Below are 72089 nucleotides of genomic sequence, written 5' to 3' on the forward strand. Positions count from 1 at the left end.
AACAATATTTTGTAAAATTATTTGTAACTCTGAGTGAACATTACAACATTGTCCAATCGCACAGCCTGGTAATCTAAATCAGAGAAAATGGTATGAAAAAAATATGCTGTGAAAAAAAATTGATCTTGTGGGGTGTGTTGTTGAATGGGGAGCAAAGAACCTCAGTTGGTCCTAACCTTACACTCTGCATCTGAACTGAGAGTCTCTGATGTTGACTGGTGAATCCAGTAAAGTATTTCAATCCCCAGCATGGGGTTTACCTCAGTAATTACATAAGATTCACAAAAAATGACATCTGTGCTAATCTCTAAATATCTTTGTTTATCACGTTTTGGCACCTTGCAGAAATGCTCTATACACTTGTGGTAATACTGCCAGCATTGGCTTGGAGAATACAAGCTCAGAATGGAACCAGCCCTGCAAATATTGATTCTGATATGACTTTTGCAACAATGGATCAGGGTGAATTTGGATCGAGTGAAAATGAGTCTGAATATCTAACAACAGCTTCCTCCTCAGAATTTGAGAGTACTTCATCTGATCAGTTTACAACCACTCATGGTGGATTTCAAGTGAATGAAGTGAGCGTCTCAATTACTGTGGCATCACCACAAGTTACCACCCTTCTAAATGATGGAAGCTCTGAAGCTGGACAAACTTCTTTTACAGAATTAGATGTTAATGGTAATGCTATTAATCGTCTTGAATCAACATTTTTTTATAAAGCCTACTTTAGGAAGCACATGCAAAGACTTTTTCCCATGATAAAGCTATATGGTTTCATGAGAATTCCAAAATGAGAAATTACTACATTGCGTTTTCTTAATTCTATTGTAATACATCTGAATGTCTGAATCAGTAAAATTACAGGACAGGCATTAATAATGTAAAACTGAATTATTACTTCTGCTAAACTTTAAGACCTAGTGAGCATAAGGGATGGAGGTAAATTACATGGAAGAAGGGAATAATTAGGTCTCATGATGTTGCAATTTCTCTGAACAAGTTCATTTTGAAGATGAAATCTGTTTTGCTATAACTTGCCAATCTCATGTGATGCTGTATACATCCAGTCATGACCAAGGGCAGTCTTCAAGTCAAGAATGGCTGGAATGATGCATTCACGAAGGAAGAAGGGAAGAGAGCGAGAACAGATAGAGAATGAAGAGTGAGATGATCATTGAGGACGGGAAAAGCAAGAGATAAAGGCAAAGGAGGGATTACAGGTGTGACAATGGGTGATAAGGAGAGGATAAACAATAGGTGGGCAGATTATTTCCTTCTCCATGGCAGATGATGCCATTTTTATCTGACTATATGAAGAGGAAGTGATGATGGGAGAAGGAGGGGAGTGGAGAGAGCTAAGAAGAAACTTAAGGGAGGAAATAGTGGAGAGAGCATGTGTCCGAACTGTGAGGCTCAAGGTTCACCCAAGATTGACCTTGGAAGCTCAGTTCAATAATTTGCTGCCTACCATGTTGCCCAAGGAAACGGATCTAATTGAAGTTAAGTTACCTGCCTTGCTGACAGGCCTTGGGAGTTGCTGGCCTGGATTGAGGAGGGGGTGGTGGAGGCAACAGAGAGAATATAATAGCTTTATTATTGTTTGTTGGATAACTATTATGCACCATGGCACAGCAAGTGGTGCTGCTGTTGCAAAGCCCCATCAATTGGGTTTGATCCTGACCTTGAGGACTGACTGTTCGTGGTCTGCAAATTCTTTCTGTGGGTTTCGCCTGGATGTTCCAATTTCCTTCCACAAGATGTGGTGGTAGGTTAACTGGCTATTTTAAATTGTCCCTATTGTAGATGGTAGCAGGAGAATCAAGGGGTAGTTGATGGGCATGGGAAAGATAATAGGTTACAGGGAACTAAGTAGAGGAATGGGACTTATAGGAGTGCCCTGAGAACTGGTATAGAGTTGATAGGCTGAATGGCCTCCTATATCATGTGAAAATATGAAATATTATAATCATACAAATATCACAAAGGCAGAATGAACCACATATTCATTCATAGATACACCTCATTCCTCACCGGAGAATGGAAACACTTGAGCCCAATTTCTATCCCTTTCAGTTTTATGTCATAAGTTGCAACCGTAATAACATTTACTCTTGTTTACTATTAGACTATAGAATGAGTTTTATAATTTATTCCAAAAATACCATTTGTGTCTGTTTTTCATTCTACTTGTTTTGCAGTGTGATAATAGGAACCATCCAATGACTGTAGGCTCTGTATAACATTTAGGTAGTCAGATACCTCAATGATTGATGAATAGCTCTATTTCAGTATGTCTACTTTCTACTGAAGGACTGAATTTTTAATAAGAACTTTGCTCTGTATATTGTTTTCAGGTTTGTCTGACGTTAGTAATGAAAACACTTTTACTGAAGTGCCAAATGGGAGTCCAGAATCAGAAACGGATAGTGAACAGGATGATTCTGATGAAATGGAGTCCCCAGGTCAAATGATCAATCCTTTTTTGGGCTCAACGAGTGAAAGGTCAGATGAAGGAAGCAGCAGGAATTCTGGCAAGAAAGACAATCCTTCTGGAGAGAGAATGGAGTTCCGTGGTAAACGTGAGACAGCAAGCAACATTGGACCCTCTGATTCTTTCAGAGAAACAAACTACCAAGAAGGAAAACAAGTTACTGGAATGATTAGTCAACCAGGAACAACTTGGCCCTCAGTTCCTGAAGGGGTAAATAATGAGACTGCAGTTGTGCAGGCATTTTCAGTTGGATTGTTCGGTCAATTCCAATTTCCATCAAATGGGACTCCAGTTCAGTTTCAAACAATTTTCTTTAATGAAGGGCAATTATATAATACAAGTTCAGGAAAATTTATTGCTGAAATTAGTGGCATTTACTCATTTACCTACAGTGCAATATTCTCAGTTAAGCCAATGAAAGTTGTTTTAATTGTTAATGGCAACCCTATTATTAATAATTTTGATGGCCAGTGGAAAGGAAACATTAATCAGGCTTCGGCATCTCTAATCTTGCGTCTCAGAAGTGGGGATGAAATCTGGTTTAAATTTGTCAATAATGACCAGAAGAAAAAATACAGCATAATGTTTACCTTTTCAGGATTTCTTTTGTCTCTCTGATTGGTTGCACACTTGTAGCTAATGTTACTTAAAATGTAGTTACCATAATGCAACTTTGTGATGTTCTACGTCATCCTTACTGTCTGTCACTAAATTGAACATTTGTTAAATGTCAAAAAGAAATCAATTATTTACTATCTGTTGTAATACATAATGCTTTTTCTTTCTGTTTGAATTGAGTATCATTGTAATAAAAATGTTTCATTAGCAATCCTTTTGTGATGAAGAAAGGTGCTTATTTGTCTTGAGATTTAAAGAAAACACTCACTTTATTGAATATGTCATACAATGTAAATCAATTATGACAAAGAATCTGCAGCTGGTATCTACCAAGTACTTAGTTTCCCAAGGGGAACATTGAATGAAGGCGGCTTCACCTCAGAACTACAATTTTCAACATATAAATCCTGCCTCATGGGGAGGTGGAAGAGACGGGATTGAGGTTGGGGTAAGGGACTCACCCATGACTTGCAGCTAAGCCATGTGCACAACTTAGCTGGCTGTTAACACTTTAAAATACAAAGCTTCTGACCAGCTATTAGTCAAGTATTAAAAGTAAAATTAAAATACTCAATGGAAAAATTGAAAACTTTGAAACAATTCAAAGATATAAATGGACTAAAACACACCCCTGTCACCCACAGTAATTCCTCTGCATTCCAATGCACACTGTTCAAATGGATTCTCCATAAGTGCTGGGGAACTGCTACAATTGCACACCCTATTGCTGGTGGCAGGACTTGCACTTTCACTGACCTATACATGGGCACTAAATGTGGTGAAATTCCATTACTTATGCATCAAATCGAGAGATTTTCCCACAAAAATTGGGGCAATAATTGAATCTTGGGAACAGACACTATAACAAAAAATACATTTTGCATCTGCAACACATCCTTGAAACTTAATTTTATGTTCTATTTTACTTAGGTTTATTATAGCTGTAAACGAGTAAAAATTTGTAGCCGTCCAAGCATTTTTTGTTGGCTTAATGGGGTGGCTGACTTACTCCAGTTAAAATTCCAAATGATTTCCTTCAAGTCCAAAGATCCCTGAAGATGGCAACATAGGTCGTAGGGCAGTAAAGAAGGCATACGGGAAGCTGGCCTTCATTAGCCAGGGTATAAAATATAAAGCATGGAAGTTAGGGTACAGCTTTAGAAAATATTAGCGAGCCCACACCTGTAATGGGTGCAGTTTTGGTCGCAGTATAGAAAGGACACGATTGCTCTGAAGAGGGTGCAGAGGAGATTCACTAGAATGTTGCCTGGGATAGAGTGCCTCATTTATGAGGAGAGGCTGGACAGGTTGTTCGTTTTCCTTGGAGCAGAGAAGGCTGAGTGGGGAATCTGACAGAGATGTACAACATTATTACGGGGCTTAGCAGAAATGCCTATAATCATGTTTAAGGTAAGGAGTAAGAGGTGTAGCAGGGATATAAGGAAGAATGTGGGAATACCTTAACAATTCAGATTGCCATGTTTCATGACGGCAGCTCTCCATCTCCTTCACGAGGGCCATAAGGGATTGACAATTACTTATGGACTTGCCATTAATGCCACAATGTGTAGGTGAATAAAAAAATAGATGGTAGGTCCATGCCCACTTGAGTAAATAAGCCAGCCTGATGTTTTAGTGTGGTGACAAACGAGTTCTGCACTTGAAGAGATACCCTTTTTAATGGGGTTAAACTAAGGTGATAATATTTTCTGATCAAAATCCAGGGACACATTAAAAAAAATGTACTCAACAGCAGAATTCCTGATGCTTGCATTCTATAAAGAGCTCTGATTACATTACATCGAAAAATGCCAGGAAAAAGAAGGCAAGGGTCAGGTACAGGCAGCTGGGATCAAGTGAATCCCTGGAGGAGTACAAGGAATGTAGAAATATAGTCAAGAAGGACATCAGGAGGGCAAAAAGGGGGCATGAGATATCTTTGGTAGAGAAGATTAAGTAAAATCCATAGAGAGAATTTATAAGTACATTACATTAAGGGAAAAAGAGTAACTAGAGAGAGAATAGGGGTCCTCAAAGATCAAAGGGGACACCTTTGTGTGGAGCTGCAGGAGATGGGCAAGGTCCTTAATGAATATTTCTCCTTTGTTTTGACTGTGGAGAAAGACATGAAGATTTTGGAACTAGGAAAAGTAAATGGGGAGGTCTTGAGGATAGTCTGTATTACAGTAGAGGAGGTACTGGATGTCTTAAAAGGTATGAAGGTAGACAAATCTCCAAGGCCTGACCAGGTATATCCAAGAATACTGTGGGAAGCTAGAGAAAAAATTGCGGGAATCCTGGTTGAGATATTTGCATCATCGGTAGCCACGGGTGAGGTGCCGGTAGACTGGAGGGTAGCGAACGTTGTGCCTTTATGTAAGAAGGGCGACAAAGAAAAACCTGGGAACTATAGGCCAATAAGTCTAACACCTGTGGTAGGTAAGTTACTGGAGAGATTTCTGAGGGATAAGATATATGTACATCTGGAAAGAGAGGGGTTGATTAGGGGTAATCAGCATGGCTTTGTGCATGGGAGATCATATCTTATGAACTTGAGTTTCTTGATGATGTGGCCAAGAAAGTTGATGAGGACAGGGTAGTAGACGTGGTTTATATGGACTTCAGTAAGGCTTTTGATAAGGTTCCACATGCTGGGCTGCTCTGGAAGGTTAGATTGCATGGACCCCAGGGGGAGCTGGCTTATTGGATACACAAAGCAGAAAGTGATGGTATAAGGTTGTCTCTCGGACTGGAGGTCTGTGACTAGTGGTGTGCCTCAGGGGTTGCTGCTGGGCCCATTATTGTTGTCATCCATATTAATGATTTGGATAAGAACGTACAAGGCATGGTTAGTAAGTTTGCAGATGACACTAAATAGGTGGTATAGTGGACAATGAAGAAGGTTATCAAAAATTACAGGGGGATCTTGATCAGCTGACTAAGTGGAAAATGGAGTTTAATTCAGATAAGTGTGAGGTGTTGTATTTTGGAAAGTCAAATCCAAGTAGGACTTTCACAGTGAACGGCAGGGCCCTGGAGAGTATTGTAGAACAGAGGGACCTTGGAGTACAAGTAAATGGTTCAGTGAAAGTGAAGTCACAGGTGGACAGGGTGGTGAAGAAGGCTTTTGGGATGCTGGCCTTCATATGTCAGGCATGGAGTATAAGAGTTGGGAGGTCGTGGTGCGGTTGTACAGAACATTGGTGAGGCCACGCTAGGCGTATTTTGTTCAGTTTTGGTCGGCCTGCTATAGGAAAGATGTTATTAAACTGGAAAAGGTGCAGAAAAAATTTACAAGAATGCTGCCAGGACTTGAGGGACTGAGTTATAGGGAGATGTTGGACAGGCTAGGACTTCATTCCTTAGAGTGCAAGAGACCGAGAAGTGATCTTATAGAGGTGTATAAAATCAAGAAGGGCATAGATAGGGTGAATGCACTCAATCTTTTTCCCAGAGTTGGGGTATCAAGAACTAGAGGGCATAGGTTTAAGGTGAAAGGTGAAAGATTTAAGAGTAACTTGAGGGGCAACTTTTTTACAAAAAGGTTGGCATCCATGTGGAATTAGCTGCCAGAGGAAGTGGTTGAGACAGGTACAATAACAACCTTTAAAAGACAATTGGACAGATACATGGTTTGGAAGGGTTTAGAAGGTTATGGGCCAAATGCTGGCAAATGAGACTAGCTTGGATGGGGCATCTTGTTCTGTATGGACCAGTTGGGTGGAAGAGCCTGTTTCCATGCTGTATGATTCTATGATTCTATAACATTAATATAACATTGTTAACATCTTTAACACTAAAACATAATCAATGCCATCTGGTGATGAAGCAATTATTAGTTGTGAAATTACGTACAAATCATGAGTTAATTGTGCTTATGATCATATGGTAAAACAATAATGGAACAATAATTCTATTAAATAGTGTAAAAAGAAAACACTTTGAGTGGGATGAGGATAAGGGGGAGAAAAAGAAATGGGAAGGTAGGGAGAAGAGCATTAGGTAGAAAGTGGGGAATGGGGAGTGTCAGGGTAGATAATGCTGATAGAGAGAGGGAGAAGGAACAAGAGAGGAAGAATGGGGTGGGAGTACTGCCCCAAATCGGTGACTGGATGATGTGCAGAGAATTCAACTAAGTTCCAGCTTTCAGCCCAAGGAACTGAATCCAGACTTCAGGTTGCTGTGTTTCCTCCTGCGTTGTATATCTCTGACTGTGCGCCCTTTCTCTCCTTCTCTTCCTCTCTCTCTCTCCTTCTTCTCCTCTTCCTTTTTCTTTCTTCCTCCCCCTTTCCGATCTCCCACCTACAAAGCAGTTAGAGGTGAGACTAGCAACCCTGAGTTATGAATGGCTCTGCTTTCTCTTCCACACCTCAGTTCAATGTTAGACGTTGAATCTGCAGGAGCTGGAGGTGGGGAGGACAACAGAGTGAATCTGCCCTCAGTGGCGGATGGGACAGGGCACTTCAGATTGTCTTGGCAGAATCTGTCTCTGAAGGTAGGCATGTGGGGTCCAGTGAGCATTAGGCCTTGGGATGAGGTTGATGATTGTGATGGTGGTGGTGGAAGTGGCTGCAAGTGTTGAGTGTTCTGGTATTGGTATTGGTTTATTATTGTCACTTGTACCGAGGTACAGTGAAAAACTTGCCTAGCATACTGATCATACAGGTCAATTCATTACACAGTGCAGTTACATTGAGTTAGTACAGAGTGCATTGAGGTAGTACAGGTAAAAACAATAATAGTACAGAATAAAGTGTCACAGCTACAAAGAAAGTGCAGTGCAATAAGTTGCGAGGTCACAACAAGGTAGCTTGTGAGGTCAGAGTCCGTCTCATCATATAAGGGAACCGTTCAATAGTCTTATCACAGTGGGATAGAAGCTGTCCTTAAGCCTGATGGTATGTGCCCTCAAGCTCCTGTATCTTTTTCCTGATGGGAGAGGAGAGAAGAGAGAATGACCCAGGTGGGTGGGGTCTTTGATTATAGAAACATAGAAAACCTACAGCACATACATGTCCTTCGGCCCACAAAGTTGTGCCAAACATGTCCCTACCTTAGAAATTACTAGGCTTACCCATAGCCCTCTATTTTTCTAAGCTCCATGTACCTATCCAAAAATCTCTTAACAGACCGTATCGTATCTGCTTCCACCACCGTTTCCAGCAGCCCATTCCATGCACTCACCACTCTCTGAGTAAAAAATTTACTCCTGACATTTCCTCTATACCTACTCCCCAGCACCTTAAACCTGTCTCCTCTTGTGGCAACCATTTCAGCCCTGGGAAAAAACCTCTGACTATCTACACGATCAATGCCTCTTATCATCTTATACACCTCTATCAGGTCACCTCTCATCCTCCGTCTCTCCAAGGAGAAAAGGTCGAGTTCACTCACCCTGTTTTCATATGCTGGCTGCTTCGCCAAGACAGCGAGAGGTAAAGACAGAGTTCAAGGATGGGAGGCTGGCTTCCATGATGCGCTCTGTCCACAACTCTCTGCAGTTTCTTGCGGTCCTGGGCAGAGCAGTTGCTGTACCAAGCCGTGATGCATCCAGATAGGATGCTTCTGGGAGGGAGGGAGTGGGAGTGGGGGGTGGGGGGGAGGTGACATTGCAGAACTAGCATCTAAAACAGATGCATTTATTTCATTGTTCTTTGTTGGATTGGGTACAAATCTCCTGCAGTCCTCTCTTATTATTTCTTGTCTTTCCTTTCTTATATAATCAATATTCAGATACTTATTAAGAAGCCTTTTTTTTAAAAAAAGTTTTGTAGTTCAGCACATTCACTATTACAATGACAATCTTGCAATTGTATGTATGACTTTGAAATTTGTGTTTCCATTTCTTATTTTAAACTATGAAATTAATAACTCAGGAAAAACTAAACAGTGTACAAAACATTACATTCACTGCTACTTGGCCTTTGGAAAACTGCCATGAGTTTAATTGGAATTTAAAGGCAAAATTTGTCATGAATCTCTAATATTTTTGGACAAACACACTGGTGCTGAGCATCTTGTGAACAGCAAGCTGAGTATGCTACTGTCCAGGCTAAATGCAATCCTTCAGCATCTATATACAAATGCTTTGAAAATACAATTACATTGAATATATCTTATTATACTTCCAGCAGAAGTTAAAACAACAATGGAGCATTTATATACATAAAGGTTCTGGAGGGCTCGTTATATTTCATTTGCTTACTAAGACTTCAAGTTTGACTTGATACTCCAGTGTTTCATTAGAACATAATTTCCAAACACCTGTTAATATCAAATCAGTCAATGCAGAAAAATTCAAACCGATCCATGTATTGGGACGTTCGAGTTTCCCTTGATGGTGCATTTTGCAGAAGAGCCTTTTGATATAACACATTACATTTAAGATGGATCGCTGAGATTCAGATTTCAAAGTCACCATTAACTCTCCACTAAATTCTTAAACATTGCAACCACAAAATAAAAGTTTGCGAATGTGTTTTAAAATCAACCAACCCACAACTTTCAGTAATATCCCAAATTAACCCATCTGCATCGACTTTCATGGTTGACTGCATTCCTTGCTTTATATTTGGCTTTGACCCACAAAATGTAAACTTTCCAAATTATTTTTTTCTTCAAAAACTTGCAGGATCTTACTCTAATGTCGTAATTAATACAAAAATATTCCTTTTGACACGGTAAGGTCTTAAATAAAAAGCAGACTTAATTCTTTTGGACATTAATCATCTAAGACTTGTGCACAATTAAATAACTGTGATGTAATCACAAAATATAATTCAAAATGAATAATGTATAGTAAAAGCTTCGGCTGATCCTTTTGTTAAGTTTTATCAGCTTACAAATATGCTATCTTAAATTGAAATGAGGCATCCTTTTGATATTTAGTTATATAACTAAATAGTTGAAGCACATTTGAAAGAAATAATAGGAACAACAAGAAGTTATTGAAATGCAAAGTATATCAGATAAAATAGTGGAGCTACTTTCTGCCTCATTGGAGTTTAGAAGAACATTCAAAAAATCAGCCAATCCCCTTTCTGGAAAAGAAACAACCTCTTACATTGTCATTGGACCTGGGTAAAGATAATTAGTAAATAAATCAGTGAATGTAAGTCATATACTGCATGTACTGAACTGGTGCTGGATGACTGGAATAAATGGTAAAGAAAGTGTCACAGCAGGTATGTCAGTATGTCTGTTGGTGCTAGCTTCACCATTTCGCTCAGGAATGGTAGAACAATTAACCTTGGTATATTCTTTGGTGTCGTAATACCCAAAGAAAATGTAGTTTTGAGACTCTAAGGATGGACAATAATCAACAACAGGTATTGAAATGATTTGTTGCAATGTTACCACTGGTAGAGGTTTATGATAAAAGTAATACTTTTTATGCAGATATGAAATGCTGAGGTGCAATATTTCTGGTGTTTTATTTAGGACTAACGAAAAAAAGAACCTAATAACTCTTAACTCTTCTCTTTGACTCCTTAACACAGTCAATGAGAAAACAGTGTCAATAGTTTTTATGTGCCCTATTTAGTATAACAATGGACAGTTAAAGAAAATCTAATGGTAATGGAAATTTATAAAGTATCAATACTATCACTTGTTATCTTATGAATACTGGTTGAGGATTACATTTAACACTGAATCTTAGGCTTTTAACAATTTTGAACTTTACTCAGGAGTGATAAGAACCTTTAAACTCTATTGCTACAAAAGTAGCAACAAATATTTGATTTCAGTGGTTTTAATGAATCAACAGAGGAAAGTTACAAAATACTTAAGTTACATTTTGTAACAAAGACTTGAGTTGTTATTGGGTAACTGTTGGTTTTTGGTTACCCTAATGAACAGAAAATAATCCTTTGTCATTAAAATATTGCACTAACATGGATATACAGTACCACTAAGTGTTTGGAACAATAGTGAGTCTGTTTATGTCTTTCTACTGCATTTTATACAGGTGGAACTGAGAACAGCTTGGTGATACCTGAGTTAAGCTATTGCTTTGCTTCACTAATAATATTGCTCCATTGGAAGACATATGACCAAAAATCAACAATCAAAGGCAAATGGCAAATATTTAGTTTCTCCCTTTTCACTTTTTCATTGGATGTTAATAGCCATTATGTGCTCTTTGAAATGGTGGATTACACTGTAACTTTGTGCCTTTTCTGAACTGTCCCCATGCAAAATTGATAGACCTATTAACCTATAATATGAATAATTCAATCATTAACAAATAATGGTGGTAATGTTTAAATTGATAAACACTCAACACATTACCATAAATTGTAATACTTATTTCCAAAGATATAAATGTAAGTTTTAGGAAATGGAACTGAACCAGAATTCTGTGAATGTGATTATATCACACATCATTTGGATCAGTTGGTCATTTAGTGTGTAGGATTTTCACAGAGTAGAACAGTGTTGCCATGTGGAACTTTTGAACTTTTAACCAATTTCAAAGTCTGTGCCAATGAAAATTAGTAATGTGATATACAAATGAATAAGACCATAATATTCATACATTATACCAAGAGCAATATTAAATGCAACACTTAAACATTTGGTGAAGAATAGTTCTGGATATTAAAAACAGTAGCAATACCAAACTGTGGTCATTTGCAGCACTACACCAAATACCATGGAATACCTGCAAATTGAAAGATTGTTTTAAGGTTTTTTGATTTCTGCTCTGGACATTATTTTTGCAGTAAGGCAGAATTATTAGGACAATTCCATCTTACCAATTACAGCAAAAAGGTATTCATTTCTTTGTTTTATTTTCATTAATAGTTCTATGTGAAAAATAATACCACTCCACGAATTCAAAACAATAACTTATGTTACAGATAAGAGTGAAGGAAATTTCTTGGTGCTCAGAAACGGTTTGGGTGATCTGACAAATATCTGATGTACAAGTGGTGCTGCAGTTGACAATACTACTGAAAACTGATAATTCATTCATCTGATCACTGGTTGCAAAAGCTCACTTTGTGGTTTGCTACTATTTGGTAAATACAAAATGTAATTAATTTTATGTGATGCACACAATTATTTTCTTACCTATTTGCTTTATTGTTCATTAGGAAGACATATTATTTTCAAGCTTATTTCTAATAATGGTTGTTATAAAGCTGTTTTATGATTGTTTTGTTTCCCGAAGGTTCAGCTGTTGTGTACATTTTGTGGCTTGGGATAAATGTCCTAATATGATTCTTGAAGCTATTAAGATTAAGATGTAGAAGAAATTTTCTATCAGAACAAGTGGTGTTGTTCCTTGAAAGTCAGTTGATATGGTATTTTGAATTATGCAAAAAAGCTATTTAAGACACAACTATGAATGCCTGGATTTTTCCTCAACAGGCAATACAGATGAATTACTCATCTTAAAGTCACTTAAATGTGATTACTGACACTTTTTTTTATTTCTGTGCTATTGATCAGAAGGGAGTTACAGCATCTCTTTTTTTAAATGTTTAGTTTGAAATCTGGAATGTGTTGTGCTTAAAATTTCATACTCAGATATATATTTTCCTGCACACAAGGCTAGCATTCAGCTAAAAACTGCAAATACATTCCCCCAAAGCACTCTCTTGGCATAGAACAATTTGAGATCCACAGTATAATTCTATAAAAAATTCTGATTTAGTCTGCTTTACATTAAAGTTTCAGACTGGTGGGGCAGCATATGTGAAACCCAAGTTTATTGTATCTTATAGAGATCTGAGGTAGCATGGGTGAAAAAATATATACATGCAAGTTTGTTGCATCAGGTTACTGCATGTAAAACCTGAAATTTGCAAATTGATAATGAGAAAAGAACATATTTAGAATGGTAAGATCACTGAGAATTTAAACAAAAATAGCAAGGCCCAGGACAATTCAAGTTGTTTTGTAAAGGACATTTCTTTTTGTTTTGTAAATTGATAAAGAAAAAAGGGTATAATGGTAAGACATTTTGAATGGTAAGCTCTTTTAGATTTATAATCAACTAGCAGAATCCAGGACAAATTGTCTTGTGAAGTGGAAAAATACAGCCATCTTTCTTTCACCATTTTTATGTTGGTTGCACATCTAAGGTTTTGGCTGTTGTTCAATTATCGTCACCATTGAATATGACTGTGTGTGAAGGCTTTATTTGTAAGTACTGATTATGAATAAACTCACATAGTTCTGGATAATTGTCTTGCATACCTGCTGAGTACTATTAAATTTGCATCATTAGTTACAGAAAAATGATGGATATGTTGCAAAACTTAGAATGTATCAGGATGGTGCAAAATTCTTGAACAAAACGATTTTGTGGTCTGTTCACATTTAAGCATTTTATGTTGAAAATTCTTTTAACAATGCAAACAAAATTATAATAGTTTCTGGAATGCAGTTTATTTTCCATTAGTCCTGCACTGTTAAAATACTTATTCATCTTTGTTTCCAGCTGGAAAAATGTTCAGTCCTTCATGTCATACAAAACTGCTGTTGTTCCTCTTCATAGCACAAATGGCAGCAAAAGATGAGTTCAAGAAAGATGAAGATTTTTCAAGAGCTCTATTTCCAACCTCAACAGTACCTGCAGAAGAACTTGGTACTGATAATTCAGATCTCTCATCTGAAAGTTCCACATTGAAATCAACGTCTCTACGTTTATTTGACACCTTCTCAACAGTGCCTCCATTTGAAGATAGTGGAAATTTTACTATTGATTCAGATGAGTTCCTTTTTAACTGCTGTGACTGCTGCCCCCCAGTACCAGGACAAAAGGGTGAACCAGGAGAGCCAGGCCAAGCAGGTAAACATAGCTGAAAATGTGGTTGAAACATCTAGTAAATGTTTTGCATCATCTTTAGAGCCAGTGTGCAATATCACAAGCATCTTGATCACTATCATTAACAGCTGTGAATTTGCTCCACTGCAAAGGAAAATCTGAAAACATACAAAAGGCAACAATCCAAACGTTGGTGGCAATTGTTCTGCATTACTTTGGTCACCAGTGCTCTTAAGTTCAGTGATACCAGAAATGGCATCCTCTTAATGTATGTAATGCAGGCAGAGCCTGCTTCAGTAATTTGGTACCATGGCTTTTTGATTGATTTGCTGCCACATACTGGATAGTTTATTTGAAGCTACTTTTATTGCTGTTCTTCTGTTGACATGTTAATACCTTTATGAAAGATTTGTAGTAAACAGCTCTGTCACAGCTTTTATGGTTGAACCCTAGTTGCCTCTGTGCCTTACTATATGTTTTTTTCTATTCTTAAACCATTCCTCTTTAAGGCTGGCCAGATGGACATTTCATGAATCAATAGCTTTGGATAAAAGACCATTTTCCCAAATGCCATGCCCAATGCTTCAAGCACTGAATCTCTGGACTGTTAAATAATGTGAGCTCAGCAGAAATTAAAGCTGGCAGTGGAGCAAGCCTATTGTACTTAGCTGTAATGTTGGCCCCATAAAGGTCTACTAAGTGCCAACTATTCCATTAGTGCTTATCGTTTGATTTTTTTTAAAATGAATCATCGTTCTACACCTGACCATATATAATTTTCTCAGTTTCTATCCATTATTTTGTTCAGCAATTATTTTTCTTTGCAAAATATAAGATGAGAATGTCCAATCAATCTTTTTGGGAGCTGAAGTGTACAAGTGGAAATACCAGTCCAAGTCCAAAGCTAATTGCATTTTGATGCTCGGGAAGCTGAAGTATACCTGTGAGGTTTTTTCATTTTTATCACTGGATGTCAAACTGGCTGAGATTGGTTACAAAATGAATCACATGAAGAATAAAACCTTTTTCCTCAATTGAAGAAGAGCATCATCTGAGAATTTTCTCTGCTTGATAACAGCTACCTTTGTCATCTCTTTATTGCACAGACTGACACTATTTAAAACAAATGCTGTCACTGGAAGTAACGGGCTGAAATAAATAGAGCAGCACAGTCCTTCAACTAATGTCAAATCAGAGAGAGCTCACCAAGGAATGTTAGACACAGAAGTTTATGACATCTTTTGGCCTCGTATGTGATATTATACTTAGACATCAATGTGAGAATGTCTTGTATCTATGAAAGTTAACACCTGCTCCTTCCCTTTGAAGAGTAGTGACCAGCAGCAACATTTCATGTTATCTGCACAACGCTGTAAATAATATTAGTATCATATTTGAACTGGCAGTATTAAAGATGCATGACTATCTTTACCTTGGTCTAAACTGGCTCAAAACTGTGGGAAGCTTTGTCCTATGCACTTTCATTTACCATAAACTAGGTTGGAAATGCTGATACTCCATTGATGTAAATTCCTAAAGTAGGTGGAGAACAAGTTCTTTTCACTTCATGAATCTTGGTTGGGGGAAAACAGGGATAAAAGTGAATGATCACAATGACCTAAGGCAGTCTGTACCTCAGAAATGCCACCTGCTGTTGCTTGCCTGTGACTAGAGATATACCACTTATTCTAAAGCTTGTTAAAGTGTAATATGAAAAGCAGCTGTATTAATGTGAAAGAAAATCAAAAAAACTGCAGATGTTGGAACTCTGACAATAAAACAGAAAATGATGGAAACACTCAACAGGTCAGGCAGCATCTGTGGAAAAAGGAACAGTTAACACTTCGGGTCCATGGCCCTATGTAGCACAGGGAAAGAGAATAAACAATAGCGGTTTTGAAAATCCCTTTGTGGGCTTGATTTGCTGAACATTTCCAGCATTTTCTATATAAATGTGACTTAAATTTAGCTAGTCTTATGTGTGAGCTACAGGTTAAATAACCTACGTTTAATATTGATATTTAAGTAAGAAAATAATATGTCACTGTGTCTTCAAGTTAAAATATTAAAAACTCAAGCTGAGATCTTAAAACAATGTTAGTGAAGGTTTAACTGAACATTGCTGGTAGCGGCAGCAAAAGAATTAATTTGCAACTAATCGGTTAAAAGTAGATTGATCTTCACATTTTATTACTGATCCTTTAGAAATTTATATTTACATTTTAAACACAATTGATATAACTAAAATTAAATATATATACAAAAACAGTAGAGATATGAAGCATGTAATATTTCTGAAATTGTAAATTTAATTTTTTTTTAACTTTAATAATAACCATTGTCAAAATTGTTTGTAATCTGCAGGATAAAGGTCTGATGTCATTAGAAGTTCCCATAGCTACTTATGAAATAGAAGTGTGTCCAATATGGTTTAGTTCGAGGATTTATACAATTTAGTTTGACACAAAAGTTATCTGTTACAGTAATGTTTTATTTTGTATTAAGGTGGCTAAATCTTAGCTAACTCATACATATCTTGACCACAATGATGGAATTAAATTATCACAGCAGTGGTTAGTTTGAGAGATTACGGTTTGGGTGAGGAGCTGAAGTACACTGGACCTGGTCTGGGACTTGTGTTTGCCTCTCATGTGATACTTGGTCTTCAGACGTTGCGTGGTTCCCAACATATTTCCTGGAGCCTATTCCACTGTTCCTAAATATCTCTGACATTTCACATCATTTAGATACAGTTGAAAATATTTAAAGAAGTTAAAATTATTATGTTAATAAAATTACAAACTAATAAGTTCATTTAAAACCACATTTGGCTTATGTAAATGAATGGAAATCATTAATACTACAGCGAAGTAAGAAAAAAACAAGCTACTTTCTTTCATTTATCTTCTTGGTGAAGGCCAGCAAACCTAAATGAATGAAACAGGCTGTGCTGAATGTTCCACTGAATGCAGGGTCCAGTGCTGAGTCCAGTGGTGGAGCAGGAGATCAGATACATCACCATCTGACCTCCAGCAAATTTCACTCTTCTGAGGTGAAGTGCACAGGAAATAATGTCTGGAACACGATGACATACACACACTAGCAACTTCGCCAGTCCTTATGGAGCCATCAGCAAACCATCAGCTAGATTCAGCCCATTAATTTCCTGATGTCTCGGGAGCAGTGGCCTGGGGATGGCATACCCTAAAGGTTTTGCAGTGTGTTTATTAAACTGCCTAAACACAGTCATTAGATTATTTCTGGATGGAGCAATCGGTCAGTTTGATACAGCATATTCACTGGGTCTAGAAGGCAAAAGTTCTTTTTCTAGGAGGCTGCAGAAATCTACCACCCACCTGCCCTATTACATCTCTCCTCCTCAGACAATGATGTTCAGTCTACAGCCTCCTGCAGAGTGAATCATTCTGATGATCCACCCTCCTCTGTGCAGCTGCAGCCTGTTGCAGTTCCTGAGACGTTTCTGGTTGTCCTCAAGTCATGCCCCTCTAGATCCTGCAGTACTGCTGCAGAAACAGCACTCATTCTAATGTGGCTGTGGAAAGCTGCCAAGTGCAATAACTGAGGGAATATGCCCAAAATTCATAAATGTAGCACATAATCAGCAACAATTTTCTCCAAATGCTCTCAAAGAACCAACAATTCTGCTAATAAAGCATTCCATAGACAATCAAAGCAACAAATATTGTATTAATGACCAAATGTCAGCTTAGCGCTCACCTAATGCTACTTTTGTTTCACTGGTGAGTTCCAGAAGCTTGAGATCCCCGTGCACCATTAACTCAACATAAAAGTTACGACTAACATTGTCTTTAATGATCACTTGATGTGTTTAAAATCTCCAATCTGCCTCTTCCAATAGTTTCTCTGAAGCTTTCTCTCTTGTGCGTCAGTGCATTGGCATTTGCCTCCTGAATCATTATTCTTTTTTGTGGATTACTCACGCTGGCAGCTCCCAAAACAACTGATCCCAACGATTAAATTCCACCCCTTCCATAACACTAAGGCAAAAATAAAATGCTGTTAAATTTAAAACATAGATGAATTTTCCCAAACTACGTCTTTTAGAATATTGTGTTTTTAGTTTTAGAGTATTGCAAATCATCAAGCACTATTCAATTTGTAAAGAGCAGGGCTCAAGAACTTGAGATTTTTTCATGTTTTCTTATAACATAGAAGGATGGCATTTGGCTCTTCTAGTCTATACCAGCTCTCAGAGCAATCCCATTCCTTCAGTTACTTCCCCGTAACCTATTCTCTCACACATGCCCATTAAGCACTCCTGATTTTTCCATCAGCTGCCTTCATCAGAGGTAACTTATGGTAACCAATTGACCTAACAATGTTGGGATGTGGGAGGAAATTAGAGCATATAGGGGAAATCCACACAGTCATAGGGAGAATGTGCAAACTCCACACTGAGAACATTGGAGGTTAGTACTGAATGCAGGATGTGGGATCTGTAGACCGCTGAACGACCTGCAGCAACACTGGACCACCCACACTTCGTTTCTGCATGTCCTTCCTTGAGCATTTTGAGACATGTAAGTAGTGAAAGGCATTATAAAACAGAGCAGGAATCAAGTCCCTTACAACATTGCAAACTGACACTCATATTTGTTACAGTGTGGTTTGATGAAATTCTCTGCTTGGTCTGGTAATGAGAGCACAAAAATATTTTGAAATTTTCAACACTACACATTATTTTTTCATTTTTTGCAGGGCCACCAGGTGAAAAAGGAGATCAGGGAATAACAGGTTTACCTGGATCCCCAGGGTTACCTGGCATAAAGGGTTCTGAGGGAGAAAGAGGTAAGCTCTTGAGTGTATTTCCTCAGTCCAAGAATTGGTCAATTGAACCACCCAGTTGTTCTTTTGGTGCCAAAGCGACCAATGTAATTAGAACTTTGCATGGACTCTCAAGCACAGATTTGTAGTTTACTTGAGCTACTCATCACATTGACTAGTGTGCTAATGCACACGTTGCATAAGCAGACTGGAAGTATCTGACATCAACCCTTGCATGTCACTGATTTGATACTTTCCCTGTCATATTGGGCCAAACCAATGTATCTAGCTGTGTAATCTATGCATAGGGAACCTGGCTTAACCAGTTGGAAGAAGTCCCAGCCACATTATTTAAAGAGATCCTCCGATGCAAATATTTTTGTGGGTTAAACTGGAGATTAAGCTATTTTTAGAACTGTGCTGGAGAGCAACTTCCAAGGAAGGAAAGGCAGCTGAGATGCAAGGAAGCTTTATCTGTGCAGAAAATTGGGACTGTGTTGGCAGTTCTCTGGCTCTCCAGCCAGCCCAGAAGGAGGAGGAGGGAGCACAAGGAAAGGCCAAGCTGGCAGAAAAGGAGAAGAAGGAAGAACAACAGGACTGTGTCCAGGAGAGTCCTGTTCTGCTAGAGTCTAAGCAGCTTCAAGGTTCACCCAACTGAGGACCAAAGTGTGTGAAGGATAAGGTTCACCAGAAGTTATTGCTGAGGCCTGTCAGGCAGAGTTTCATTCACAGAGCCATGCTGGACCACCCTACTATGAACTTCATTTTCTTGGCCTTCAAACCATTGCATGAATCTGCAGCTGACATGAGTCACAGCTCACAGCTTGTGGCACATGTCACACTTATGATGCGGTAGCTCTCTTCTCAAGGAAGAGGCAAGTCATTTGAGGTGCTGGCTGTGATCATCAGATTGGGTGACAATGTGCCTGCTTCTTAACTCAGTTGTGGTTCAGCAAACCAGGGCCTGTGGAGATGGAAATAGTTTACAATCTGAAAGAAGAAAGGCAGAAGGATGGCAGTGGATTTAGATGTGTGTTTACATCTTGCAAATCAGAAATAATTGTGGGATGAAGGCAAAATGGGATGTGAAAAGGCGGGTTAGATCTGAGTATATAATCATGTTCAATGAATGTTACGTCACTGTTTGCCACGGATTCTGTGTTGGCTGCTTTGATAAAGGGGCACATCCTATCTTCTGGTCAGCTCAATCAAAGGATATGATATTAACTTTGCCATTTTGGTGATTATGAGCCATCTTGTCCCAGAAAATGCATTTGTGATAGTATTGCAAAGTATCTGGGTGTTGTGCCTACATTGATTAAATAGCTGTGAATGGTTGTAAGTTATGAAGGTTGGGCGTGAGTGTATGAGTGGTGGTAAATGTTTGAGGGTGTGGTGGGGTTTATGCTTTTCGGATGGGAGTTGTAACTGACAGAGATTTTTATAAGGTGGGTGAAGCCAGGGGTGTAGTTGTTGTAGAATGGGATATGTGGATGAGTTCAGTGACCTAGAACAGATGTGTGGGTTTGTTAAACCTTGTCTGGCATGGCAGCCAGGTCCTGGGTGATCTTGGTGGCTACCTTAACCCAGTGGTGTTCATAATGGATCCCAATATCTTCTTGGGAACTCTGCACACAGAAAGACGTCTCTTTCCTTTTGGCCACCTCATCCATGAAGACACGTTGAAGAAAGGGGTGCCCGTACCCTTTTGCATTCTGCCATAGACTTTCCCAAATTTTTGAAATGACTTCCAAAGTGCCTGGAGCCAGTGAGCAAATAGGTCACTGTGATAAAAAGCATGGGGAACACAGGGTGGATGCTTTGGATGTAATAATAAGACATGTGGTTACACTTCAGGTACAATGTGCACTTGGACGAATTGGCCCAGATTGTTTGTATATATACAACTTCAGGCCACGTTTTCAATTTCTCCCTCAGTGTAGTTTCAGAACGAATTCTATATTAATCAATGTTTCCTATTGAGAACTTATCATTTTTGTTGGAATTACTTATTATTGAATTTTGATATATGATGCAATTTACAAAGACAAATTTTCTTTCCTAAAACTAAGTATTTAATGGACATGTTTTAAAACAAGACATTCTTGTGTTTAGGACCAAAAGGAGACCGTGGCCTGGATGGATTTGATGGTCTTCCAGGATTTATAGGAAAACCAGGGGAAAAAGGTATGGTAATGAAGATGCTATGTACACATACGAAGGTTTGTAATACATTCAATCACAAGATCATTGTACACGTATATCGTCCAAAACTCTGATGAAATGCCCCATTACGATGCTAAATTTCAAATAATATTAACTGATGTAAATTATTTTAATTAGAGGCAGTTTGATTGTAATAGATGGCAGTGTTATTTATTGTATTTGCTATGATTGGTATAAAACATTTCTAGGAATAATACATCTTCATGTGCTCCTATTCCCAAACAAAACACTTAATTCAAAACTAATAAGAAGAATTAAACAAAATGCTGAAGCAACACAAACATGAACATAAGAAAACAGAAGCAGGAATGGTCCACCCAGCCCATCAAGCCCCATTATGCATTGCTGATCATTGCTGATCTTCCCCAGGCCTCTTATGTGCCAATTCCATATAGTCTATAGATTAGAGGAACAGCACCTCATATTCTGGTTTAGTAGTCTCCAGCCTGATGGACTGAACATCAATTTCTCTAACTTCTGGTAACCATTCCCCTCTGCCCCCCTCCCTTTGTTTTCCCTCATCCCACTGGCCCCATCACCCCTCATCTTTCCCCTCTCCTGCCCTTTTGATCTGCCCATCACCCACACATTCCTTCCTCTGGTTCCCCTCCTCACCTCCTTCCCTTTACTCCATGGTCCACTGTCCTCTCCTATCATCTTCACTTCCACCTATCACCTCCCAGCTTCTTACATCATTCACACTCTCCCCCCACTCCCTAACATCCCTGTCTCACCTGGATTCACCTCTCTGTCACCCTTGCTCCATCCCCTCCCCCTACCCTTTTATACTGGCTTCCCACCTCTTTATTTCCAGTCCTCATGAAGGGTCTCAACCTGAAACGTCGACTATTTTCCTCCTAAAATGCTGCCTGACCTGCTGAGTTCCTCCAGCATGTTTGTGTGTTGCTCCAGGTTTCCAGAATCTGCAGTCTTTCTTGTGTTCTCACACAGTCTTCAATGCCCTGATTTTTCAAAATTGTATCTACTTCCTCTTTAAATACCTCTTGTGACCATTCAAGACTCTCTCACAAGAAGAAGCATCTCAACATCTATCCCATCATGCCCCCTTATGACCTTAAATGTCTCAATAAAATCACTCCTCATTCTTCTAAACCCCAAAGAACACAGAACCAACTTTTTGCCATTTGTGGTCGGATAACCCTCTCATCCCAGGAGTAGGCCGAGTGAATCTCTTCTGGACTGCTCCAAAGCTGGTATATCCTTTCTTAAATAAAGGGACCAAACCTGTACACAGTACACCAGGTGTGGCTTCTCTAAACACTGCACAATTGTAATAATACGTCTCTATCTTTAAAGTCCACTCTCCCAAGCAATAAAGACCAATATGCCATTTGCCTTCTTCATTACTTGCTTCACTTGTATACCAACTTGTTGTGCTTTATGCACAAGAAGACCTACAGCTCTCTGCCATTCATTTGCAGTCTCTCTCCACTTAGATAATAGTCTGCCTTTTGATTCCTCTCACAGAAATGAATGATTTCATACTTTTCAACATTGAGCTCCATTTGCCAAGATTTTGCCCACTTACTCAACCTACCTACAACATATTTCAGAACTCAAATATCCTTATTGCAGCGTACCCTACCACTCATTTTCATTCATCTGCAATCTTGGAGATCTTACACTCTGCCCCTCCAAGTCCTTAATATTAAAGAACTGAGTACCAGGGTCTGATTCTTGAGGCACTGTGCTAATAATGTCCTTCCAGTCCGAAAAAGACCCATTTATTCTGACTCTGTCTTCTATGCGATAACCAGTCTTCAATCCAGGAACAACCTTAGAAATTTAAATTTGTTCATTGGATGTCCATTTTTTTATTTATCCATGATTCCATATTCTGGTGTTTCTACCAAACTAACTTTTGCAATGAGGTTCATTATATATCTACCTGATTCAACAATTGTTGATATCCTTAATTGTCCACTGCCAAATAACATAGAGGTAGCAGTGAATCCTTTGTGTTGAAGATCTATTTTCAGGTTTAATTTTGTAGGCTCTAAGGTGACTGATGAGTCTGATTTTTTGAGCCGTAAATATACTGGAAGATATGACAGCTGGTATTAGATGATAGGGTTAATTCACCAATGGCCAGAGATTAGTACCTGTCTTTACTGTGTATGTCTGTAACCAGGGTGGGATGAGTTTCCTCAAAATTGATCACTCCTTCTCTGACAAGTCTTCATTAGAAGGTCTTATTGTGGGTCACTGTCTTCCAGTATGAGATCTTTGATGCCACATCTTTGATGTTTACCTTGAGGGTGCTTTCAAAGCTTTAATTTTGGCTGTGTTTTGTCTTGGTGAGTTGAGAAGTTCTTTCAGTGGACATGCACCAGTTCTGCTCCCCCTCAATTAATGCTGTATAGTCAGGGTCTCAACACTGGAGTTGCTGGCCATCACCAGGACATTGATATTAGTGTGGTGGTCTGCCCACCTTACGTTATGAATCTTCTGCAGAAAGTGGTGGTTTCATTTTAGGTTTCTAACATGATTTCTGGAAGTCAGTCATGTCTTGAAACCATTGATCAAAGTTGTATTTGCTACAGCTTTGTAAACTAAAAGTCTGATTTGTACTCTGGTGTTGTGGTCATTGAACATCCAGTGAAACAGTGTGTTGAAGGCAAGTTTGACACAGTGAAACCTGCACTGAGTTTTGACATCTATGTTTGGCTTCAGTTAGAGATGGCTGCCAACACTGAAAAAGCATTCTACATTTTTCAGTTCCTCATTGTTAATGTAGATCTTCCTTGCCGGATCTAAAGGTTGACCAAAAGCAGGCTGGTGGACAATTTTGGTTTTGCCACTTGTTAAGGGTTAGCTCCAGCCTGCTGTAAGATTCAGAGAAGTGGTTTAAAAAAGTGTTTATAGATCATCCTTTGAATTTGCAACAAAATCATAATCATAAGTGTACTGGAGTTTGATTATTGCTGTCTTGTTACCTTAGCTTTAGTGTGGAGTCGTTGACAAGTTGTTTTGTATTTACTCCAATGTTCAAAGATTGTATTTATGACTACAAGGCAACCTTTATGTACTTGCTCCCATCCTTGTCATATGATGGAAGCAAATTGCATTAACCAATTGGATCCAGATGGTCAAAAGACATTCAAAAGACTAAGGAGCTTGGTCAGGTGATTGAACAAAAAACATAAGAAATAAATTCCGGAGTAGGCCATACGGTCCTTCATATCCCTGCCACCATTTGTAACCTAATGGCTGATCATTTACCTCTGTACCACTTTCCCGCAGTACCGTTGTATCCCTTCATTCTCATAATATTCAAAAATCCACCAATCTTGCCTTGAATTATCTCAGCAACTAAGCCTTTGTAGACTTTTTGGATAGAGAATTCCAATGATTCACTACTCTCCGGGTGAAAAAGTTTCCAATATTGAATGCCTAACCCTTTACTTTGGGGTTATGAACACTATCTCAAGACACTCTAGCTCGGAGAAAGATCCTCCTTGCATCTAGTCTATTAAGCCTGTTGAGTATTTTGTGTGCTTCAATAAAATCACATCTCATTCTTTTAAAATCGAGTCCAGTCTGCTTAATTTCTCCTGTTAGAACAATTGCTCCATGCCAGGAATCAATCTGTTTAGCCCTTGTTCTACACCCTCAATTACAAGTATATCCTTCTTTAGTTAGGGAGGCTGGATGTATCCACAGTATTTCAGGTGTGGTCTTATCAGGGCTGCAGACAACTACAGTAAAATGTTTTAATTCTTGTACTCAAATCCCTTGAAATAAAGGCTAATGTATTATTTGACTTGTTAATTGCTTTCTTTACCTGCATGGTTACTTTCAATGATTCATAATCAAGAGCAGCCAGGTCACTTTGAACACCCAATGCTGTTCAGTCTTTCACCAATTAATAATTATTCCACTTTTCTATCTTTTCTACCAAAGAGACAACCTCATCTCTTTTTACATTATGTTCCATCTGCTGTGTTCATTTAACCTGTCTATATCCCTGAAGCCTCTCTGTATCTTCCTCACAACCCATGCCAGTTTTGTATCTCATCTAACTAGGTCTATAGTTTTAACCTGCATCCTCTACTACATATTGACATAGATTATTGACTGCACAAGTGGGAGTTTTGCTCATTAGGATCATGTCTTTTATTTTTGATTAACATTTTTCTGCAGCCGCTGGTGCTGGTACACTGTGTGCATGGTGGGTTTATCATTAAGATAATTGACCTTTAAGTCCATGGCCTGCACCACCAGCCCAGAGACTTGAGATCAGATCCCCACATGGTAGCTGTGAAATTTAAATTCAATTCATTAAATAAACTGGAATTGAAAAGTAGACTCATTAATGTAGACTGCCAAACCTTTGGATTACACCATTAACCCATCCAGTTCATCAATACCCTTCAGGGAAGGACAGTAACGGCCCTTACACAGCATGGTCTGTATGTGCGTGGTCTGTGCATGCCCAATGCATTGTGGTTGACTTGTAAGCAAGCCCCTCAGTTGTATCTAAACAGCTACTGTACGTTGAAACATGATAAAATTGAATTGATCACTTGGCGTGACCTGGTCATTGACTGCAAACACTAACTTGCGACTTGGAAGCAACGGCCAAGTTGCTTCCAGTTAACCTTACAAAATCTTCCTCTGGAGATGAATAAGCTGCCACACACACTAGTCAAGGAACACCCTGATGTATTCATACTTGCAGAATCATATGTGACAGTCAATATGCCAGCCCCTGCCATCACAAGGTATGTCCTGTCCCATTGGCCAGACAGACACATCAAGGTTCAAGTTCAAGTTCAAGTTCAAGTTACTTTATTGTCATTCATCCTTGCTATAAAAACACATGGCGGAACGAAATGTTGTTTCCCCCAGACTCACACAACAGAGGACGTACATAGAACAGAAGACATAGAATAAACACAAACAAAAAACAAAAAATCAAAAAAAATAGTGCAAGTACAAATAATGCAAAAAACTGGTATATACAAAATACAAATTTAGTGCAGAGTTAGTGCAAAACCAAGTTGGACAAGAGAAATACAAGCTCAGTGTGTTGTACTCATTGTATAAACATGTTCAACAGCAGCCAAAGTTCTTATACGCCATTGTGCAAACCAGAGCTTTTGACGCGGCATTTGTCTACCAGGGTATTCAGGAGCCTGACAGCCTGGGGGAAAGAACTGTTGTGCAATCTAGTAGTTCTGGCCCGGATGCTCCGGTACCACTTGCCAGACGGCAGTGGGACAAACAGGTCGTGGGAGGGATGAGAAGGGTCATCTATAATTCTATAAACCTTACGTGTGCATCGTGTATTGTAAGTATCCGAGATGGAGGGAAGAGGTACTCCAATGATCTTTCTCGCTGTACTCACAATTCTCTGCAAAGACTTACGGTCAGTGATGTTACAGTTACCATACCAGGCAGAGATGCAGCTAGTCAGGACACTCTCAGTGGTACCCCTGTAGAATGTGGTGAGGGTGGGGGAGGGCAGGTTTGCTCTTTTCAGCTGCTGTAAAAAGTGGAGACGCTGCTGTGCCTTCTTGGCGAGGGAAGAGATGTTAGTTGACCAGGACAGGTCGTCTGCTATATGTATTCCCAAGAATTTATAACAGCTGACTCTCTGTACAATGATGCCATTGATGCACAGGGGTAAGTGGTCAGCCTGAGCCTTTCTAAAATCCACAATCATCTCTCTTGTTTTGTCCACGTTCAAGCGTAGTCATATAGAGGGAGAAAGTGGCCTTGGAAATCCTCAGCATTGATTCCAGGCTTTGTGAAGCCTCAGGGCACCAGATCAAACATGGGCAAGGAAAACTCTTGCTGATTACCAACTCCATCCTCCCTTAGTTTACTGATCCATGTGGACAACAGATGGGAAGAACACTGATAATAGCATAGGTACCTGTTAGGCTTTAGTGCCCATCACCAGTGACCAAGCTGGTTGAGTCCTGAAGGACACAGCTGCCAGACTAGATGTGCATCTGGTGGTAAACATTGACTGGAAATTCTGCGGGAACAGCCACACAAATACCGTGGCAGTTCAAAAGTCAGGTATCCTATAGTGAGTGGCTCACCTTCTGGCTTCCCACCATCTACAACCAGTAAGTCTGCCTTTTAATATATGCAGGAAAACATGATTTAATGAGAAACTCAAATTGTACAGGAATCAATTCCTTTTCTAAGGAGTCGTTAAACCGTAAAACAAATTTTTAATCTCTTGAAAAAAGGTCTAAAAATAGAGGAATTCAAGTGAAAGTGAAGTACAATTCAGTTCACTACTTAATGAGAAAACTCTCCATTCACCAATTACACAGTTGCTGGTTAGAAGTATACTGAAAGCAAGCATACCTTGTAGGAGTGACAACCACCTCTTCTTTCTCCACTGCTCTTGGGCACACCATTCAACAACTTTGTTCTACTGTAATGATATCAAGAAGAGGGGAAGCAATTGGGTAGGGCTTCTAGATGAAGTTTTTGAAGAATAAGAGGAATAACCAAAGGGGTTTGAAAGATGCCAGATGAAAACGCAATTATCTTTAGAAAATTTTGGATTGCAGAGCAATTTAGCAGACTATACTCACCCTTTGAGATTGTATGAACATAGTTACTGATGATGGAGGCTGTTTCATTGATTAGTTCTCAGTAAGCTGTAAATAGCTTAGTATAATTAAACTACAGCAATTTTTAAGAATCAGTAAAAGTGATCTTGAAAGACTTAATGGTCTTTATTCAAAATTGAAGTATTAAACTGGAAGGGCTAAAATTATGCAATGCTGCTTTCCAAAGATGCTAGAAATACCTTTAGGAAAACTCAAATTTCAAGAAAATAGATATTAAACACTCACTCAAAAAGTCTCCTGAGTTTATTTGGCAAATTTCTGCATTAACAAAATAAAAGGGACTGTCTTGTTTAATAGTGGTCAATGACCATTGTAATAGAGAATATTTTAGCAATAGCACGTGGTTAAATGTTGTTTTATTTCTTTAATTTTAATTTAATTTGTCCTTCAGTGTTACCCCAAGATCCTGTTATAATTTGATTACTTCATCTTCTGTCTAAATCTTTTCATCAAGTACAATGCCACATACTTCTATTGCAAGTTGGTGCATATAAATAGATACACAGCTTGATCAAACCTTTTTTGTATTGTGAATATAAAGTATGTAATAAAAACAAGATTAATGTGACTAATTGTACCAGAAAGAAGTATGCAATTCAGCAATTTACCATTGTTCCTTTATCTCAATTTATGGATTTAGCATATCAGAAAATCCATTACGCATTTGTTTGTAATTCTTCTGCTTGAAGTGTGCTGATTATTATTATCATATCAAATGCTTGTAACTTCTGAATATTTAGAAGATTTTCCCAGCCACCTTTGTGTTTTTATTTCAGGTGAGCAAGGAGCAAAAGGTGATAAAGGGAACATTGGCTTCCCTGGATTTAAAGGAGATAAAGGTGACAAAGGAGGTCCCTGTGAAAATGGCACCAAAGGAGAAAAGGGAGAGCAGGGGGATGTGGGCAAAATGGGGTTAACTGGAGAAAAGGGTGAGAAAGGTGAGAGAGGAGACATAGGAGAGAAAGGAGAGTGTGGGGACATTGGTGAGAAGGGAAATCGTGGAGATCCTGGTATAGAAGGTGAAAAAGGTGACAAAGGTGAAAAAGGGGATCCGGGGATGGATGGTATCAAGGGAAATGATGGAATTATTGGAGAAAAGGGAAATCAGGGCGAAAAGGGAGACAAAGGGGACCGAGGATTACAGGGGCCAAAAGGATTGGTAGGACCAAAAGGAAGAGATGGTGGCAGAGGTCTGCGTGGGAGAAGAGGTAGTCGTGGACCAAGGGGTTTACCGGGGCAGAAAGGTGAGGACACAAAAATCACACCATCTGCATTTAGTGTTGGATTGTTGCCGAATAAGTCCTTCCCTCCTGTTGGCACTCCAATAAAATTTGAAAAAATTTTCTACAATGACCAGAATGCCTACAATCCAGTAACTGGAAAGTTCCGCTGCAGTATTGGGGGTACTTACTTGTTTTCATATCATTTGACAGTGAGAAGTAGACCTATAAGAATTAGTCTGGTAAAAAATGGGAATCGGACCCTGAAGAGCAGAGATGCAATTTTCGGTCAAGATATTGATCAGGCATCCGGCATGGTTATTCTTAAACTGAAACCCAATGATGAAATCTGGTTAATGATAACTCGAGAGTGGAATGGGGTTTTTGCCAGTAATGATGATGATAGTACATTTACAGGGTTTATTTTGTATCAAGACTAGACTTTTTATATATATATATATATATATATATATATATATTAATCCACATTTTGTAACCACTCTGGAACTTCATTGAATGTATTGCTGGTTTTAGATCTAGTTCTTGCTGGGTCAAAAAATTAAATAGTCAATATTTGAAATAATCATAAAAATGAAAATAATTTTGTTGATTGTTGTTTTGAATGTATTTGACACTGTACTGAGTACATGATATTAGTTTATTAAACCAATAAAGTCAGTGAAAATTTGGCATTTACTTGATTTTGTTTGTAGCAATTTTATATATATGTTTGTACTATGCACTAATTCTGCTCCTATATCTTATGGTCTTATGTTCTTATTAGTCTACCAGGACTCAGGAAGCTTTGTACTTTGGCACAAGAAGCACAAATTGTTCTGAAGGTCAGAGGGTGGCATACTTTACAGTCTGCTCCATAGCTTACTGTCTGCTCCATAGCTTACCGTCTGCTCCATAGCTGGACTTGCCAGTTGGCCCAGTGGTGAAGCAATAAGTGGGTGAGAAAAGGGTTCTGGTGTATTTTACACTGGCCTCAGCTTTATGGGAAGGAAAGCTGGCAAGTGTTTCTGTCCCTGTCAGTTCTAATTGTAAAGGATCACATGAGACACAGCATACAAGTAACTTTGCACAAAGACTACTGCACTTTTTCCTGAATTTATCTGATTTGGAGATGAAATAGAAAATGAACATTCAAATGAGACAGCAACACACGAATGATAGAGAAATGAGGGGCTACGTGGGAGGGAAAGGTTAGATAGATCTTAGAGAAGGATAAAATGTCAGCACAACATTGTGGGCCGAAGGGCCTGTACTGTGCTGTAATGTTCTATGCTCTGTGTTATCACATAGGAGGAACTCAGTGGGTCAGGCAGCATCTATGGAGGGAAATGGACAGTCATCACTTTGGCTCAGACCCTTCGCCTGGATTGAAAGATAGAGGGAAGATGGCCAGTGTAAAAAGGTGGGGGGACGTGGTGGAAGAAGAGATAGCAGGTGATAGGTGGATCCAGGTAATGATGGGTGATAGGCAGATGGAGAAGGAGAGAAGCGGGTCCCTTCAGCACCTTGTGTGTTGCTCCGGATTCCAGCATTTGAAGTCTCTTCATTCAAATGATATAGATCAAAGAAACATAGAAATAGCTGGGGACAGAAAATGTTTCAATTGCATTTGTGGAGAGGAGGAGGAGGGAATAGCTAAGAGAAAGCTCTTCATCAGGACATGCTTTGTTGTGGGATTGTACAGATGGCAGAAATGGGAGCATGTCACCTGGTCACATTGAGGTTGGTGAGGTGAACATGATGGCAAGTCCAACCCAGTCATTGTTGATGAGAGGGGAGGAATGGATAATAGCAGAAGCATGGGACATGGATTGACAAGAGACTGCAGATTCTGGAACCTGGGGCAAAAACCGAACTACTGGAGGAACTCAATGAGTCGAGCAGCATCTGTGGGGGGAAGGAATTGTTGATATTTTTGGGTCGATACCCTGCTTCAGGACCGATGCATGGGAAATGGAATAAACTGGGTTCAGAATCCCGCACAGGAAACAGAAGAGAAATTCTAAGTGAAGTCAAAGCAAGGGCTGTGATATAGCATTAGTTAAAAAATAGTTGGAGTTTTTATATAAAACCATAATAAAACACAATTAAGCTAATTCCTGGCAATATAATGGTATAAAGCAATTCTGTCATTTGTTATAATCAGTAATTCATGATGTTGATTCTCTGCTTTCCTGCTGTGAGCTTGAGAGTTTCATTAGTCATTTTTCCAATTTTAATCCTTGTCTTTAATTTTTCCATCCCTGGTTCTTTTTCTCCCATCGTGAATTTCTCTTTCTCTAACTGTTCTGTGGCTTTCCATGGACATCTATCACAGGTTTAACTGTTATGAAATTCATGCTTCCTCTCACCCTGTTTCTTGAAAGGCTTCTTTTCTTTTCAACACTTGGGATGTAATCGAGAACCTTGAGACCATGTGTCAGGAGCAGACAGAGGATCTGTGTAAGAACCACCACACAAAATAACTGGCTACCTGTGTCATCAACCACCTCCTGCCCCATCTGTGGAAGAGTCTGTAGTCCCCATAATGGCCATGTCAATCACCTCAGAACTCGCAAAATGGGAGTGAAAATAAGTCATCCTCAATCCCATGGGACCGTCTAAGCAGAAGAAGAGGAAATCGTCTAAGATTACATCTGAACTCAGTTCAACTTTAGTACACTGTATTTATTATGCTGTTATCACTTATCTTTTTTTTACACTGAAATGAAATCAGATCAACATTTTTATACTGGCTATTTTAACTGGTAGAAACACACTACACTAAAGTAATGTTAAAACTATAAATGTCTGACTGCAGGAAAAGGCCATTAAAGATGACAACCTGTGTGGTATTAGAGAGTCATGGAGTTGTACAGCACAGAAATGGGCTCTTTGGCCCATCACATCCAGGCTGATCTTTTTTCCCATCTACACCAATCCCATTTGCCCTCCTGCATTTTCTATCTCTATATATCAAAAGAATAGTATAACCACAGAGATTGTACGTTGTAAAATCAGTTTGATGCCTGGGATAGAAACATATTTTTTCCATTTATTCATATATTCATGATCTGGCAGGGCCAACATTTATTGCTCTTGAGAAAGTGGGTCATGGACGATTTTCTTGAAATATTGAACAAGTGGACCTACTCTTGCACAACAATTGGTTGGGGAGTTCCAGGATTTAGACACAGAAAGAATGAAGGAACCTTGATTTAATAAAGTTGTTCTTTAAAATCATTAATTGTTTTGATAGGCTGAGTAGGGAAAGATTAACTCCTCTGGGAGGATTGACAATCATTGACTGCAAGGAATTAAGAGAAAATCCTCTAGGAGGATCGTTGAAGTGTTCAGTTCATTGTTACAATGAATAATTGGGGTGGATACTATTGAACCTTTTGCAAGAAAAAAAAGCTAAAAATTGATGCATAAGAAGTCATCAGGCTATTGGTAAAGTATGGGGCATTGGATTTTTTTGATTGCTCCAGTGAAGTGTATGTATGTACCTAAAGGGCTGATTAGCCTTCGATCATATTCTAACTTTCTATAGCTTGAATCTAATCTTTAGATAATGATGCAAACCAAAAATAAAACTGAACACTTTAAGGCTGATTTAGGAAAGATGATCTTCCAAAGACAGTTCAAGTGCATCACAACTGGTTATATCATTTTTCTACAATGACAAGATAATGAATAATTTACAGCTTGTACCATTTTAAATGTGACACATTATGACTTTGAGGCAGGTTATTTGTTTAACCTAGTGTTGTCTCTAACAGTGAAATAAATTTACAATGTGCCATACATTTTATGTCTATTGGCATTACCTTGTTTTAATAGACAAGTTTCCAAACTACACATAACACATAAAAAGAGTGCCATACCAACTCATGGAGCAACTAAATTTAGTTCACGTAAGTGCATGAAATTGTCAAATATTATTCTAATCTTTATTTGAAAATGACCCACATACTATCAGGATATAAACAATACTTCTGTTGTTTCTGATGGAATATTTCACAGTGGTACAAAAATAAATTAGTTGTCAAGTTAATCCTTGAATTTTATTTTTCATTGTGAAATAACAACAGAAGTAGTTGCAGCTAGCTTATCTATTATATTCCTTGATCTTTGTCTAAAGATGGAGTAACTTGGCAAGTTACTCTTGTGAAGCTGACATCTTTTCACTAACCCTGCAGCATGATTATTGTTGGTCTCCTCTCTATGTCAAATGCCCGCTGAATCATTTTCTTCATTTAGCTGAAACTTTAAAATTCATTATATTTGGTGGCTATAGGCTTTGTTAACCTGTGTCCTGAAAATACTGGAAATATTGAAAATCCTGATAATGCTTTGGCGGTGTCAAATGTCATACAATCAATAAAGAACTCCATTTAGGGGGAGAACAAAATGCTGGGTGTCTGTGGTTAGTTTTGACTAAGGAAAATAGCAGGTAAGGTTAGGAAAGCCTTTCTGCTGAAGTTCTGTTGGAAAAATAGCCGCATAAAGTCCTGATGCAGGGTTTTGACCCGAAACATCGACAATTCCTTTCCTCCTACGGATGCTGCTTGACCTGCTGAGTTCTTCAAGCAGATTGTTTGTTGTTATAAAAGTGCAGCTCATTATGCAGTTTAAACAAGAGTCATGACTGCAAATCTCATTGGTTGTTTAAATCATTTCGCTTTGAAAGAAATAAGATAAATGCAAATAAAACTGCCATTATGTGATTTCGTACCGCATATTCCTGTAAATACTGCACTGCCTATGTGTGATTAGAAGCTAAGCCATGAGGACATCTAAAAAGATTCATAAAGCTCAATGAATACTGTATCTATATCTCTATGTTGCTAGTCAAATTCCTCAATATTATTATACAATTCATGCTTGTATACTCAGCACTATCAGTGGAAGAATGAATCACAATTTTTTAAAAAAGCTTAACGTGTATTTTTATAATTTGATGTAAGTAATTTTCTATGTGCAGTATTTCACTTTTGCTTCCATTCACTATTACTGTTGTGCCATCTTTTTCAGGTTTTTCTAATCAACATCAATCTCTTTAGTTTTTTATCTTTTTCTGTTAAACTGACAAAGCAATGAATAACCTTGACCTTGTGAATCTTTTGATTTTAACTTCAATTTGTATGTGTATCTCTGGATTTCTGTCGAAGGTCCAAGTGCAGTGGATAAATAGCATTTCTTAATTCAGTGAACATTTAATTTAGTATCCTCAGACATGTGATTTTCTTTCTAATGGTGATGAGATCTAATCATGGGAAATTATTTATATTATGCCTGGTGTGATTTTATCACCCTTAAATTTGATTTAGGAGAGTTACTTCATTGCCTAAGATGAAGCAAATAACATTTAATACTTCAACACAAGAAGGTCTTTTGGGATGATATTTATCATTCATACTCCAGGATAATATATGGGCCTTAATACTAACCAATTCTGTGACACTGACTATAATTAACTACATATTCCACAGCAATTTATACACTCCTATGTATGTAATATTGTTGCAATTTATTGTGCACACATAAAATTAGCTTCCTAAAGTAATGGTGCTTCATGAATAAGTTCTCACAGTTGACAATGGAAACTAAAGGAGTACAAGGAGCAAAACTGAAATAACATACATCCTAATCATGTATTTTTACTAGAAATATTAGTAATGATATTTAACAATGAAATAAGTTTGTAAGTTTTTAAGCACTTAGTTATTCGTAGAATAATATCTTGCTTTTTTTACACCTTGAGAATATAACTGGAATTAGGATTCTTTAACTTACACACTGATTTACTAAACATACTCCACTTAATTGCAGGAAATTTGATAATACTTTCCAGCTAATTAATATGCCTCACTCAGTAGGGGACCGGTGAGTAAATATGTTGACACATGAAGCTATATGGATGTGAAGTTGCAAACAGGTAAACCCAGAGAAGTCAATGCCTAAAGAGAACCCACCAATTACATAGACAAAGACCATGGGTACTATGGCAACAAAAAAGGCCAAGGAATTGAAATTTCTAATAGAAGAAGCCAGATGGAAAGCCAGTCAAGGGATTACTATTGAATGACTAGATTTGCAGGGGGAGGGGAACCAGAGTGTTAGAGTAGATAGTGGGGTGGAGGAGGAAAAAGGTCATGTGAGGACTGGAGGTATCGCCAGAAATCAAAGGTTTGTATGTGATAGAAATGTTCTCAGGTGCATCTATTTCAATGCAGGAAGTATTGTAGGTAAAGCAGATGAGTTTAGGGCGTGGATTGGCATGCGGGATTATGACATTATTGCTATTAGTGAGACTTGGATGCAGGAAGGGCAGGACTGGCAGCTTAATGTTCTGGGGTTCCGTTGTTTCAGACGTGATAGAGGGGGAGGGATGGAAGGGGGAGGAGTGGCATTACTAGTCAGGGAAAATATCTCAGCTGTGCGTAGACAGGACAGCCCAGCGGGCTCATCTACTGAGGCCATATTGGTGGAGCTGAGGAATAGGAAAGGTGTGACCACACTAATAGGGTTGTATTATAGACCGCTCAATAGTCAGAGGGAATTGGAGGAACAAATCTGTAGTGAGATAGCAGACCGATGTAAGAAACAGTAAGTCGTAATAGTAGGGGATTTTAACTTTCCACATACTGACTGGGACTCCCACACTGTAAAAGGGCTGGATGGCTTGGAATTTGACAACTGTGTTCAGGAAAGTTTTCTAAATCAATATATAGAGGTACCAACGAGAGAGAATGCAATACTTGATCTCCTATTAGGGAACCAGACAGGTCAGGTGACAGAAGTATGTATAGGTGAGCATTTTGGGTCCAGTGACCATAATGTCATTAGTTTCAAGTTAATTATGGATAAGGACAGGTCTGGTCCTCGGGTTGAGGTTCTAAATTGGAGAAAGGCCAATTTTGTGGAAATGAGAAAGGATCTAGGAAGAGTGGATTGGGATGAGTTGTTTTCTGGCAAGGATGTGCTCAGTAAGTGGAAGGCCTTCAAAGGTGAAATTTTGAGAGTGCAGAGTTTGCATGTTCCTTCCAGGATTAAAGGCAAAGTTAACAAGCATAGGGAACCTTGGTTTTCAAGGGATATTGGCGATCTGGTTAAGAAAAAGAGGGAGGTGTATAGCAGGTATAGGCAATTAGGAACAAATGAGGTACTTGAAGAGTATAGAAAAAGTAAGAAAATACTAAAAAAGGAAATCAGGAAGGCAAAAAAAAGACATGAGGTTGCTTTGGCAGATAATGTGAAGGTAAACCCAAAGAGTTTCTACAAGTATATGGAAAGTAAAAGGATAGTAAGGGACAAAATTGGTCCCCTAGAAGATCAGAGTGGTCGTCCATGTGTAGACCCTCAGGAGATGGGGGAGATCTTAAACAGTTTTTTTTTGCATCAGTATTTACTCAGGAAACTGCCATAGTGGATATGGAAGGAAGGGAAACAGGCAATAGTGTCATGGAACATATAGAGATTAAAGAGGAGGAGGTGCTTGCTGCTTTACAGCGAATAAAGGTAGATAAATCCCCAGGGCCTGATAAGATATTTCCTCGGACATTCAGAGAGACTAGTGTAGAAATTGCAGGGGCCCTGGCAGATATATTTAAAATGTCCTTAGCCACGGGTGTGGTGCCAGAGGACTGGAGGGTAGCTCATGTTGTTCCGTTGTTTCAAAAAGGATCTAAAAGTAAACCAGGTAATTACAGGCCAGTGAGCCTGACATCAATAGTGGGTAAATTATTGGAAGGTGTTCTGAGAGATCGGACATACAAGTATTTGGACAGCCAAGGGCTGATTAAGGATAGTCAGCATGGCTTTGTGCGTGGTAGATTGTGTTTAACGAATCTTGTAGAGTTTTTTGAGGAGGTTACCAAGAAAGTAGATGAAGGAAAGGCTGTGGATGTTGTCTACATGGACTTTAGTAAGGCCTTTGACAAGGTCTCACATGGGAGGTTGGTTCAGAAGGTTCAGACACTAGGTATCCATGGAAAGGTTGTAAACTGGATTCAAAATTGGCTGTGTGGGAGAAGACAGAAAGTGGTAGTGGATGATTGTTTCTCAGACTGGAGGCCTGTGACTAGTGGTGTGTCTCAGGGATCTGTGCTGGGGCCATTGTTGTTTGTTGTCTATGTCAATGATCTAGATGATAATGTGGTAAATTGGATCAGCAAGTTTGCTGATGATACTAAGATTGGAGGCGTAGTGGACAGCGAGGAAGGCTGTCAAAGCTTGCAGAGGGATCTGAACCAACTGGAAGAATGGGCCAGAAAATGGCAGATGGAATTTAATGCAGACAAGTGTGAGGTGTTGCATTTTGGAAGGACAAATCAAGGTAGGAGATACACAGTAAGTGGTGGAGCACTGAGGAGTGCAGAGGAACAAAGGGATCTGGGAGTTCAGATACATAATTCCCTGAAAGTGGCGTCACAGGTAGACAGGGTTGTAAAGAAGGCTTTTGGCATCCTGGCATTCATAAATCGAAGTACTGAGTACAGGAGTTGGGATGTTATGGTGAGGTTGTATAAGACATTGGTGAGGCCAAATTTGGAGTACTGTGTGCAGTTCTGGTCACCTAACTATAGGAAGGATATTTGTAAGATTGAAAGAGTGCAGAGGAGATTTACTAGAATGTTGCCGGGTCTTCATGAGTTGAGTTACAGGGAAAGACTGAACAGGTTAGGACTTTATTCCTTGGAGCGCAGAAGAATGAGGGGAGATTTGATAGAGGTTTACAAAATGATGAGGGGTATAGACAGAGTTAATGAGAGTAGGCTCTTTCCACCTAGATTAGGAGAGATAAGTACAAGAGGACATGGCTTTAGGGTGAAAGGGGAAAAGTTTAGGGGGAACATTAGGGGGAACTTCTTCACTCAAAGAATGGTGGGAGTGTGGAATGGGCTGCCATCTGATGTAGTGAATGCGGGCTCACTCTTGAGTTTTAAGAACAAATTGGATAGATACATGGACGGGAGTGGTCTGGAGGGTTATAGACTGGGTACAGGTAAATGGGACTAGCGGAATACCATTTCATCACAGACTAGAAGGGCCGAATGGCCTGTGTCCTGTGCTGTAGTGTTCTATGGTTCTATGGTACTCAGTGTGATGACAGTGTGTGCGTGTCCTCAGAAACAGCAGGAAAGATGTACCATGTGTAAACTGCCCTAAAAATGGCCAGCAGGAAGTAGAACAGCCTGGGCTGGACCTTGGCAGAGTGGTAACAAATTGCAGGTTCCACTAGAAGCAGTAGCTTTGGTATTTTGGTGCTACGTCTCTACTTGTGTGGTACAATGTGAAAAATGCATACAATTTTAATGTAGTCTTTCTGTACCAGAGTAATAGTGTGATTACCTGAACTAACTGACTTTGTGACTGCATGGGTGACAAACGGCAACATGTGAGATGGTGATTTTACCATATGGTGTTCTGCAAACAGGTTCAATATTCTTCTCTTACTTTATATTTTCCAATATGGAGTCTTTTGTATAAAACTTAGAACCTCGTTCTCTAGCTAACTTGTTCTGTTTGTAGTATTGGGATGCTGAACTACAAAATTTAGATCCTATCCCAACCAAAATAAATGAAGTTTTGTAATGAATTGGGGACTGTATCAATTATATGGTTCGGACATGAGGGGTTAAACATTTGTTGGGCAATTCTGCAAGAAACAGCTCTGTGTTATTGACAGTCAGCTTAATCCAGAGCAGAGCAATTATGCAAAGTTATGCAATTATGCTTCTGGAGGTCTCCTTATTTTTCAGCTGGGTTGTCATTTCCCTTGAACCCTTTTTCTGGTGTAAAACACTCCCAATTAATGTCAACACTAGTGTAACACATAAAATATGTCTAAAGTGAGATTTTTAACCTCATTGTTCTGAGAAGTGACACTGTTACTTCCACAGAGAATACCAATATTATAATAACTCCATTTCCTCAGAAACCATACTATTTAAAGGGCCAACACTAAATCTGCTAGATTTGACCAGCAATATGTGTGGTTTCCTCCCATTTCAAATACAGTTACACATGAGCGCCTTGATCGCTTGCCCATGGAGAGTATAGCCACAGAAACTCGGCTCCCTAGTTTCATGATCATATTAGTCTGCTTCTGTTGATCTCTGCTTACCTCACAGTTTGACGCTGTCTGCTGCATTAGGGAGGTCATCCAAACTCCATACTCAAAAAGAGTAGACATATCTACTTTTCCTTCAGCCCACAGGAGGAAGCAGGGTAGGATAACCATTTAGCTGCTTTGCAGTCTTCCCCAAAATATAGGCAAGTCTGCACTCATGTCCTGTCAGAGGCCTTACTGAAAAACCCCTACCAGAGGCCTGACAGTGCCCTGGAGGGTCTCTGTTGTTGCCATACACAAAGAATATGCTTCTTGTAGGCATTGATCTTCATCAGCTTATCCATGTCCTTTTGACTCTCCGAACACTCTTCCATCATTTCAGCATCTATTTATAAATTGCAATACTCTTCTGGAGATGGAAAGACATTTCTTAGAGCTGGCTGCAATGACTGCACTTGTTGGGCTATATGCTGATAATTGTGAGAACTTGTCGAAGTTCCAAGGCATTCTGCTGAATTGCCAGAATGTTCAGCAAAGAAAATAAAGGTGAACCTAATTGTGCTCAGGAGTATTTATGTACAAATGGTGCAATCTGAAGGCGTGCAGTTATTTGTAGTTGTCCAAAAATTGCCATCTAGGAAGTTGCTAGACGGAAATCAGCATTGTAAGGCCTGCCTCACCACTTATCTGAATGGCTGCATTGATGTATTTGCATGGTAGATACAAACTAGACATGTTAAAGAAAGTTATGTTCTTTCTGTTCCAGTTTGGATTTTTTTGGACAATTCCCCATTTTCAGCAACATAACACACAAAATGTTTAAAAAAGGGAAAGTTTTAATAATAATAGACAGCAATAGATGCCCTACTCTAGCAAATTATGGTTCAATGTGTAGCCATCCATAAGCATCTGGCCTCTAGCCAGAAACCCACTGTTATAGACCATCAGTTTGTCCATACTTCCAGTGGGAAGTTTACGTCAAAGATTTGATGGAGAATTGAAAACAAATCTTCCAATTACAAAGCCAATAGATGGTGTGGCACAGTGGTGTAGCGGTTAGTGTAACGCTATTACACCGCCAGTGGCCTGGGTTCAATTCCGCCACTGTCTGTAAGGAGTTTGTATGTTTTCCCCACGTCTATGTGGGTTTCCTTTGGGTGCTCCGGTTTTCTCCCACATTCCAAAGACGTACGGGTTAGGAAGTTGTGGGCATGCTATATTGGCAATGGAAGCGTGGCGACACTTGCGGGCTGCCCCCAGCACATTCTCAGACTGTGTTGGTTGTTAACGCAAAAGGATGCATTTCACTGTGTGTTTCGATGTATATGTGACTAATAAATAAATATTATTATTATTGTTAATAAATTACAGTCAAATCATTTAATGGCTTGGTCATTTGAGAACTTTCAATAAGATAAGAATAACCTGTTTTCACAAACAGAAAAAAATTAACAAAGCAAGCATAAAATTGAAGTAGAACTGAAAGCATTAATAGGTTTGGGATGACGGTCTGTTGGTATATTGCATCATTACTTTGCATCAATACCATCATACCTCCTACAGTGTCATTTTATTTTGTTCTTCTTAAGCTGAAATGAAAAGAAAATATATATTTTGGTTGAAGGGTTACTTTTTGAAACACAGTTGACTTTAAGGGGAGCAGAGCAATGACTAGGTTGCTTTTAAAATTAAACATTTTTGGCAGAGGAAGCAAAAAGGCCTTGGGCAGTTTTGGCATGGAATAATTACTGGTGCCAGGATTTCTGTCCCTTGGAACAGGTCCTAGGATTATGCCACTGCCATAGCAAAAATTTCCAGCAAATTCTGCTCCTAATTGTTTTTAGAAGAATTGAATTGTGTTACAAAAATGAAGGAAGTTTCTCATTGTCAGAAACAAGGTAAAAGGGAATAAAACATGGAAACAAATCTAATTTCCCAAAACATAATCTAAACAACAAATATTTAGTCAGAGTCAGCCAAAACAAAACAGAATATATTCACAGAAAATATTTTTCAAATGAGGTAATAATTAGCTTTCTACATGCCTCATAAGCAGAACAATCTCTTGTTGTTATGGTTGACTAACTTACCACATTTATTTGTTGCACTTTGTAATACTCAAAACTGATGGTCATAGTTCTATGAAAATGAGCATGAAAAATTGGTCTGAAAATAGAAGATCCAATGCAAGAAATGTTGCAAGTAGTCTGTAGATAGGGTGTAGAAGAACATGTAGATCTTTTAAATGATAGTGGCAGGGATGAAAGTGATAACTGCAAATCACTCACATTGTGCAATTTTGATTGCACCTCTGATTCTTGCTGCAAAATTCCAATGCTTTTATAATTCCATCAGAGAGCAACAAATCCTACACCTTGAATTCTATAAGTATAACAAATGGTATAACCGAAGACTTCTGAGTGTAATGCTCATGATCAAGCCTAAATCAGAATTATAGAAGAAATGAGAATATTGGAAATGGACCTAAAAAATTCTTTAAAATGGGAAAATAATAATTCAAACAGAATGAACCAAGAAATAATGCAGCAGAAAATAATATGCAATTAAGAACTCAGATGAAAGGTGAAATGTAATTTAAGGTGGCCATTGGCCTGTTTCTGAAATATTAATTAATTGCCTGGACTTCTTTGCTATTCAACTTTTTCATTCTTGCAACATCTGTAGGTTCCTCCCTTTATATTTTGGAAGGCAAGTGACCAGTCTGGAGCTTCTATCCAAACCCTTTATTGAAGGCTTCTTCCTCCTCTAAGACAGTCCTTGGGATTGACTCTGGTTAGGTAGACTGTTAGATGTCTAATGAGGCCAATGTGAGAACCACAGACTCTTCCACAGATGGGGCTGGTGGTGGCTGATGGGTCAGGTGGGTGTGTAGGTCTTCTTCTTTCTCTGCTTAGATAGGGTTTCTGTGTACCCCTAATGTATTGCCTGGAGGTTTTTACTACAAGTCTGAATGCTCCTTCTTCACTTTGAATGGTCATGGGCAAGAGATTCCCAGGAGTCAGAGGGTATGGCCACATGTACATCGAAACACACAGTGAAAAGCATCTTTGCACAGAGTGTTCTGGGGGCAGCTCGCAAATGTTGCCATGCTTCCGGTGCCAACATAGCATGCCCACAACTTCCTAACCCGTACGTCTTTGGAATATAGGAGGAAACTGGAGCACCTGGAGGAAACCCACGCAGTCACGGGGAGAACGTACAAACTTCTTACAGACAGTGGCTGGAATTGAACCCAGGTCGCTGGCGCTGTAATAGCGTTATGCTAATTGCTACAATATGGTACATTTCTTCAAGAAGATTATGAGCACATCCTTGAATCTTTTTTGCTGTCTGCCTGGTAATCTCTTCCTGTGACAGATCTAGAATAGAGTTTCTGTTTCAGGAGTCTGGGGTTGAGCATGTGAACTATATAGCCTAGCTAAAATAGTCAATTGGGTACAACTAGGACCTCAGTTCTGGGGATGTTGGCCTGACATTGCTTCAGTTGTTCTGCCAGTGAATATGGAAGAACATTGGTGGCATTTTTCCAGTACCTTGAGATGCCTGCTATAGGTAGCTCAGGTTTCAGAAGCATATTTGAGGGCAGGGATCACTGCTGCCCAGTAGACCATGAGTTTTGTGCTGGATCTGGTCTTGATCTTCAAATTCCTTTTCCTTGGTCAACCAAAGGCTGTAAAGGCACATTGAAGGCAGTGGCAGGTTTCGTTATCCATGTATGCCCTTGTCTAGAGGTGGCTTTTGAAATATGGGAACTGGTCCACATTCTCTAGGCAATCACACTCAATTATCTGCAGTGGTCAACACAATAATGTGTCAAAAGTCAAACCGTTTGGTATACATAATTCTTGAAGGTTTATACATAGTCTGTATATACTGAATGGGTGTTCCCCAAAACAGTCTAACAAATACATATTAACAATAATTACTGACATTATTACATCATATCATCAATTAACTCCACATATTTAATCCTATACCAGTTTTATATTTATAATATAAATATTCAGTAGATAGTAATAATTTGTAATCAGTCTCCAGTTTTTCTTAACCTGTGATATTCTCAACTGCAGAAGTATTTTTGTAACCTCCAAAGAGTCTACTTTAAATATTATTGATTCCACTGAATTATATCCTAATGTGGGCTGAATAATTGAATTGCATGTTACAAAAATGAAGGAAGTTTCTCATTGTGAAATTATAAGGTAAGGTTTCTCACTGTATAATTTATATGGATGCATAACATCTATCCATTTTCAGATCTCATCTGTCCATCAATGGCTGTACTTGAGAACCACTCCTGTAACTCAAACTCAGGCTCATCCTGTGCATCATATTCATGATCACTACCCTGCTGAGCATTATATCCATGCACCAACTGATCATTTGGCATCTGTCACCCATCTTCACCATACAGTTCCTGAATCCCAGTACCTGCACAATCTCCACTTGGCTCCATTTTCAGAATCCTCAAGTCTTTTTCAATTTCCGTACATTTTGTCAATAATCTGATGCACCCAATCAATATCTAATGACATCACACAACAGCCATAATAGTATTTACAAGTCATAGTGAACCAGGAAAGATTTGTTACCATTTTTTGCTCCGCAGAACTTACATGCACGTTATTACTTCTCACCCCAGAACCTGGTCTACCTTTTGTTAAACAGCTTGCGAAGAGGCCTCAATGTGTTGGCTAAATTTGGTAAACATTTCAAATAATATTGAAGCATCCCCAGAAACTTAACAATTTTTATTATTATCAGTTGGCTTTCTATCACCCAATACAGCAGACCCTTCTTTTGGACTGGTCTCTAATTATTTTGATCATTTTCAAAGCTCAAATAAACAACATCAGGCTGCATAAATCTACAATTATTCCACTTCAGATGTACTTTCTGTTGCTGCAATCTGCCAAACATCATCTATAGAACCTACAGATACTCCTGTGTAGTGTCAATCACAGTGAGGATGCTCGCTTGCACCGACATCTTGGGATCCTCTGCACATTTTGTCCAATACAGACTAAAAAGTGTTTGAGTAACTTTGTTTTCATATGCTGTCCCTCATGTGCACTGATAATCAGATAGCTTTGCCTGCTAGAATCCAAGTTTAGTTGTGTGTAGGCATGGGACAGGTTCAGCTTTCTGAACTATTGCAAACCCACCAGTCGAACAAACAATTCTTGTGAAATAGGCAGCAGATACAGTTCATCATCAACATCTCTCTTCAGAGTGACCTTGTGGTCTCAACATAATTCCACCATTTTGTCTGCTTTAGGGGCCATCAATAACAGAGATGGCCACACATTATATTAGACCCTTACCAACATCCACTTCATTACTAACTTGCACAGCTTCTCTTCCACTAGCAGCTTAAGAACATATGAATCTAATCCCAGCTAACAAATTGAACAAATGTGATGAGCGCCTTGTATTCACCAATGCTATAGTACTGTTCTGTGAAAAGTTGCTCTTAGTGCCAAAAGCATTTGTATATCCACTGATAACAAACCAATACAATGGATCGCCATCCAGCCAGTATGTAGTGTCTCCAGCCAGTCCTTCCCCATCAATATTGGTCATCTTGTGCAATTGTCATGATCATGGATTCCTTGCCATGTCCTTGTACCAGGTGTATAGATTCACCTAGAATCTGCAGGATTTAACTATAGTACACCCACAAATCACTGTTGCAACTGCTCCAAAGGAGTCACAATGAACAACCGCTCACATGTGTACTGACCCATCAACGAGTGATTTATTTTAATTGTGATCTCAAAATTGCTGTTTATTATCTGCCACTTCAAAGACACTGTTAATTTCTGAGGATGTGTGTGTGCCTGCAGTATCCCAATGTCTGGACTGCCCCTCCATCGACAATAGTTTTCTCACCTTTTGGGTCAATGTGGTGCAAGGAATTCTTACCGAAGCACTTTCTGTGATTAGCTGATAGGCCATTGTGGAGACAAAAGGAAATGGCACCACTAACTCTTCAATGTGGCTGACACAATTCAGAATTACGGCTTCCATGAAACTACCTCACATTTTGAATGTAATTTCCATGGCGAAAACCACCTCTAATCCTTCCTCAAATTTTAAGCCTTTGTGTGAAATAGCTCTGTCTGAATCTTCTCACTGATCAGTATCAAGGTCAACTGATCTTGCAGTGCTTGATCTCAAAATGTCTTGGAGCTGCACATCCTTCCCAGTGTTTTTTAGCCTGAATACATAGTCATCAATTGTTTCTTCTGGTCTAAAGTTAGTGGATTAAAATTTCCCTTCAAAATGATTACAATTTTCTTGTCAGAGGCAACAAGCATAGTTTGTGGGAATAATAGACTCACTAACATTTTGTCCTCAATAATAGCGTCACCCTCTTCTTTTCACATATGACTGCAGAAGTTTGCATATGATCTAAGATGTCAAGCCCTTTTGGAATCTCACGTGTTTCAATAAAATCACCTCTCATTTTTCTAAAATCTATTGAATATAGGGCCAGCATTCTCAAACTGTACTTGTAAGACAGCCCCTTCATTCAAGGAATTAACCTCATAAATCTCTGAACTATTTCTAATGCCAGTACATTCTGCCTTAAATAGGAAGACCAAAATGTATCAGTGCTCCAGGTGTGGTCTGAACAACACCCAGTGCAAGCTGTGGCAACACTTCTGTACTTTCACGTTTCATCTTCTCTGCATTAAATGCCAACATTCCATTTATATTCCTGCTTATTTGCCGTACCTGCATGCTAACTTTCTATGTTCTATGTACACGGATGCCCAGATGATTCTGTATATCAGCATTCTGTGTGCATCTCTCTCTCTTTTTAACCAGTATTCTGCTTTTCTGCGCTTCTTGCCAAATTGGATAATCCTACATTTCCCCACAAGCTGGAAAACTTGCTTAACCAATCCATATCCTTTGCAGATTCCATACAACCTGTATTTCCATCTTTGTGCCGTCAGCAAATTTGGCCACAGTACATGATCCCATCATCTAAGTCATTAATGGAGACTGTAAATAGTTAAGGCTCCAGCACTAATTCCATAGCAGACTACTGCTATGGAATTAGTGCTGGGCCTTAACTATTAACACTGGGTGTCGTTGAGATCTATATTCATTAGATTTTAGAAAAACGAGAGGTGATTTTATTGAAACATATGAGATTCCAAAAGGGCTTGACATCTTAGATCATAGGAGATTTGCAGTCATACGTGAAAAGGGGAGGGTGATGCTATTACTGAGAACAAAATGTTAGTGAGTCTATTACTGCCACAAATTATACTTGTGACCTCTGAGAAGGATACTGTAATCATTTTGAAGGGAATTTTTAATCCAGTGACTTTAGACCAGAAGAAACAATTGGTGACTATGTATTCAGGCTAAAAAACACTAGGAAAGATGTACTAGGAAAACACTAGGAAACACTAGGACATTTTGAGATCAAGCACTACAAGATCAGTTACAGCTTGTCATCCTTAAATGGTCCACTTATCCTGACTCTTCATTTCCTGTTCTCAATCCATGCTGATATATTAACCAAAATGCCATAAGTTCTAAGCATTGCAGCAACCTTTTAAGTATTATGTTACTAAATGCTTTCTGGAAATCAAGATACACTACTTCTGGTTCCCCTTTCTTTACTTTGTTCATTACTTCTTCAAAGAACTCCAGTGGTCAAACACTATTACCCTTCTATGAAACCATATTTAAATGTCCTGCTATTACTTATTTAATAATGAATGACAGATGTCAGGCTAATAGTCCATTAGTCTTCGACTCTCTGTGTCCTCCCTTTCTTTAAAATAAAGGGCTATGGTGTTCACTCCCTAACGTTAGTGGCACATCCTTTATTAGCTCAATTTTTTGCATCCATCAATCAACCCTCTTCAAAAGTTTACATAAAGTGCTGCATGTTCCTCCATTATGGGACACCCTCCCTGTTATGACCTTGTCAGATCTGGGGTGTACTGTATATTGAATCTCCATTGCTTTCTGACATATCTGGTATTGGTCTGATGTGGGCTTCTTTCTCACTGTCTCTTCAACTCTCTGTGGTGACATGTCTTTGGCAACGCTGTTGTCTTCTTTTGGTTACCTCCAATTGTCTTCCAACACTCTTTTGCTCTTCTGTTCCAAAATCTTTTCTGCTGTTGAGAGTCAAGTTCTATTAAGTCTGCTCACTGGTCTCTGCTCACAGGACTTGAGGAGGGTAAACATTTTATTTTTGAAAAACACTATGATGCTGGAGGAACTCAGCAGGCCAGGCAGCATCTGTGGAGAAAAGCAGGCAGTCAACGTTTCGGGTCAGGACCCTTCTTCAGGACTGAAGATAGGAAAAGGGGAAGCCCGATATATAGGAGGGAAAAGCAGAGCAGTGATAGATGGACAAAAGAGGGGAGGCGGGGTGGGCACAAGGTGGTGATAGAGAGCTGCAGGTAAGAGACAGTGATAGGCAGGTGCGGGGGAGGAGGTGAAAGCAGATCCACTGGGGGATGGGTCAAAGGTAAGGAGGAGAAAAGGGGGGTGGAAAAAAGAGAGATAGGCTAGGAAAGGGAAGAAAAGAAGAGGCACAGTTGGGGGGTTGGTGTGTGTGTGGGGATTACTTAAAGTGGGAGAATTCATGCTGTTAGGCTGCAAGGTTCCAAGATGGAATACGAGGTGCTGTTCCTCCAGTTTGTGCTTGGAATTCTCCTGGCAGTGGAGGAGGCCGAGGACTGACATATCTGTGATAGTGTGGGAGGGGGAGTTAAAGTGACTGGCAATGGGGAGATGCAAAATGTGGTCTGATAATTGGTTCAGCTAACAGTCTGCAGCCCTTTCCATCCTATCCAAATCAGCAGCTAATGTATCAACTCCTGTATAAATATCTGGGAGATTGGGCTATATCTCACTGCCTGGATTGTCTCAGGATCAGTATTTCTTGTGCCCTTGAGGTAGGTTCAGCTCGGTTTGTTGGTTACGTGCATGTCTTTGTTTGGACAATAACACATTTTTACTTTGCATGCTTGAATCCTCTGGAGTCTTCTCTGAAACTCTATGGTGTTATATGGAGGGGCTTATTCCCAGCAACCTCGAGTGGCATGTGGTCACTTTGTCCATACACATTTCTCCCATGTGTGTATGAGCGTTGGTTCTCCACTCCAAAGACCACAGTGAGTAGCTCCATTTGGATTAGTGTGTAATGTGTCACCGCATCTGTGAGGCTCTGCTTATCCATGTTATCAACTGGCCCTTCAGTGATTGTTGCACTAGGCACTTTTCTAAGGCATCGAACCATAGTGTGAGCACATCTGTTATCACACAAATGCCTCTAACCAACAACTTCTTTGGTCAGTTGACTAAGTGGCTCACAAATCTCACTCAGGCGTGGCAAGAACTTACTCAGTTAATTAATAACTCCCAGAAGGCACTGTATAACTAGTACATTTGTCAAGCTCAGCATCTCCTTTATTACCTTCTTTATAAGGGTCTTCCTTCAAGCCATCTATTGTGATCAAAGGATGATGAAAGAAGCTTCCTTCATTTAAAAATTTCAATTATTTGCTTATTTCAACTTTACTGCTTCTCGATCTCTGCTTATTAGTCTTTTCTTTCAGGGATCTGACTCTGCCTCTTGCACTATTCCTTCTAATCCAAAGATCAATAAGTTTTTATTCCAATGAGACCTTAAGTGCTCATCCAATCTTTGCTGAAAATCTTCTAATGCTGTGTTGATTCCAAATGGCATTCTTCTCCAATGGGGTGTACTAAATTAACTATTAGATTTCTTAATGCTGTGTTTTTTAAAATTATTTGCAGTGGAAAAGCAGGTAACCTTCTCGTCTTCCAGTTAATTCTCTTTATTCTTTGGGTTTGCCACATTCACGATGTGTCTCCCAGTTGGCTTCAGCGTTGTCTTGTTGTACATCCTCAGCACATGACTTGTTGGCTTCAACTGTGGTGCCTTGAGATTGATGGTTTGCTTCAGGAGAATATTACATAATGTTCTAGAGTCAAGCTGAAATGCCATTCATTGCCTTTGTATCCACATCTTGGCATTCAGTTCTTTCTACTGAATTGAATTTGTTTGGCACATTCAACCACTCCTTTTCAAAACCACTTCATGTGCACCGTTTTCCACATACAGGACACTTCTTTTACAGCCATGCTTATTATCTGCATTGCTTGCACCAGCTAAGCAACCTTGACTGGAGTTTCCCTGCCTTTTGTCCCACATTTCACTGCATGTACTTTCTGCTGTTGATCATCAAACATTTCTTGTCTGGCTTTGGATAGCTCTACAGTTTTGCAAGTAACTGTTCCCTCAGGCTGTCATCCTGGATTCTACGAATTTGATCCCTAATGAGCAAGTCCTTCAAATCTGTGAAACTGTAGGCACCTGCTAAGGAACTATCAAAGAATTCTCCCTACTCCTGATTGCATATAAAGAACCTGTCAATTGCTTCACTATAAGGTGGCTTGCAGTTTGCTTTTCTGTGCATCTAATCCACCCTCCAGAGCCTTATTTGAGGGCTTTATGCTATAGTTCTCTCACCTTGTGACTAGATACAGTAACATCTCAAATTTATTCTGCTCTGGTTTGTCAGCCAGAGGCAGCTCAACATGTACTGTAAACTTTTCTCTCCACTGTCTCTATGGTTTTGACAAATTATTCCCCAGCAAGTCCACTGTTTTGGGCATCTTTATTTGTTCTATTGCGTATTATCTCTATTGAATCACACAGCTTGCTGTCTCTTGGCAGATATCCATGTGTTATCACAAATGGGAAAGATCAGACTCTTATTTGGTATTCCAATTCAGGCAAGGCATAAAAATTTCATTGTTTTATAAACCAATACTTCTGAAATAATCTCTTTCTCTCATTTACTATCCAAAATACTGGAGGATAGTTAGTAAATTTTACACCCTTTCTGATTTTATTTTCCATTGAAACTATAATGCACTCTGGGAAATTAAATAGTTTGCCTAATGCTTTCATCACCACCTTCTGTGAGACAGCACAGCCTTTGGTCAAAAGAGAGAAAAAGGGTATTTGAAGATCAAGATCTCAGACCTGGCTCAAAGCCCATGGTCTACTGTGTAGTAGTAATTCCTCCCCTCCTATATACTTCTGAGATTGGACTACCTACAACAGGCTCCTCAAGGCACTGGAAAGATACCCACCAACACTGTCTGTACAAAATCCTCCAAATTCACGGAAGGATAAGGATAAGCAAATGTCAGTATTCTCTTCCAGCCAATGCCTTCAGCATTGAGACCCAAGTTACATTCAGTCAACTATGCTGGAGAGATTCAGAATAGCCTCTTCTACATTGGAGAAACCAAATGCAGATGTGTTGATCATTTTGCGAAGCACCTGCATCCAGTTTGTAGGAGTGATCCTGAGATTCCGGTTGCCTGTCACTTCAATTCAGCATCCCACTCTTATCTTTCCTCTGTAGCTTCCTGCACCGTTACAACAAAGCCCAATACAAGTTTGAGGAGCAACACCACAACTTCACTCTGGGCACTGTGCAGCTTTCAGGACTCACTATTGAATTCTGCAACTTAAGATACTCTCTCTTCCTCTCTCTGTATCAGAACAGGTCATTTCTGCCTGTCATCTAATTTGGCTCAGTTTTTCTACTTGTATAATCTGACCTGCTGGGCATATCCCACAGCCTTGCTACTTGCAACACATAACACAGACAAAGAAGCATAATCTGGTTCTAACGCTACTCCTTCCTCTACATTTAGTCTCACCCTGTCAGAGATATTTCCTTTGTTCTATCCATCCCTTCCCCACCTTCTCTGCTATTGAAAACTAACTTGTCTCCCTTTCTCACTTCTGATGAAGAGTCCCAGACCAGAAATGTTAACTGTTTCTCTTCCTACAATTGCTGTCTGACCTGCTGAGTGTTTCCAGCATTTTTTGTTTTTATTTCAGATTCCAGCATCTGCAACTTTTTGATTGTCACTTATGTTTCACGGGCCACATTTTTCACATGCCCAATATCAGACTCTTGAAACAGAGGGGAAAAAAATCAAGGATGTGCTCAAAGTCTCCTTCAAAAAAATGCAACAACCCATTCTCTGACCCATGACAACTCAAAGGAGAAGGTGTGTTGGGGATGGCATTGAGAACCTTGAGTCTTTGCAACAGCAGCTCACAGAGGCCCTGTGTAGGTGGCAGAAGGCGATCACCTCACAAGTCATCCTTGATCCCAAGAGGAAGGTAGAGCATATCATCCAAATTCAGTTTATTTTGCTACAGTTCTGGCATAGACACATTTTGGAGATGGTACAAAGCCATGATAAAGCAGCTGGATTGACAGAAAATCACATTGTTATGAAATATATATTTTGCTTTGTTGATGAACATGCAAATTACAGAGTGTGTGTTGAGGGAGGTGCTGGAGGGGTGCTGAACAGTGCATAAAATTCAGTAAAGCTCAATGTAAATTAGGACATGAATATTTAAAATAGGAAAAAGTTGAGAAACATCAGACGGTAAAGATCTGTCTGGATAATAAATAAACGAATCACCTGGTTTCTCCACTGGAGCTCTGCGTCATATCAGTTTACGTTGGATTACCAGTAATGGAATTGTTTTGCATTCAGAACACAGTTTTTACTCACGTTGTCCCCTCCCCACAAAATCACTCGTACTCAGTATTATTTTGTCCATGGAAGAAATAATTAAAATTTAATACAACGATCAGTAGATCCGTTAGCGAATATATGTCACCGTAGACACTAGTAGCTACAATCCTAGCAAACCGCAAGGCAGGAGAATTGCACTTGGCAGAGTTTGTGATTCCGGACAGGAGACGACGCTGTTGCTCTGTCTGGGAGCAAAGCAGTACTGTGGATAGAAAGGGGAGGGAATGAGCTGGAGCGCAGAGCTGGTGCACTGAAGCACTGAGCCGACACTGCAAGGAGCACGTTCCCTGCAATAAAACGGATCACAGCCTGGAAACAAACTCTCCATCCTGGTAATGCTAAAGCGGTTCACTCACACACACACACACACACACACACAAGCGCAGAACGTTGTTAAACGGTACAAACATGATCTTGTACAAAAAAAGTGCATTGTTATTGGAAGAAATTGTACCTCTGAAATTCCTCAGTGTTTTACCTGCCATTCAGATTTCCTGTCGCGCCGTATCTCTTTGCATTTCGTGTCTGGGTTGGATGATGCCGGCAAAGGGACAGCTTGCACGGTTAAACCTTGCACACATCCGACTCAATCCTGCCTGGGGTTATCGTGGTTATAGCGTCCCGCCAGTTCGATTAATTACCGTTATTGTATCGATTGGGGACCAATGTCATTCATATCAAACTCACACAAAACCAGAAAATGCCGGAAATTCTGCGCTCAGCAAGACGGCGACATCGGTGGAGAGAGAAACAGAGCGCAACGTTTCTGGTCGATGGCCCTTCATCAATTGCAGTTCAAGCTCACGGGCACTGCTGAAAGCTATCCTGTTTATCCCATGGTGGAGATGCATTGTGGCCGTAACAGTGCGGGGAGGCACTGGGAAGCTGATTGGAACTGCGGAGAAGATCTGCCACCAACCAGGGCAAGTGGGCTCCATGAAGTTTGGATGGTGTTCTGGGCTCCTGGGGAAAGAAGGTGGGGGGGAGATGAGAAAGAGCAGGGCCTCAATGGGGACTGATGTATGTGACGATCAATGGCAGGAGTCCTGTTGACTTGGATGCAGACTTGTAAATTCAATGACCTCACAGTGATTGGATCTTGAAATACTGTATCCCATCAACCGCATCAACAGCTTTATGGTCTGCTCAATGGACTACTCACCAAACAAGAATCTCTCAGAGATCAGGACTCATTCTTAACGTGCTTCACAATGGTGTAACACACTTGATGGTACCTCAGGCCTTGCCTTTCATGGTTTGCACACAATGATAGTTACTGAAGCTTGATGGGCATATTTCTAATACATTGCTGCTACATTGTTCACTGCTGCACTACCTCCTCCCAGGACAAAGTAGCACAGGGCTGACACCGTGGTTCAGCGGTTAAAATTGGCAGGCATGGTAGTGTAGTGGTTAACGTAATGCTATTACGGCACCAGGGACCCGGGTTGAATTCCGTCCGCTGTCTGTAAGGAGTTCGTACATTTTCCCTGTGTCTGCGTGGGTTTCCTCCCACATTCCAAAGACGTATGGGTTAGGAAGTTGTGGGCATGATTTGTTGGCGCCGGAAGCGTGGTGACACTTGCGGCTGCCCCCAGAACATTACGCAAAAGGTGCATTTCACTGTGTGTTTCAATGTACATATGACCAATAAAGATACCTTACCTTACACAGCTCCAGCAACTTTGGTTTGATCCTGACCTCACATATGTGGAGCTTACACATTCTCCCCATGACCATGTGTGTTTCCCCTGGGTGTTCTGCTTTCCTTTCATGTCCCAAAGTTTTGTTTGTAGATTAGATGTTCACTGTATATTATCTCTTGCTGTAGGTGGGTATTATGAGAAACAAGAGTTGATGGCATGTAGAGAGATTATGATGGGTGGCACAGTGGAACAACCAGTAGAGCTGCTGCCTCTCAGCTCGAGTGACCTGGTTCAATTCTGACCTCTGGTGTGATCAGTTGTGCTTGCTCATTCTCCCTGTGTCTGCATGAGTTTCCTCCGGGTGCTTCCACATCCCAAAGATAAACAGGTTTGTAGGTTAATTGGCCATGGTAAATTGCCCCTAGTGTGTAAGTGAGTGGTAGAATCTGAGGGAGTTGATGGGAATGTGGAGAATAAAATGGGTTCATGTAGGAGTACTGTAAATGAGTACTTGGTGGTTGGTGGTGACTCAGTGGGTCAAAGGGCCTGTTTCCATGCCGTATCTCTCTCTGACGCTATGGCTCTATGACTATAGGACTCTAGAATTGGTGACTGGGGAAGTAAGTGGGGAAGTTCTCCAGGTATTGCTGCAAAATGCTGAAGCCTGCTCAGTTATTGGCACTGCACCTGTGATCTCATTTGAGATTGCTCTTGCAAAATTTGACTTGATCTTGCAAAAGACACCACTGTATGCAGCATCCTTTGTCAACATGAGCCAGAGATCTGAGCCCATGGCTCCTCACCATATGATCCTGTTTTCACTTCCAGCATTACTCCAGGGGAATAATGATCGAAGGAGTGACTCTTAAATAAAGGGAGTATAGAATGGTCATGGGAACCATCCAGTTACTGCATTGTAAAAAAAGTCCTGGAAGTAAAAGGAGCTGGCAATTATTGGTACAGACATCCTGTCCCCAAAGTACCAGATTCCCATAAAGTCTTCCTGATCCTAAATTTGACCTCCTGCTCTGTATACTTGGGAGGAGTATATTGAGTGCTGGACCTATAATATTTGCTGCTTTTTGTGCCAATAATTAAAACTGAAAATTGCTGGGGGCACCCAGTAAGTTCAGGGTATTCATGGAAAAATCAGCAAACAACATTGAGGTGCTTGCCTTTTATGGAAACCTATTTCTTTGCTCAGGTTTCTGTTCATCATGATTTCTCCAATGCTCCCATTGCTCACATTTTATGTCCTCCAAGTATTCTAAGTTGCTGCATCTGCTGTACCAGCTACTCAACCTTGACTCCAAATATTTCACAGGCTGCAAATTACTCTTTGGTTAAATTAACAGATTTTGCAATTTACAACATTCAGCATAATGAGCCATAATGAGTTCAAGTGGGTGACATGCCAAGCTGAGTTCAAACGATAATCTTGGATTCGAAGTTGAGTGTGTTTTCCTGGAGGGAACATGCTTCAAAGCTGAGTCTGATTTTGTTTTATCTGGACTTCCACGACCATCCAGGATTATTTCATAATAGTTATATTTGGTACATGTTTGTCATGAGGTCTGGAGCCAAATAGTTTGGACGAAACCAAAACTGGGCATCAGTCAGCCGATTATTGTAGAGTAAGTGTAATAACGGAGAATGGAAGGGGAGAAGAGGTTTAGCTTGAAACTGATCAAAGGTCATCAACCAGGAATGTTACCTAGTTTCTCTCTCTCTCTGCAGCAGCTGGTAACCTGCTGAGTATTTTCAGCATTTTCTGTTTATATCATTGTTTTGAATATGGCTGGTTGATTTGAGTCTCTGGTCCACAGTGACCCTCAGAGGTTGATGGTGGGGACTCAGCAATGGTAATGTCATTGACTGTCAAGGGTAGATGGTTAGACTCTCTCTTGTTGGAGATGCTCTGTTGTCTGGCACTTTTCTAGTATGGCCACTTAATTAATCCATGCCTCAATATAGTCTGTAGTGCTACATGCGAGCTTCATTTGTTGAGGAGTTGAACTTTGTGCAACCATCAGCGAACACTCCCACATCTGACCTTATGATGGAAGGAAGGTCATTGATGAAGCATCAGAAAATGTTTGGGCCTAAGGCATTGTGCTGAGGAACTCCTGGAGTTACATCCAGCAACCATAACCAAGTTCCTTTGAATGAGGTATAATTCCAACCGTTGGAGTCTTTTCTCTTGATGATGACCATTACCTTCAGATTTACCAGCGCTTCTTGATGCCACACTCAGTCCTTGATGTCAAGCACAGGGATTGTCACCTCACCTCTGGAATTCAGCTTTTTGGTTCATGTTTGGGCAGGAGCTGGGATGCGATATGGAGCCAAATGTTCTTGGGAAGATCCAGACTGGTGGTTAGTGAGCATGTTATTGATGAATAACTACAATAAAGGACAATGACAAAGCAATAAAGGACATTTAGCTGAAAACTATTTGTATGAGGGAAAAGAATTTGCAAAATATAAGAGGTGTATTTACATTGCTCTATCACTGCACTAATAATTCAGAGACATGAGCTCAAATCGCACCATCACAGCTAAAGACTTTAAATCTAGTTGTTTAAATAAATCTGAAATAAAAGCTAGTACTAGTAATTCTCATCATGGAATGACCAAATTGTTATGAAAGCTTGTAATTGGTTACACTAGTGTCCTTCATGGAAGGAAGTTCATCCTGACTCAAATATCTAATACTGAACCCACAACAATATGATTGACTCTCGAATTCCTTTGAAATGTACTGCTTGCTATAAGAAAGTCTGAAAGGATTTACCCAAGTCAACCACCTAGGCACCTATTCAACCAAATAATATCCAGCCCAGTCGACCATGCAAAGACTTCTGCTCTAACACCAGGGAACATGCTATAACTCTGACTAGCAGGAGATTACTCTGACACAGGTATAGGCAACAAAATCATAATTTTCATTCCAAGTTTCTGACAACTCCATTGTTGTCCTTTGGTATGTACTGTTCTATTGGCTGGATAGACCCACCTGAATTGGCAGCAAAGCGATATACAGGTGGGGGGTAGTGCCGCTGGGAGTCCCCAACTATAATCTCAGTAGGCATGAAATCTCATGATACTATCTCAAAGACGGGAAAGAAACCTCCTTCTGATTGTCACTTACTGCCCTCTCTCAGTCGATGTCTGCATTGAACGACACTTGGAACAGGACATAAGAATGTGTTTCAGATGGGATGTCTATCATCAAGGGTAGCTGTCTGACATGGTGGTGAAGCTGGCTGAGTCTTGAAGGACATAACTCACAAATTGGGCCTGAGGTAGGTGATGATAGAACCAACATAAGGGAAAGTCTATTGACCATGTCCTTGCCAACTTACCTGCCTCAGATAAAGTTGTTCATGATCAAATTCAAGACAGGGTACCTATGAGGATGTGTAGGCTATCCGTCGAAGCCAAGTGCATTCCATTGCCCTCTGTAACGTCATGGCCTGGAAAATTTCTTGTTTTGTCATTACTGTCAGGCCAGGGACCAAACTGGTACAATAAGAAAGGTAAATCATGTCAGGAATAGCTTCAGATACACCTGAAGATGTGTTGACAACTGGGTGAAGCTGCATCACTGGACCAGATGCCCGCTAAACTGCAGTAGATAGAGAAAAGTGATTCTGTGACTCAAGGAAAGATTGAAGTTTTGCTGCTCTGGCACATCCAGTCATGAATGGTTGTGTACAGTTAAGTAACTAACAAGAGAAGGAAGTTCAGTACTTGAGTCCAATCCAAAGCTGAAAAATTTGTAGCCTTTTGTAGCCAGAAGTGTCAAGTCCATCTCGGTAACAAATGCACTAGTCTCGTGTATTGATTGAAAAACAAAGCAAAATCGCTCTGCTTGCTGAATCTTTTTCTTTGAACTAACACTGCCTGTTCCCATTCCCATTCTTCTCCTCGTCTGAACAAGCAGTGATTCAGCTCTCTTTTTCCCTTTCCTATCTTATACCTGTGTCAGGTGTTTGATAAATTGTTACTGTTACGAATTTATAATTTTGACTTATATTCCAGGCAAGTAAATACAATTTCAGTCACTACAATGGATTTCTTCACTTCAGTAATATTTCAGAAATGATCATAGATCAATAGGATTGTACATTCACAATGAAATGTACATTAGGTGGGGAAATAATAAACACCTTCTCAGCAACTGCTAACTCCATCCTATGTGCAATCAAGCAACTCCTGCATGGCAGTATTTCTAAAAGCTGCTCAGGAGCAAACTCAGACATAAGGAGCCTCTACTTCACAACAGCATTATGAATATTGTAGCTCCATGGCCAATCAAAATAACAGGAAGTCAAACCAATGTCTCTCCCTCAAACTCTCTCTGTTGTCACAGAGTTTTACAGTCTGTAGACGTCACAGACCTTGCTTCTCTCAAAGCACACCAGAATAGTATACTTCTGGTTAATTTCTGTGTTGTTTGCACAAACTCTCTTTTATTTCACAGTGCCAGTTGTTCAGCCCTGTTATTGTTGGTATAGCTAGGCACTGTTCCTGCAGAAATTGCTATATGACTGATCTGGGTAATTTGTGAAGGGCATGGTTGCCAAAGTGGGCTTGCAGCCAGTGGTGGGAGAAGCAACATGGAAAAGCTAATTGATTTTGTCCTCACCAATCTGGACACCACAGGTACACCATCGTGCTGTGTGGCATGACCACTGTGCTAAATGGTTTAGATTCAAAATAAAAGGTCTCAAAACTGGGCATCAATGATGCACTGTAGGAATTGTAATCCACCACAATTTATAACCTTATAGGGCGGCATAATCTCCCAATCAACAATTGTCATCAAGGCATGGGACCAATCCAGGTTCAATGGGTGGTGAAGTATATTCCAGGGGCAGCAACAAATGGAACTAATAGGAATTCCCAATCCCATGAAGCTGCAACATGGCATGACAAAGTGGAAGCTGTGTGCTACAGCAAAGCTAATGGATACCACAAGCAACAGGTCGGCTCAAAGTTCTGCATTCCTGCTTTATCGGTCAGGTTGGTGATGGAGAATTAAATAACTTAAGGGAGGAGGATCATCCACGATCATCCTCAGCCAGAAGGATGGCTGAGGCCAGAATGTGAGTGCACAGACAAGGCTAAGGTATGTGTAACACTCGGCCTCTTTCAGAGATTCCCAATGTTGTGGATGCCAGGCTTCAGTCAAATCAGTTCACTCCAGATGGTAACAATAAATAGCTGAGTTCACTGAATATAAAAAAGTCTATGGGCCCTGATACCATGCCAGTTTTAGTGCTGAAAATGTGTCTCCATCCATGCTTTCCAGCACAGGCAACTACTAAAAATGTGGAAGATTGCTCAGAGTTATCTATCCACGAAATACTATCCTGGCTTAGGTGTTTCTTCATAGGTCATTGTTTCTTCATATGTCAGAACACTGGATTATCCTTTTTGTCAGGACTGTGGAATCAATCCTATTGTACAAACTGGTGGAGGCTTCAAGATAGAGGTTCCAATCATCTACTCAAAGGTTATTGAGAATGGGCACAAAAATTGAACTTGGCCTGAATCCCACATTATATTACATTTCTCAGAGCTCAATGCACATGTACATAAGACTTCCAGCCTGCTTTAGCAAGACAAGCTCTAGTAATGGAGGCAGGAGCAACTGCCTTCAGCAACAATTGTTACATCAGTTCAGTGACCTCTTGTATCACAGAAACCACCGAAGCCTTCACTCACAGTAGTGGATCTCAGGTTGCACTGGGGAGACCATGATGTTAGAAGGTTGATAGTTGGGAGGTGGAGGATGATACCTAACAGGTGGTAGTTTTCTAATAGTTGTCATTGATAGTGCAAAGGAATTGTGTTGTAGGGAAGCATATCCGAAACTATATCCCTGAGGAATGCAGGGCTGAATATACAAGAATAAAATACAGTGGATATCGCCACGAGTTGTAGTTACAAGAGTTGCAGAAAAAAAAGATTAGCTTCTTTGAAGCAGTGGAAGAAATGCTTGAGTAAAACTGTCAATATGAGTGAACACACTCTCCCATTTATATTGTACATAATATCATTTGAGAAAAAAAATTAAGGCCTCAGGAAGACTGTTAAAGTAAGACTACCCAGAATTTGACTACTAGAAATATACGACCATGCCACAATAAATTTACGCTGTCTGGTCCAGCCTAACTGAAAAATCACTCAAATTACTCAGGCAGTCTTTCAGCTGGTTCACATATGCACATCTATGGTTATATTGCTACAGGGCAGATTTTATTGTTGGCACTGAAATATACTTTAATAGCATACATAAATCTTACAAGTTGTGCCCTCAAAGCATTTGGTCAAGACAAGCTAATTGCATGTTGCATTTTTATAGACTGCACAAGCTGGGAAGTGGACTGGCCCACTCTTGGTGGATTTGTTTGTTATTTCAAATGGAATTATGTCCAGAAGTGAAAAGCTAATGCATTCTACTGTCCTCCAGAAGGGATGCTTTCAATATCCAAGTTAATATTGAAATAGAGATTCTTTTGATCTGTCCCACAATATCTGTAAGTCATAAAGGGGATACCTATACCCATGTTTATGCCTCTCGTACGGTCTTGCCATTATGTGGAGCTTCTGGTTACTGGTGACCTGGGTACACATATTTTGTGGGCAATCTTCCTGACCTGACATATACAGTATACTGTATATATTGCCTAGAAATTGGATGATATCCAAACAGTGGAATTAACAGCTGTGCATGTATCTAGCACATGTCCAATGAAACTGCCTCTTCGAACATGGCAAATGTGTGTGCCTGTCTCATATTTTTTATTAGTACCAAGCTATGGGTTACACCTTCTGAGCTATGGCAGGAGAGACCTCATTGCATGTTGGCAGAGGTCGATTGAGTTTGAGGAAGAGGAAGTAATTGGAAGAGTATTGAGGTATGACTCCATAGACTCAATGTCGAGAAGAGCTGTGATCGACTTTAAAAATCAATAGCCTGGCTGTATAAAATGCCTGATTAGGATAATCATAGCAGGCATATCACATAGTTACAATCAAATAATGCAAGGATGGGCTTCAAATAGGCATTGGTGCTCCATTTCCATATTCAAGAGACTAACATGAAGAAGGAGATCCAGTCAAAATGGCAAATGGCTGACTTAATTGGGAAATAGACACATGCATACTCTCTTGAGCCTTGGGCTGCCAGTTTAACACAAACAAAATGAGTGGTAAATCCAGTCTTTTGGTGTCAGAGTTTGTTCTGTGGCAGGAATTATTATAATAAAGGGCTGTGGTTGAAATAATAATTTGTATTCTCAAAATTAAAGGATAAGACATTGCAATCACAATTTTCTTACTCTTATGTTGGATATCTGATTTTTCAAATTGTTTTGAGTCTTAAAAAGGGGATGTCATTTAGTGTTTAATTATAATTCCATGCGTAAATGGATAAAACTTAGTTGAACAATACAGTATGCAAATTATTACATTAAACTCTTAATAATTTGGCTTAAAAATTTAAGTTAAATGTTTACAATTTCATTAAGGCAGTTTTCATTAAAATATTAATTGCTTCACCAAAGCATTTTACAATCTGTGCTTAATTTTTAATTAAATAAATAAAATAACAACATTAAAGCTGAACTTATAATATCTAAGAATAGAATACACTTCATTTCATTTATTTAATTTCTGTGTCTTGTCTCCATCTCAGTGAGAGTAAACTATGATTGATTTCAGAAATTTGAAAGTAAAATGAAGTCTATTCACTTGAAATTATTTCATGATTTAACCTTCAAAACTTTACATTTGCAAATATTGTTTTATCTTATTGAAATTTCATAGTTATTATTTGACTGTGATATTTTAATATCTCTCAGACTTTTATTTCAGATGGAATTTGACTTCTTTTTTGGAACTCAATTTAAAATCCATTTCTGTTGAACTAAATCAAGACAATAAAACTGGAAGCCAATATAAAAGTTTAAAATATCTTGTTTCTTTATCTGAAGTTTTTAGCAAAAACAATCTACAGTGTTATTTTAAGTTGGCCAGTAGTTGGTAGCTTTTCAATTCATGAAACTAATATATTGATGATTTTGATTTTCTTCTCACTCACTTGACTGAGCTAATGTTAATAATTTTGATTTTCTGGCTGCTTTTCTGATAATGATTTTTATAATATATTTCTTGAAATATTTTCAGATTTAAATACCTGCAAAAAATATATAGATTCACTCTGGGAAGTTCAAGGAGTTGCTCCATCACATTTATAGAAATGCTGGCAGTTTGAAATGAGATTTCTCAATGCTCAGGATTAATCTTCATTATGCAAGAATAATCCTAGGGGATTAATTATACCAGAGTCATGACAAATCAGATTAATCACAGATAAAACAAGCAAAGATTTTATTAATCATTCTGCAGCACTTAAGCCAAATGAAACAGGGTCCCCACCAAATTCTTTCAATAAGTACAAAGAGGATAAAGTAGAAGAAGAATGAACAAATTAATAAATTTATAAACAAATTTAAAATTCATGATTTACTGCTCAGATACCTAATTCTTTCTAAAATTGCCAAATAAAATCTTTCATTGTGCACATACAGTGCTCATTGAAGGAATAGATAATATCGGCAAAAGAAATATGTCATGTTCAATCTAAACCTTAACAATCAGAATGAAGTAAAATATCATCATAAAATAAGTTATAATGCTAGTAAAATTAGGATCTAATAGTTGAGTGTTAAATTACTCCTGGGAAGACTAGTATAACTTTTAATTGACAATTTTACTTACAAAATATTTATAGAAGATATGTTTTGCTAAACTTGCACATATTGCAATATATCACTGATGAAAAATATTTTCTGTTCAATGGCTAATTTAAAACGCTCAGAGCAGAGCATTTTGTGTAACTACATTAAACATTTTTAAAGCCTCTCTTTACCAGGATATGCAATTACCATCTTTTATCTTGAAACTGCTTTTTTAAATATTGCTTTTATTTTTTATGCATGACTTTGTTCTTTTGGTTAGATGTTTGTTGCAAAGTATTTGGAGAATGTGGACTTTTGAAACAGTAGAATTGTTTAGGCTTTTTTTTCTTCCTATATACCATTTATTTTATCGTAGATTCTGAGTATTAAGATTGCGTCAATTTCCTGCTAGTACAAAACACCATTGTAGTTTTCTTGTTCTGCCAATATGAGTAAGCGCCAGTGCCTCCTGGAATTGTATACCTGTCTTACATTATGGTTTTAATTAGCTTCTTTAAGTACAATATTGATTTTCTTCCTCCACCAGCAGACGATCCTCAAATACAACATTTGTTTAAAAGAGTAATTAGTGGTTGTTATGTTGCATTAGCCAGGTTGAAAGATCTTTAAAGGCTTATGTTGTTAGGTTGGTACAACCAGTTAAGCTATATTCCTGAAAAATTTACTTTCTCTGGTTTTGTGTCTGCTTCACTTTTACTTCAGCATCATTGTAGTGAGGAGATATGTTTTGAACTATCATGCATGAAGTGGAGAATATAATGGCTCAGATTTTAAGGTTGTAATGAAGGCGAAACTATCAGTATTAGTTATTAAACAATGAAACTGACAATAGCCATGCATGGAAATCTCACAGTTGCTGTCAGTACTCTAGTGTACTTCCACATGGGGTGGTATCTTGCAGCTTTCTCCATCGTAATCAAGAGGAATCAATGAATTGATGAATATTTATGTACCAGCTAGTCTTCCTGTAAAAGACACAAGATTTTATACTTTGTTGTCTGGTCTAAATGAGCTTGTAATGCTGTAATTAGCATTTATAAGAAGTAATTTCATGTTTGTGGATTGTAATTTCCCTAGATAAAAATTTCAATGTGTAGCACCCTGAATTTTGTGTTCAGAGATGAGCCAACCACATTCACAGCTGAGCTACACAAGAAATCTGTTTTGCCTCATGCGTATATACCATCATACTTTGGATTTCCAAGAAAACCCAAACCCCAATGCTGAGTCCACATGTGAAGCCAGGGCCTTATCAATATTTATCCAATGATGTGGGAAACGATAACAAGTCCTGTCCATGAACCAGCTGATTAAAACTGACAGCTAGATAAATATTGTTTACCTGGGTAGCCAATTAAGAAAACCATACGCATTTTGAAATAGTTCACAAGTGTTAGAAACTATTGAAACGGTTAAAAACTTAAAAAAGGATTATCAGTTCAAATTGCCTTTTAGACACTGCTGTAATTCCAGGTCTATTTGTGATGGAGCTTCATGATCAACATAACTTGCACAGAAAATCAGAAGAAATGCCCCACTCCTCTGAACAGTGCCATAGGAACTATTTTTGTCCATGTGGAAAAGCAGACAGGCTTTGTTTAAAATCTCATCCAAAAGATGGCATCAGCAACATTCCAGCACTCTTTCCCTTCTGTGTTGGATTGTTGGCATTTGATTAACTCCAAGTCCACCTGACTGAGAAGTTACTTTCATTCGGAGGAATAAAACTTAAGCATTTTTCTTAAATGGATGTTTTGCCTCCATGTTATGAACCAACAACAGGTTACTGTACGTACAAGGCTGCATGGCCAACATCCACACCATTGACTGCTTCGTGTTCATTCTCTTGTCTTGGGTTTGAGAAAAACAACTGCATATTGAAAATGATAAATAACATTTGCTGACAAATATTATCATAAGCTTGCAGAGATATTTCAAGTTTCAATCGGGGTAGTACCATGTGGTTTTTGAAACCACCTACTGATATATTAATATCTCAATGTTACTACTTTACAACAGTGATTGCCTTTTTATTTCACTTAATACTTATGAAGATAGATGTTACAAAAGTATACGTGTATTGAATAGATGAAAATCAATCTGAGTGTGCATGAATAGATACAGACTGCATATTTAAAATACTGCTCTGTGGAAATAGGATCAAAATCCATTTGAATCCCATTCAATCATCTTTACAAGTTCCTGTTATTCAAATTACTTTAACTGGACAATTTTATGGATCATTCTGTATCCATCTTCAAGACTTGATGTATTTTGAAATATGTACTAAAAACATTGATTTACTTTAATAAACAAAAGAGACAACGGTGTTAACAATGCAAAAGTCATAAATAGTACAAATGACGACACCAGCTGTAAGAAGGTATCTTGAGTAGTTTATAATAATCTAAATCCTCAAAAGCTATTGCAGACCTAATCTTTCTCAGACAATCATTGAATTGTTCAGCACTGAAGGTGGCCATTCGTCCCTTTTGCTTGTGCTGGTGTTTGAAAGGTCTAGTACATTTCAGTTAACACCGTAGCCTTTTCCCTTAGCCCAGCAAATTAGTTGATTGAATTAGTTGGCTCTAATGATACGAGGCTCAAATGAGGCATAAATGTTGGCACAGAGTAATAGGGCTGAACAGTCTCTCTCTGTGCTGTAAATCTAATGTAATTCAATGTAATGCTCACTCCTGGGAAACCCACTGTAACTGAGCTCAAGTCAGAAAAAATGCATCTGCTTCCTACAAGTCTCTATCTCTGAACACTTAGCTGCACAAGTTACCATCATCTTTTAGAATCAAGGCACATTGGTAGTGAGTGACTCTAATGGGTTGAATCTCACCATAACACAGGTAGTTAGTGTGAACAGAACATATCCCAAAAGATTCCAAGAGAAGACAGCAGAGCACATGAAGGACCAATTATCTGAGAGAGGGTGGTACACTTGAAAAGGAAGCACTCTAACAGAGTGGCAGTCACCAGAGATATGTTGAATCTAGTAGATCTAAAAGTAAAAAATGATGTAAATATTGTGAAATTACAAAGTGTCCATTACTTTTTCCTTGTTTTAGGATTACTTTGTGGCTTGTTGCTGTAGTAATATTTATAATGTTCTTTATTTCAGGGAATTTTCTGATTAGTGTCATTCTGTAATGTATTGCTGAGATAGTAAGTGCTCTGCACATACTTTATGACTTCAACTATGCTGGCTTCATGAAAATGATTTTTTTTACTATAAGTACTATGGACAGGGAGTTGCAGCATTTAGATGTAGTGATGATGAAGTGGTGATACATTTCCACGTCAGGATGGTTTGGGACTTGCTGCATAGCTACCACCAGTTATGGAAGTCGTTCTAGAAGGCTTTGCAGTTTATTGGATAGGTAACCAAGGGAGTGTCTTCTGGATTTTCTGACATAGTTTAGGATGGTAGAGCAGGTGGAGGAGGAGAGCAGAAGCGTTCCACACCTCCCTTTTTTTAACGAGATAAGGTGGCATAAAATTGGGGTTTAACAGGGATTAACAGTCACAAAGTCTATGGCCAGTAGCAGATTGTTTCCCCTTATCCAATAGTTCTTCTTACCTCTCACCTTCTGCTGCTCCCACCTCCCATTCCGCCATCTAAATGTTGCAGAGGATGCAAGAATGAACCTGCCATTCGAGCCCGTTCACTCTGTCCCCTTCTCCTTCAGATCACTGAGAATTCTCAGCTGAGATCAGGCAGCAGCAGACAAGCAGCGAGTGAGATGATGAAGATACCCAGTTACCTGACCTGACACATGGAGACATGGGCTGAGATACTGACAATTTGCACACACTATGGTGGTTAGCTCAGAAGCAGGGTCTGGATCTGGTGAGTCACTAAGCATGAGTGGCCTGAAGCCAGTGCAGGGGAAGGGGGTAACCCAAGTGCCATTTCCCTGGAAGCTGAGGTCTTATAGATCTGCTATCCTATCTGAAATCAAGATCTGTTGACAGCTCCACTTGTTAATATACATGAAATATTAAGCAATATAGGAGAGTTCATCCCCAACCTTCCACTCGGGTTTGCATGGACCCAGGAGGCATAGAAGGGCCTCTGGAATTGATGGCGGCCCGTGCAGTGCACGGCAGTGAGTGTCCACACACTGGAGGCACAAGCTAGAGAGAGCATAGCACCTTTGGAGGATGGACAAAAGGAGGAAGAACTGTAAAGCCAGAGGAAAAGTGTGTGTTGCTGGCTGGGATGCCTTGGGACAGCTCATTATTTCAAAATGCTCTCTGGCTCCAGGTAAAATCAAAACTGAATCGCACAGCACTAAAACAAAAACAGCACCATGCATCCAGTTTCTAAGACCATGTGTCCTATTCAAGGTTGATGTGTGAGACTAGATGAAGACCTGCATGCGCTTATTTGATTGTCTTGTGTGATGCTCCAGCCAAGTGGACACTATTTCCATTGATGAAAACACTATGATGAAGGTCCGTGATATCGTGATACTCAGCTTGAGACTGGGGCTCAGTAAGCATACAGTGCAGCTGTCAGTACATCTCAACATTCTTTGTTGCTGGTTTTGATATACCTCCTTCATCCAGCACTTGGGCTGCTGTATGTGCTTTCAGCCGAGGAGAGATTGAACGGTCCTTTGCTTTCTGAAGTGGATTTTCAACTGCTGTCCCTTCTTTCACCAGCTGCTCTGACTCATTTGTGAAATGTGAGACATCAGGTGAAACCAGTTTTCTGCTTTACTGGACATACTGAAGTGTGATACCAGAGCTGGTGTAGGGGTCCTATGGTGGAGCATCCTAATGTGGGAGTAGTCCTCTCTTAGCAGAAGTCACCACGGCTGACTTGCTGCACATGCTGCAGGATAGTTGAAAGGCCTGTGAAAGAATAAACATGAATCACAACTGTAGATGGAAGAAAAATTTCATTCAGCTATTGGCTATGACCACATATGTAAGTGTCACATACAATGTGGCTGGATAATAATGAATTACGTCACCTGCCAGACATGAAGCTCCCTTCCTTGTGTCTGTGATCAATCTTCTTGAGACTTTTTGCTCCTCCACATATGTTATCTGATTGATGGCTAGAGGGTCACACCCCATTTGCTACTTCTGCCTGTTCTATGCTGTTTTCTACAGAGCAGGAAAGAGCAGACCTCAGAGTGATCAGAATACCATGTGCTGCATGGATGAGTGGAGAACATTTATTCATTGTGATTCCAAGAGAAAAGCATGACATTGCATGACAACAAAGTTGAATGGGTGGACAGATGGAGATGTGAAGATATACAGGAAGAGAGAGACAAGGGTGTACCTACAAGGAGAGTTAGTATGGGCAGTAAAGTACAGACTTAAATGGGCAGATTGAGAGCTGCAGTAATACGTACCTCAGGATGAAGTCGAATTTTACCATTGTACCTGTTTCCTGATCTGCTGAGTTCGTCTGGATGGCACAATGGTGCAGATGGTTGTGCTGCTTCCCCTTAGCTGCAGTGACCTGGGTTAAATCCTGACTTCCAATGTAGCCTGTGTGCATTTTGCACATTCTCCCTGTGACTGCATTGGTTTTCTCTGAATGCTCTGGTTTCCTCCCACATCCCAAAGACATGTGGGTTGGCATGTTAATCGGCCACTGTAAATTGCTCCAAGAATGTAGGTGAGTGGTAGAATCAGGAGAGAGTTGATCTGAATGTGAGGAGAATAAAATGGGATTAGTAGAAGGTTAATGTAAATAGGTGCTTAATGGTCAGTGCATACTCAGTAGGCTGAAGAGCTTGTTTCCGTGCTCTGTGCCCTATGATTTATGCACTATTAAACCTTTTTTTGGCACAGTATCCACGAGCCTGATATGATGTTCCAGCTGTTACTTCTATGGTAATCTCCAACCATATCTTTGTCCTTGTGCTGCTGGGCTTCATCCTCCCACATGCAGTGGGTATGATCTCTATGCAGACCCCAGCATATCTTCAAGGCAGGAGCTGCAGCTGTTGCTGTGCAGCCAGCTTTGGAATTCATCAAATGTCATGTTTATAATGCCCTTTAAATAGTGAAGTTGATGTTGAATCATTCACATCATTATTGCTGCTTACCCTAATTAACTGGAAACCCAAAAATAATATGCTAATACAGTGGCTGAAGAATGCAAATGTTTCTGTGCTTCCTGTGTGCTAGAGAGCCAGGATGTTAACATTCAGCCTAATGTCTCAGGTCATTGGCTACAGGCCTGACATGTTAACTTTATCATTCTCTGCAAAGATCCTGCTGATTTGTTAAGGCTAATACGTACTGTTGGAATAATTCCATTATTAAAGGGATGATGCTTAATGTTAGTATAGATCAACGCATTACAAAGACTAATAATCTTTTATGATACTGTTGATGTTAAAAAAATTAAATGTAAAGAGAAAATGATAGAAATTAAGGTTTTCAGTAACCATTTTTGAAGCAGTCTGAATTATTGCAAAGAATCATGGAGAAATTTTATTAACCTTTATGGTACAAGTTAATTTTTTGTTTTTCAAGAACTGGGAAGAAACCTGCTCACTAATCATGAGTCAAATAACCAGAATGAAAAAAAAACATGATTCATTTGCTTAACCAGATGATTCTGAACAAATGGTTCATGAACTTTCGGGAGAATGCCTGGGGGATGATTTGCACTGTTTGCATCCAAAAATCTATCACATTCTGATTAAAAGCAAGTCCAGAACAGAAATACTGTGCTGAAAAACACTATGACGCTGGAGGAACTCAGCAGGCCAGGCAGCATCCGTGGAGAAAAGCAGGCGGTCAACATTTTGGGTCAGTTCCTCCAGCGTCATTGTGTTTTTCATCTAGATTCCAGCATCTGCAGTCCTTTATTTCTCTAGAAATACTGTGCTGCCTTGACTTCCTCTGGATTGGGTGACACAACAATGCCAGATAATCCTTGCCTTGAAAACACAATGAAAAAGGTGTGTCTCAATCTTTGACTGAAAATTCAACCTTTTTATTATGTTTTGGAATCTTTACTGTGAAAATCTAGCCCATTCAGATGAAATTTATTTATGTGCTCCTCTAACAGACATGTATTTTAAATATAGACAGCTGTTCAACTCAAATAGTTTTACAATATTAGAAAATGACAAGCAGGGAGGATTAATTACAAAGATCTTCTGAATTATTATGTATAAAAATTGTGCCCGGGATTCCAATGCAGGCAACCACTTATGTACATACAACCCTCAATTTTCAAACAAAAATATTGTAAGGACTTGAATGCACTTAGAGCTATTGCAACAAAGCCATTGAATTCATTTAGCACTGTCATTAGTGAAAGTTGGGCTATGACTCAAGCTGGATTACTGTGTGTTTGGAAGCTGTGTGCCTTCACACATTCATCAATTACTAGGACAGATAAAACTCTCACAGAGAAGAGAAACAGATCCCATGTGAGTTTAATGCTTTTAAGTATATGTAAGCATTATCAACCAATCCTACTATGCATAGAACTAACATATTATGAATCACTGGAATTTTAGGTTGTTAGCAAATATATGAGATATTTATTAAAGCTTCAGATTGGATCAGTTTGATTTCAGTGGATCACAGCCCAATGATCTTGCAGCCAAGTCCAAACTATTAATTACTTTCTCTGAATCTAATTGAAAAAATTAGATTTGTCACCAAATATTTTCACTGTAAAATATTGCAAGTGTGCCATGTCATACACAGACAATGCTTTATTGGTGTTGAATGTCATTTATTTTATTCCATTATGCCCAGGTTCACTGCAATTTTTCCCCTCTACAAGTGTATGTAGCAATAATTTATTCTATTAAGCTTCACCAGATAGTTTAAAGTCAATGCAGAGTTCAGCACACGGAAATTAATATATTTTGCATTCAATGCAATGAACTAATGGTTGGCTTCCCACCTCATTGTCTTCCTTCAGGTATAAAAACATGAAGTGCTAGAAATATTCAGCAGATCTGGTTGCATCTGAGGAGAAACAGGACTAATGGTTCAGATCAATGACCCTTTATCAGAAGTGTTTGTGTTTCTGCTGATGTTTAGATCTGAAGGTAAATGGTCATTGGTCTTTGAATCAGTTGGTAGTTAATGTCAGCGATACCTCATGTAATCCTAAGAATCATGGAGTCATAGAGTTGTACAACACAGAAATGGGCCCTTCAGCCTACCACATTCATGTTTTCACTTTTGCCTATGCACACTGATCTCATTTGCCCACACTTACGGGTTTTGGCTTTTTACTCAAACGAAGTCACCTCCACAGGGTAGTGTAGCGGTTAGCGTAATGCTATTACAGCGCCAGTGACCTGGGTTCAATTCCAGCCACTGTCTGAAAGGAGTTTGTACGTTCTTCCCATGTCTGCGTGGGTTTCCTCTGGGTGCTCCGGTTTTCTCCCATATTCTGAAGACGTACAGGTTAGGAAGTTGTGGGCATGCTGTGTTGGCGCCGGAAGCGTGGCAACACTTGCGGGCTGCCCCCAGAACACTCTACGCAAAAGATGCATTTCACTGTGTGTTTCGATGTACATGTGACTAATAAAGATATCTTATCTTATCATAGGCAACATAATGCTATTATCATCACATCCACACATACTTTGCAGTAGAATTCACTGGGCAGCAACCATCTCCAGGAACACTAGCTGATACTTGGTGTTCTTTGAATAGAGGTGCTGGGGCCTTGGAGTATTGCTACTGTTATTTAACTATCATCTGTTAAGTCAAGACCTGGAACTAACCTGAGATCTATCCTCCATGAGTCAATTTCTGATTGGTCAGCATATATCAATGGGGCTATTAAAAATGGATAGAGAAGGGAGCTGTAGTAGTTAACAAAATGAATGCTGTTACACATTTCACAGGAGTTTCTAAACTAAATTCTGATTATGTAGTTGCACTGTCAGCCAGAAAATCATAGAATTTTAATCTCCATGGATCAATTGCTAAACAGTTTAAATTGCATCGCTGTGAAAATGATCTGGCAAAGAACATTTCTGCACTTCAGACTTGCACCAACAATTAATATTGCTCAAAATAAATTAAATTTTAATATTATTCCTAACATAATAATATCTTATAAATGGCTTTACTGGTAAGAGAATTTAACCACTATAAGTTAATAATGGATGACTGGTTTTCACAGAAAAGAAAAAAATCATGAATAATATCAAAATTGTTAGGATTATTATTCAGGCCCTTACATATGGTAATTGAAAATTGTAAGTAAAATAACAAGCCATCAACTGGTAGACAGTATAACTAGTCATACATTGTGGCAATTTAAGTAATATAACTAATCCTGAATTGAGCAATTGATAAATTACTGCATATCGGGAAAATCTGCATAGATTAGCCACTGCATACCTTTCTCTGCCTATAGTTTTTGGGTCACCATCTTGCACTTGAGACTATATAAGGCTGTTAATGATCTGGTCCATCAAACTGAGGTACTCTGATGTCTAAAGTTCTGATATAGTTTGTGTGACCTGTTCAGTGCCTTAGTAAAACAGGCAAGGAAGATGAAATCCATTGCTTAAAGTGGAGGAGAAGGAAAACAAAGAAATCTCATTCTAATAAAGATACTAAGGACCCTGAGGTGTATAATTTGGGTCATGTTTTACAACTGCTTCTAATATTGAGGATTTAATCAGATTGAGTTTGCAATCAGTTGAAGATCATGTGTAAATTTGTCCTTGCTTGCTTGCACATAAACACACATTTATTCATGACAGTCTGTTGCATTCTGATTCTGAAATGAAATTCCGTAGACAGTGATGGAAGTGAGTTTCAGAAAGGGAGTATTACATGGAGCCATTACCATATGATTAGTACATGTGAACGAGGATGAATTTCTATCCCAATGTGGGAATATGTTATTTTAAATTTTCCAGAACCCCATGAGAAGAAATACAAATTGTTTTTTTCGAAGAGCATGTAAGAATCATTACATGGCCTCCCAAAAGTTAATAATTTGAGGTGAAGGTCAAAATAGATCCCTAAGCTCAATGGAACACACGCCATGTAAATAAGAATACTTAGGCATTATTTTACATATATATTTAATGTTTCTGCAATTATATCTTGAGGTAAAATTGTTGTCTTAGATTCTGAGTTTTAAATGTAGCAACCTAACATTGTTACTAACATTAGTAGCAG

At 39.2% G+C, this 72089-nt stretch overlaps 1 protein-coding gene across 1 annotated transcript; it reads left to right on the forward strand.

The window, feature by feature from the left end:
• The first annotated feature begins 452 nt into the window (after window positions 1-452).
• otol1b (otolin 1b) lies at window positions 453-29207 on the forward strand. The gene is made up of 6 exons (XM_052018609.1): window positions 453-684; window positions 2361-2585; window positions 13626-13919; window positions 18636-18725; window positions 20817-20888; window positions 28324-29207. Exons 1-6 carry the CDS (start codon window positions 453-455, stop codon window positions 29205-29207), a joined length of 1797 nt encoding a protein of 598 aa, XP_051874569.1.
• The last annotated feature ends 42882 nt before the right edge of the window (window positions 29208-72089 follow it).

Source organism: Pristis pectinata, chromosome 6 (genome assembly GCF_009764475.1).
Source record: "Pristis pectinata isolate sPriPec2 chromosome 6, sPriPec2.1.pri, whole genome shotgun sequence".
NCBI lineage: Eukaryota > Metazoa > Chordata > Chondrichthyes > Rhinopristiformes > Pristidae > Pristis > Pristis pectinata.

What these genes read in the sequence shown, in the direction of transcription:
- otol1b (XM_052018609.1), top strand. Translation starts at nt 453, where the DNA reads ATGGATCAGGGTGAATTTGGATCGAGTGAAAATGAGTCTGAATATCTA. An exon ending in AGGAGAGCCAGGCCAAGCAG is followed by an intron (nt 13,920 to 18,635) that starts GTAAACATAGCT and finishes CATTTTTTGCAG; the next exon opens with GGCCACCAGGTGAAAAAGGA. An exon ending in AGGAAAACCAGGGGAAAAAG is followed by an intron (nt 20,889 to 28,323) that starts GTATGGTAATGA and finishes TTTTTATTTCAG; the next exon opens with GTGAGCAAGGAGCAAAAGGT.